General features: G+C 38.6%; 5 protein-coding genes across 7 annotated transcripts in view; 1 reads left to right on the plus strand and 4 right to left on the minus strand.

Annotated features, from left to right (window-relative positions):
* The window catches only part of frmpd2 (FERM and PDZ domain containing 2), a 12,255-nt gene extending 11,087 nt beyond the window's left edge, over positions 1-1,168 (minus strand). Inside the window, exons 1-4 of the mRNA XM_030775041.1 lie at positions 1,048-1,168; positions 539-702; positions 250-315; positions 1-69 (exon numbers count right to left, since the gene is read on the minus strand). The exon at positions 1-69 is cut by the window's left edge and continues 108 nt beyond it. Of these exons, the coding sequence (XP_030630901.1) occupies positions 1-69; positions 250-315; positions 539-702; positions 1,048-1,168 (420 nt within the window). The remainder of the gene's footprint in view (positions 70-249; positions 316-538; positions 703-1,047) is intronic.
* A 2,929-nt stretch (positions 1,169-4,097) lies between these two features.
* Positions 4,098-13,282, plus strand: mapk8b (mitogen-activated protein kinase 8b). 3 transcript variants are annotated; one of them, XM_030775899.1, is made up of 12 exons: positions 4,098-4,116; positions 6,333-6,511; positions 6,927-7,056; positions 7,265-7,323; positions 7,704-7,842; positions 8,124-8,289; positions 8,829-8,900; positions 10,544-10,726; positions 11,104-11,228; positions 12,093-12,156; positions 12,578-12,655; positions 13,132-13,282. In XM_030775899.1, the coding sequence occupies exons 2-12, from the start codon at positions 6,390-6,392 to the stop codon at positions 13,278-13,280; spliced, it is 1,287 nt and encodes a 428-aa protein (XP_030631759.1). In that variant the 5' UTR covers positions 4,098-4,116; positions 6,333-6,389; the 3' UTR covers positions 13,281-13,282. The 3 variants fall into 3 exon arrangements, with proteins under 3 accessions (XP_030631759.1, XP_030631758.1, XP_030631761.1); XM_030775898.1 differs by lacking the exon at positions 8,829-8,900 and adding an exon at positions 9,805-9,876; XM_030775901.1 differs by lacking the exon at positions 8,829-8,900 and adding an exon at positions 9,805-9,876 and having other exon boundaries at positions 13,127-13,205.
* Positions 13,283-18,401: 5,119 nt separating this feature from the next.
* arhgap22b (Rho GTPase activating protein 22b) lies at positions 18,402-34,133 on the minus strand. The gene is made up of 10 exons (XM_030775260.1): positions 34,091-34,133; positions 30,748-30,947; positions 29,379-29,466; positions 23,815-23,943; positions 21,967-22,174; positions 21,401-21,533; positions 20,677-20,750; positions 20,464-20,585; positions 18,933-19,857; positions 18,402-18,624 (listed from the first exon to the last, which is right to left on the minus strand). Exons 1-10 carry the CDS (start codon positions 34,131-34,133, stop codon positions 18,402-18,404), a joined length of 2,145 nt encoding a protein of 714 aa, XP_030631120.1.
* Positions 34,134-38,364: 4,231 nt separating this feature from the next.
* On the minus strand, positions 38,365-39,132 carry lrrc18b (leucine rich repeat containing 18b). Its single transcript, XM_030775923.1, has one exon. The coding sequence runs from the start codon at positions 39,130-39,132 to the stop codon at positions 38,365-38,367; it is 768 nt and encodes a 255-aa protein (XP_030631783.1).
* A 6,763-nt stretch (positions 39,133-45,895) lies between these two features.
* On the minus strand, positions 45,896-51,911 carry vstm4b (V-set and transmembrane domain containing 4b). The gene is made up of 8 exons (XM_030775817.1): positions 51,860-51,911; positions 50,560-50,958; positions 48,115-48,168; positions 47,721-47,828; positions 47,367-47,400; positions 47,136-47,257; positions 46,491-46,555; positions 45,896-46,021 (listed from the first exon to the last, which is right to left on the minus strand). The coding sequence occupies exons 1-8, from the start codon at positions 51,909-51,911 to the stop codon at positions 45,896-45,898; spliced, it is 960 nt and encodes a 319-aa protein (XP_030631677.1).
* Between the last annotated feature and the right edge of the window lie 19,859 nt (positions 51,912-71,770).

Raw genomic sequence — 71,770 nt, forward strand, 5'->3', positions numbered from 1 at the left:
TCGCCTATGTGCTACATCCTCGCACATGGTCAGTAAAAGGCTGTTTAGGTGATCACTGAGTTGGATGGGCTATGAAAGACAATGGAGGAACTATAGATAGCCATTTTCTTCTCTGTTTTCCACAGTATCACAAGAAAGTACAGGTGGACAACTGATTGCTGAGGTGAAAGCTATGGGAGTAACGGGCATTACACAGTTTGGAAAGAAGTCTTAAAATGTTTGAATTAATAATGGAATTGTTCTTGTCACCTGGTTTTGAGGGAGCTGATAATCAACAGACCAATACAGAGTCATTCCCAGAGAGTAAACAACCATCTAGAGATGCAGAACAAACAAAACGAAAAAGATGATGTCTATTACCTTTTCTGCACAACAATATCTACACAAATCAACAGGTGTCATGTGAACTGATACACGTGTTTTCTTTAAACCTTGAGAACTTTCAAATGTCCACACTGGCAACAACCCAGGTAAGTGTGCCTTTCCAACACTTTTCAAGGCAAAAGAACGTTATGCTATTTCGGCTAAACCAGCTTGCCTTCTCCATGGCCTGCCTGGTAGAAGGGGAACGACCCTGTGTCAGCTCAGGAGAAGAGAAAGAGCCCATATCCTCTGAACGACTGCAGGTTTTGAAGGCAACGGTGCCATTGGCAGACAGAAGCACTGAGTGGGGACTTATTACACTGCACATGTTACCAGGACCTGGAAAGACAAACATCCACAAGAAGTGGTTATCGCTGTAGTCCACAGTAATTTTCTAAGCATCAAAGTAATCCATTCTGATACAGCAAACAGACAGCATTTTCGACCAGCCTCTTTATAAATCATAGGTTAGGTTAAATTAATAGTCAAATATCCTATTCACATTTCAGTATCTACGTGGCTCAGACGTATGAAGCTGCTGAAGCTGCGAGGGATCTCTGTGAGTCTCTCAGAAATAACGCTGCTGGGTTAAGGATAACACTTATCTATTTATATACTTTATGTTCAAAATATAACAAAAAAAAAGGGGGGGGGGGGTGCTTCTGAACTAAAGGCTTCAAATACCTTTACTGAAGATTTCTATCAAGGCCTCTGTTGCACCCAAGAGAATTGACCAGACTTCCTGTTCCTCCAGAGGTGCTCCCCGCGACTCCAGCACCTCTGCCAGGGTCACAAACGTGCTCATTCTTCTATCCATGGGAGAAACACACAGACCGTTCACTGATGTGGATCTTTAGCACTCAAATCAAGAGCTCATTTTGAATGTACACATACAACTGTTCAAGTGAGCTGAAATGGATTGTATGCTAATAATAACAAGTTTAGCTACAACTTTAGTTCCCTTGAAAGAATGAAACTGATGTCTGTTGAAAATTTTGTCTCTCTCTTTTTTTAACAGGAATAATGAACTCTACTTCACAAATTTGTACTAAACACGTCCAACTGATCTGTTTAAATTTTGCTGTCATTTGGTGGTCACTCAGCATATGTGCACAGTGGACATCTGTCAAGCTGACTCCTATCTCTTCCGTGTCAGTCTACTAGGGTTCACACACTCGCATTAGGCTCTGTGTATTCTGCAATAATTGGCTTTGAGCGTGTCAGGTGGATTTCCGCTAATGTAGCACTGATTTGACTTTCATTTTTCTCCTCTAGTCCTGAAGGTGAGAATGGAAGAAGAGGGTAAATGATAAATAACTTGGACAATATTAGGAAGAAGGTAAATATATCAAGTATATTGCAAGAACACTATTAACCCCAATCAAAGAGAATACATCCATTTTGTCTTACAGCACGGCTACTTGTACACTCACCGAGCAGCATGAAATACATTTAGTGAACAAGTGGAGAAACTGTTGGAAAACACTGAACATTACTGGTAATACTGACCATATAATAACTGTTCTGATAATACAAATGTGGACAGGCCACTGTTATATTTGTTTTGTTCAGGGATGCACAACATATTTTAACACATTAAGCTGTAATATTTTGACACAACTCATTTAAATAGTACATATTTGTCTGGACACTGAAAACAGACAGTTTAATTTATTAGTATAGTTACCATGCACATTAAGTTAAGGCCACTAAAAATATTTTTTGCATCTCCGTAACATACAAATTCTAAGGGGATTGCTGTATCAGTAATAAAATAGTAAGAAGGTAAAAATGTTACAGTTTTTCAGCCATACAGTTTAATTCTGATTAGCTATCCACATATGCTTAGGCTTCAAAATATATTGAGATTAGAAGGTCTGTTTTTATTATTTTTTTCATGTATATTTTATCTTTCTGATGTGCCAAATGGTATCCATATCTACTTGCATGCAGTAATGTAGAAGCATGACATTCTTGTTCTGTATCTGGTCTTACCTCTCTGACCTTTCCTTTTAACAAATGGTATCACAGCTGCACTATTTCCACCTACAGCCATTGGCATCACTGGGATTTGTTGACTACAATGCTTTGCTCTTACGATCTGTATCTTAGTTTAAGGAGAATTTAATTTTGTCTGTCACGGTATATTTGGAAGTGCCTTTCAATTAATTTTGTAAGGGCCGGCATCCTGGATATTATACATGCAGAATATTTTCTTAAATCAAAATACATAGTTTATGTAGTGACTAGAGAAGAAAGATTGGGGAAAAGAAAAATGGGGGAATTCAGCCCATTCAAGATCCCTGTCTATTCAAACAAGAACAAAGTCACATTCCTGGTTTCTTTCTGATGGGATCAGACAGATGGATAAGGACGGAATTGCTTTACCAGATGACGTAAATTTAAAAGAAAAAAGTCACAACCATGCACAATTCTGCCATTAATAATACCATGTTAATGCACTGTGCGGTGTTACTCTCTTCAGTCTGGGACCTACAGAGCACTCAAACTAATCAGTGCCCCGGTAGGAGTACAGTAAATCTACTGCCGGGTTGTAGTACACGTTTACTTGCATGCTCGACTATTTAGAAGCGCAAGCACTGTCAATTCCAGAGCCACAAAATTCAGAAAACACAAGTGATTACCTTATTGCATTAGATATCTGAAGCGTTTTCTGCTTAAGTATCCTCCGGATGTCTGCAGCTCAAATGTAATCCGCTCAAGCATCGTACTTCGTCGGTCACGCTTACTTTTCTGTGAGCGCTTCAGCATGTAACTGTGGCTAACACATCCTGATCTTCTGAACTCACCACCTAGACTTTGTGCATTTTCTCAATTGCACGGTAGCTTGCCTACTGTGATTACAAGTTGTAACGAGTCGATACTGTATTTTTTTCTAAATTAGTCCTATTCTTGGGTCTCAGCTGTAAGAACTCAATTGGATTACTGGACCGCTTTGACAAGTCAGTGAGCAGCCAATCGGTGCGACAAGATCTCATCAGTATTTGACTAATCTGACCAAATGGAAGTTTAAAGTGTGACTTTATACTGTAGACAACCACAGTCTTTTCCCACTGTTATTCCCAAATTTGAATGTAATTGGATGGTCAGAGTACTAATACAGCGGACTTCCATAATGTTTGAAAATTCTGACTTAACTCTAAGATCACTGAGAGTTAATGAAACATATCAAAACATTATATGCAGTATTTATTTATTTGTTAATTTGTTTAGTTATTTATAGAGCCATGTGGGTCATTATAAATTGTTAATCTGACTGGTTGATATACTCAACATTTTTCAGAGTAATCAAAATATAAAGTGGAATACAAGAGTTGGCTAGTAGGCCTATTCATCAGCATTTTGAAACAAAATTATAGATAGATGGCTCATACTTTCTTTCAAAACAGAACGGCCTTTTTCTAAAATTTATAGCATTAAACAGAGAATTCGTCAGATCACATACATCCCTTAGCGCCAAAGTTCAGACATGCGACGTCATCACGGGACTTTGACGACAACAGGAAGATATCGCAGAAACTGCCGATGTCACTGAAACGCGAAGATTAAGTGACGTAGTACACAGGTATCTGCAGTTCCAGGCCTGCCAAGGGAAGGAACGTTGGAGGCACAGAGGTTGTGCCTGTAGACAGAAAAAAACCAATATATTTCAGTGGACAGTTGCGGTTTTTAATTGAGGGCATCTAACTTATTGTGTTTAAGGATATTTTATTTAGATCATTTTCGAAAAGGGTGAGTTGAAATTTACCATTTGATGTCTGTGTTTTTGTTGGTTGGATGGGGGAGGGTGTCAGCGATTTCTTCCAATATTGGAATAACGTTATATCTACCATAGAAAATACTGTTCCTTTAGTACTTCATTTGTTATGATGAACCAGCAAGTCACAAATAGTGACACTGGTGGTGTGCTTGCTTTGTTCTTGAACGTACATATGCACAGTGTTACATGGGATTCTACCCTTGTAACACCTTCAACGTTATGTCTTGTTGAAAACGTTTCAGTTAATATTATCAGTTACCTGTCTGAGCAGCTCTCATTTACCGTGTAATTCTGTAAACATGAATCTAATTTGTATGTTGCGAATTTGATAAAGATCGCTTTGTCATGACCACCACTGTATTTCATCGATCCAACGTAAACAAAATGTCACCAAACCTGTCATATTAGTTTTTTTGTGGACCAGAAATTTTGTCTCTCAGGTCAACGACGATTTTGACAATTAGTTGTTTTGGACCCCCTTCTGGAGATCATACATTTCTCAGCCTTTTCCGTCATTTTCTCTGAATGCGCCTTGTTTTAGGTTTTAGGAAGTTGTCCATTCATAATGGTTTAAGTACAGTCATTACTTCCCTTGTTTCCTTGAAATAACCTTATTTAGTGAAATAGCGATGTCGTACGTTACTTATTTGCTAGTTAGGTTACATATGATTTTTTTTTTTTCGTATTAAGCATATTCGGCACCTTTTGACCCAGGGCAGTGGTGCTGATTCATATTTGATGTGGATATTTCGAGTACTCTGCTTCGGTTGGAATCTTTGAGTAAAGTTTATTTTGGTACCGTAGTCCTGCTCTCCTCTATGCAGCACTCAGTGGTTAACTTGGTTTCCTTGCTTACTGGATGCAGAATGTTTTCTTAACCTACAATTTCTGTATAATTTCTGTGTAATTACAATTTTTGTGCCCATTGTATGTTATTTCAGAAAGGATGTATTGGCTTAAAAATACAGGTTATGTGCTCAAAGACAGACTTTGTGTTTCTGTGTCTTATCAGTGGACCCACTGAAATCTTCCTGTTGTCAGGAAGTCCCGACGTGTCTTGGAATTTTTTCAGTTGGTCTGTTAGACCATAAACCACATTGTAATTTTTAAGGAATCAAGCTCAGCCAAAAAAGCAAATAGACTGTCTTATTGCAGTGTTTTGTTGTCATCAGTACACAAAAACGAATTAAGCCTTACATATATGTGAAATTTATATTCAAGTTTATCAATTACTAGCTGTGATTTTACCTAGGAACAAATGTAGTGTTTCAGAGCAAAGGTGGTCACGTGCATGAAGCTGTCCATTTAACTGGTCTCTCTGCGTGTTACTTATCTTTTGCTTCAATGAAGAATGTTTCTGAAGGCTCTGAGCCTTTTTTAGGCTCTCCATCCCAGTGGTAGGGCTTCAGGCCACTGGCATGATTTTTATTGTTAGAGGAAAAAAAAAAAAAATCCTGTGAATATGTGTGCGTAGAGAGGAGGAAGGAGCTATTGCAGATGTATGGAGGTCAAGTCATGGACTGTCGACTGCACTGCCATCAGCACAGGCAAACATGTTCAGTGCAATGTTCTAAATTTGAATCATGATTTGTCTGCTGACTTCACATTGAATAAAAAGGTCCCCTTTTAGCTTTGGTCATTCTTTACAGTTGCCTGAGCAATGTGTCTTTTTAAAAATACATTTCTGCTGAGGCCTAGATAGGCACCTCAAGGGTTGTCTCTGTGAGGCGGCCATACAGTGTTTCCTCTGGCTATTTTTTTTCCCTCCCCTGTAGAGAATCAGATTAATGCATGTGTGGACTACTTTCAATGATAGAGTGTTTCTGTACTTATTTAAACATTATTCTGTTCGCGATGCTTTACTCTGCATTATTTTAGTCTCAGCATTTGTTACCTAGAGGATGTGGTATATTGTGGTTTTTAAATCCTCAGTCGGTCTGGAAGATGTAGGTGTGTGATTTTCCTGTCCTTTAGGATCAGCACTGTCATAATAACTTTTTGGTTGTGCAAAACTTACATAAAGGCCTATGGGTGCTGTTAAACTAAACTAGTGCTCAGGGTAAAAATATTTGTCGCGATGGTTTTCCAGAATAAATGTAAATTCTATATTATGTACATAATTTTAGCTTCATGATAAGAAAAGTTCTGCAGCCATTTGAGTTTGTTTTACTCTCTGACTTTGTTCCAGGTCCTGAGTCAAAAGTTCTATTTGGATGCCCAAGACATAATTATAACCAATTTCACCATGAATAGGAATAAGCGTGAAAAAGAGTATTATAGTATAGATGTCGGAGATTCAACATTCACAGTTTTGAAGCGTTATCAAAATTTGAGACCTATCGGCTCTGGAGCACAGGGGATTGTCTGGTAAGTAGGATATCTGCAAATCAAAATTTTGTCTTGGTGAAAAAATAACCTCTGCCTTTAGCTGAATACTGACATGACATAGCCTATTAAAATATATTACTGGATGTTTTGTTTTTTTTAAATGTAATATCCAGATTTTCTGTACCATTAGGAATACAGCCTGTATGGAAGTATTTCAAGGGATAGAACAAAAAAAACGAACAAACAACTATATATTGAAACTTTGAAAGGTTTCCTTTTCCTTTTAACACAGAGTAAATAAATATCTCTTAAACACAGCTGTCACATTATATGGTAAACAGTTAAGTAATGATTACAGGTGTTTTATGACGGTTATCTGAAATTCTCATTTTAAAGTATTTTTCATCTGATCTTGAGAATGTGCCGTAATAAGAATATTATTTTCGTTTGTCAGCTCTGCATATGACCACAACCTAGAACGGAATGTTGCGATTAAGAAGCTGAGCCGACCATTTCAGAACCAGACACATGCTAAGCGAGCCTACAGAGAACTGGTGCTTATGAAGTGTGTCAACCACAAAAATGTAAGCTGCTTCATATATGACATGTGCTGAACACAGTGAATATGCCTATCATATAATTAAGTTATTAGAAATAAAGGAAAATATATTGCATTTTATGTTCTGTTGCCTAAGTTTTAATTTACATATGAATTCCGTGGTAAATGTTTGTGTTTCAATTATCAGTGGCAGTGAGGAATTTATTGTTATTGTGCTGTATTTTATTTTTCAGATTATCGGTTTGTTAAATGTATTCACACCGCAGAAGACACTTGAAGAATTTCAGGATGTGTAAGTTATTTCTGTTGGTTTAAGGCAGAGATATGAAAGCTGATGGTGCAATTCTCAAATTTTATGGCTTTACGATCTTAATAACTACATATTTTGCCTTGATAAAGCTAAGTGTTCGTGTGATGTGACATCATTGCTGGGTTTATAATTTCTAGCCTTCGGGAGGAAATGTGATTTATTCTCATTATTTACAAGCTGTTAAATCTTTTCATCCAAAAAAAGAAAAATGAGCACAGCTATGATCTGGGCTGGAGGAGTGGAAGGAAAAAAAATGTACGATGTGTATGTTTCTGTTTGTGTCCCTAGTTTCTTTGTGTTTTCCTCTTGTGGGGGGGGCATATGTTTAGCTTTTTTTCTACTTTTCTACAATTTCTTTACAGTTATCTTGTGATGGAGTTGATGGATGCAAACCTGTGCCAGGTGATACAGATGGAGCTGGACCATGAAAGACTGTCCTATTTGCTGTATCAAATGCTTTGTGGGATTAAACACCTACATGCTGCTGGCATTATACACAGGGTATGTTCCTTATTTCATTCATCTATGCACATGCACGTTCAGTATTGCCACTAACATGTACCTCATTCAAGTGTAAACAGAGAAAATTTCCAAATACGAATTCATAAATATGGATTTTTTTCACTTCATGTAAGTTGGAAGATGGTGACTGGTTCCACTACATGCAGGCTTTCATTCCTACCTGACTGACTTCTGACATTATATTGATTTAACACTTTGGAGATCTCTGACTGTGATATTAGGTTAACTCCCTGCTAACTTCTAAACCCCATTCACCCAAGGATCTGAAGCCCAGCAACATTGTGGTAAAGTCGGATTGCACGCTGAAGATTCTGGACTTCGGCCTGGCGAGAACAGCTGCCACGGGTCTCCTGATGACCCCGTATGTGGTGACGCGTTACTACAGAGCTCCTGAGGTTATCCTAGGCATGGGTTACCAAGCCAATGGTAAGTGGCAACATATCCGCAGCGTCCTGCCTCAATGCTGCCTCGCTGCATGTGTGGAAGATGTCTATAAGCAGTTCACGTGCATGGGGTAGTGAGAGGAAAAAGGACACACGTGGCAATGCATTTTCAAATAGCTCATGAACTGTGAACACGACGGCACCGTTATTGTTTCTCTCCTTCTGGAGATACAGTGGTTCAGCTGGATTAAATGTCAGAATTGGTCCAGCCATTTTATGCATGCTTCAGCACACACATTCCAGCTGCCTGTAACACTTAAGCTTTCTTTCTAGAATGGCTCATATGAAGTTTGTCCCGATCATTGGGCTTTTTTTTTTCTCAGATACATCCGTTTGGTTCCGAGAGCTGTTTTGATTTGTTGAAATGTTCATCAGACTGACAGACAGCCCTCTGGATTCTCAAATTCGAGGCATAAAAACAGCTGAAAAAAATGAGCAGTGTTCCAGTCTTAATGAAAACACAACCTCCTATTGATTGCTTTGCTTATTTTCTCTTCTTCCTCCCATGCTTAACACATGTAGTGGATATATGGGCGGTGGGCTGCATTATGGCAGAAATGGTTCGTCACAAAATCCTTTTCCCAGGGAGGGATTGTATCCTTGTTTTGCCTCCAGCAGTTTCTGCATCTAAGACTTCAGCCTGTTATTTCTTTCAGTTTCAAGCAGTTTCTTTTTTCGTGTTGCGAAATGCAGAGATCGTGGCAGTAAGCGGCTTTCAATTCAAATCATTTCATCCAGTTAGACAGTTGAGGCTTTACTTTCTTTTGAAGTGACAGTGCTGGAAATACATCTTGAAATAGTAAACTCTTTCTAATTGTAATTTATTTCCATTCGTGCAAGAAATATTGCAGTAGTTACATTTCCATAAGTTGGGATAAGTGAATGATTGAGTACACAGTTATTTGACTCTTAAAATCTTTAATGGGTCTGTTCTGGCTATTTTCCAGCTCAGGTCTTTGAATAGCTTTCAACAAAAACATGTCAGTACTTCAAACAGTACTTCAAAGATTACGGTACCCAGCGTATTCAATACTCTGTATCTTATCTGTCCATCCATATGATCATTAATGCATATTTAATCAATAGGCCTCCATAGCCCACTTTTATGAGCACATAAATAGGAATTATCCATATTAATTATTGTACCATGGTTTCTTGAATTGGATTTCAGTGTCTCGCTACGCTTTGCCATACAGACACTCCAGTTCTAGGTCCAATTTAAGAATGCCCTTGTTCAGCAATGACTCTCCATATGTGCCTGCCAATGAATGGCACTTGAGAATGATTTTGTCCCACTCATTGTAGCAGGAAGTTGCACGCTCATTTTCCTGTGTTGCATCCACATCACCCTACATGCATCTTGTTTTTTTTTTTCACTCATCATTCTTTCTTCAGTTTTGCATGCAGTTATCTTTCTTTTTCTGGTGTACATTTGTTTTGATGTTTTGTTTCCTGATATACATTTGTTTTGTAATTTAGTTGTCATTTCATTTTTCAGTTGATGTCTGGTCTGTGGGGTGCATCATGGCAGAAATGGTCAGAGGTAGTGTGTTGTTTCCAGGCACAGACCGTATCCTTACATGGACTTCATCATTCTTCCATTTTGTGTTTTATGTATGTGTATTTGCGTATGTTTTTGTGTATGATAGTTTTTGAGTGTTTACCCCTTTCTGTTCCAACTAATTTCATGATCAGTAAGCTTATGTTTTAATTGGAATAAGCACGTTTACCATTTCAATTCATTTTGGAAAGCTGTGACCTCTCTTCCTCTGTAGGGAACTGAAATGATGTGTTAACATACTGTATTAATACTTTTGGATCTGGAACACTTTGAAATAGTTTTGATTTCCATAGCTGCTTTCATGTATGGTAGCTTTGATACCTATTTCTTATTACCAGTGGCTGTCTTTGCGAACATTTTGTTCAGGATAGCCTAATTATCTCTTCGTTTAATGTTAACTGTCAGACCATATTGTAATTTTTCTGAGAAGAGTCTCTTCCTGTCTACCTGTTCCAATATTTTGCTCATGATGGTTCACTCTTAATGACATCAGATAATATAACATAACCTCTCTACTGGTCTAGTTTAGCATAGGCAAGCTTTGTTATGTCTACCTTTGCACTAGTTAGTGGAGCGCTGTTAAAAAAATGCTTGACATGCTATTTTTTACACTTATTTTGTGTCCCGCTTTGTATGAAATTCTTAGCAGTGTTTTTCTTGAGTGTGTGAACTTAAGATATTGACCAGTGGAATAAAGTGATTGAGCAGCTGGGGACACCATCACAGGATTTCCTTATGAAGCTCAATCAGTCAGTGAGGACCTATGTGGAGAACAGACCTCGATATGCTGGCTATAGCTTTGAGAAACTCTTCCCAGATGTACTCTTCCCTGCTGACTCAGAACACAACAAACTAAAAGGTGAGGGAAGCTGTTTTCTCCCTTGTGATGCAGTTTCTTCAGTACAGGGATAATAGTGTATAGATATTCATATTTTGGTAATGAGCACTTTTAGACAATGGGCATATGTAGACATATTGGATGTTTGCTTTTGTGTTCCACGTACCATTGAAAAGCTGTGGTGTAGAATCATTATTGGTCATTTCCGTAATTATATAGAATGTGCTATTTACAGAGTGGTTTCAGTATAGAAATACTTTGTCCTATTTTCTGTTACATGCAGTCCGTGTTCATTCTGTCCTGTGCACAGTATGATTATCAGAATAATTGAACCAAGGGATAAAAAAAAAAAAAACACACTGCACACTCACTTCAGTTAAACTATAATTGCCTTGCAGCAAGCCAGGCCAGAGACCTGTTATCCAAAATGCTGGTAATAGATGCATCAAAACGCATTTCGGTGGATGAGGCTCTTCAGCACCCCTACATTAATGTGTGGTATGATCCAGCTGAAGTGGAGGCAGTAAGTAGTTACTTGTCATTCTAGTGTGGATATACGTGGATGGGGAAGCTGTATTAAGAGTGCAGGGTTTATTATCTGTGCTACATTGGTGGAGTGCTCATTGACTTGTAGAGGTCTGAGTGATTGTAAGCTTACTCAGCTATGCCTATTCGTGTGCTCCCTAGAGACAGGGACTGCTTGTGCACTCCCAGTTTCCTTTAATCAGTACAGAAGTGCTTAAGAAGACCACACAGCAGCTGAGGCCTGACTAGGCTCTCAGTAGGTGTGCTTACCAGCATGTCAAATTCTAATAACCAAATGTGTCTGAATAACATGGAAACAGGACATAGTCGAATGTTAACACTTGAGGAGAGTGCAGCTGTCTAGTCCGTAAAGACATGTGCTTTTAGTTTTGATCTAAAATGTCCTCAATTCTCTGTCACATCAGACAACACATGACACTGAATACTAAAAAGGACTTTGTACTTGCAATGTCATTTTAGGTTATGAAATATTAGTCTGAAATGTCATAAATGTTTTTTGTTTCTGTTTTTTTTAATTACTCTAACTGAGTGTTAATATTTGTATGACAAATTGATTGCTTATCTATAGCTCTTAGCACCTTTGTAATACATCACAGTAGTAAGTACACAGCACCACACTTGTTTAGGAAATGCATTTTTTTAATGTTTACTTTTAATTGTCTTAGTGCTGAGAAATGAGTCTATGACTATCTGTTGCACATGTTATATTTTTCCTTATTTCTTTTTGCCAGTATGATGATCCACTGTCATATTTTTGTTGATTCTTTGCTGGGTCATTGAGATCCTCTGTCTGTAACTATAGGAGAAAAAGACTGACATGTGCATGTCTGTCTGCTTTTAGCCACCACCGCTGATCACAGACAAACAGTTGGATGAGAGAGAACATACGGTGGAAGAATGGAAAGGTAGACAAGCTCGTTTATTTTTATAGTACACACAAACATGTTTTAAATACAAACCCTGTGGCACCTCAGGAGGTGTGGTTTTAATATACAGATATAAACACAAAGGACAGTTGTACGATGGAAGAACCAGATATTCATGTAGTTGGCACTTGTCAAAAAAGATTAGAAATCTTTCTTCAAAAAAAAAAGAAATAGACATACATCTACATTAGAGCACCTCAGGACCTGTTTTGTACAATTTAAGTTTGGGCCTGTTTTGTTTTTTTTTTTTGCCCTATTTGCTTCCCCCACTTGATCCAAGCTGAGACTCTGAGTGACTCATGATCTGTGGTTTTTGTTCACCCTGTGCGCTCAAGCGAGAAAGTGTTCCAGCATGTTCCTAAAACAGTCTTATTCTTTCACTTCCTCTGGTACCATTCAGAGCTGATATATAAGGAGGTGCTGGACTGGGAGGAGCGGACAAAAAACGGTGTGATTCGAGGACAGCCAGCCTCTCTAGGTTAGTTTAAAAAGTTTTCTCCTCCACGTGGGCTTTTAGCCAATCTGCACACAGTTGGGTGAGATTGAGAGAGAAGTTTATTAAACTTCGTGGATTATAATGCTGAATGATGCTGTCTTTGTTTTTGCGTTCAGAGAGTATGTTTTGATAAATTGCAAAGCTGCCTGTTGAGTACATTTCTGTTTAATAACGGACTTTGTCAGTTGAAAATATATCCTATTCTTTTCCTCATGCATAGGTGGTGTTTTAGTTTACATTAGTGTTATTGTAGTAGTAATAACTTCTAGTTAATTGTTGAAACAGAGAACATTTCCCTGTTCATTTTGCGCGATACGTAGAGCATGTTGTGAGAATGCATTTTATTCGTAAATAAACATGGTTAAGATTCGCTTAGACCATATGTTACTGTATGTCTCCACCATTACGCATTGAGCGCTGCTTATCTTATGTAATGCTGTCTGTTTCTCATAGCACAGGTGCAGCAGTGAATAGTGGCTCCCAACATCCCTCCACATCGTCATCATCTGTTAACGATGTGTCATCTATGTCCACTGAACCCACTCTGGCCTCTGACACAGACAGCAGTCTGGAGACCTCTGCTGGACCGCTGGGCTGCTGCAGATGACTATCACGTTGTCCCGCCCCTGCCACCACACGTCTTGTCAGGTATAGAGTTTAAAGTCCGTTTGGAAACATGTTCTCCTTTCTTTTCAGACTGAAAATTTCTTTTTGGTCAAAGGAGAAATCCAAACCCCACAAAACGAAACGTAAAGTAAGAGTTTTTAAGCACCTTAAAAGCTTTTACACCAAACAAGCTTTGCTTTGTCTGTGTTTTTTTCTTTCTTTCTTTCTTTCTTTCTTTTTTTTTTTTTTTTATTTTTTTTTTTTTCCTTGGTGGGGGGGCTGAAGCTGCTGTCATCTTGCCATATCATTGATGAATGGTTGAGGAAATTTGTAAAGATTTTAATGGTAAATATATTTTTGAAATGTTTTGTTTTTTGAGTTTGCGGTGGGCGGTGGTGATCACAATTTAGTGAAACATTGGTAAAGTCACACATTGTTTTAGTGTGCTTTGTGTTTTTCTCTCACTGTTGGAAGTTCTTCCTTACTGTTACTACTACATTGGAGTAGATATTGTATAAAATTCATTTGTTTGCTCAGTTTAAATTTGAGCTACACTCAGAGACAAAGATTTTTTTAACATGTTGCATTACTTCTTCCTTGTAAAATAACAAGTTATGAATCAACAATTATGTTTTTAATGCTTTCGTTGTCTTAATAAGATATCTCAGAATGCTTTTTCAGTTATGAAGCTACAGTTTTCCTTCCTTTGGTTAGATGAGTAGATATTTGAGATATTTGAAAGACTCTTCAAATGGTATGTCCTCATTGTCGAAAGTGAGTCAAGTTGTTTTTTTGTTTTTTTTTTGTAATGTCATGGATTCTGCTGTATATGACAAAACTGTAGAGTGAATCAAGTCCAGAGGAAAAAGTATGAGCTTTTCAGTCCTTGTTTGGAAAGGTTTTTTTCCTTCTCATGGTTTAAGGACTGACTACAGCACTTGATGTGTTTTTAGCATAATCATTCTCTTGCTATAGATGTTGATTGGACAGGCCGTTGTTGACCTGTTATTCGACAAACTGACCGTGTATAACAATAGATGTAATTATCGGGGTCATGAAACTTGTAAAGAGTGTGGTTATACAGGTGAACTATACAGGTAATATTCTAAGGCAGATTTCGAACAGGGATTTAAGTTAAACATAGAGACAGTGATTTTAGGTTCTGTGTGAATGGTGCAGTGGGTAGTTAGGCTTCTTTACTGCAGTCTGAAAGTTCCCAGTAAGGTGAGATAGTGTCACAGATAGGCGCACACACACTCAAACCAGTTTATTTCAGAGGTATGCTTAGTTTACATAGTAATATTTTCTAAATTTTATTCAATATCTTCTATAACCAGGAAATAATAACTCAGCTGAACAATTTAGGATTTGTCATGTCCAGTGGAAGGCTAATATGCATGTGAGCTCTGTAAGTCTTTATAATCTACCCTTGCTCAATGTATTAGATGCAGACCACCACAAAATCACACCACCAAAGTTAGAATCCTAAAACTGAAAAAAAACCCAGATGCAATAATAAAGGCCATGAAGAATTTTTTTTTTATTTTATATATATACATGTATATTGTTTATAAGAGGAAAAGTGCCTGCAGATAGTTAAGCATTCATTCCTGAATAACTAACGGCAGAGATGGAAATGTTTTAGGTATGTAGTTAAAAGTGAAAAAAAGTTTAGTCGTTTCCTAAAATGTCAGCCAGTTGAAGCGGTCTCTGTTATGTCTGGAGTGTCTATTTTTGTACTGGCATTGAAGGCTAAAGTTGAAAGGACATTGCAATATTATAAGACATATGGCTGCATTAATTTCAGTGCTACAGTTTTTTTTATTAAGGTCTTTCATCAAAGTAAATTTTTAATTGGAATTGATTGGCACATATGGTTTGCAGCTTTACATAAAGGAAATTCTGTTTAGTCAAAGAACAGTTTCCAGTTCTGCACCTCTACATACAACATTAGTTCATTAGATGGGCAGTCAGAGAATGTTTCCCAAAAAACAGTGTTTTAGAATGTAAATTGACATGTAATAGAGAATTTATGAAAGTGACCGAGAGGAAGGAAGTGAAAGCAAAATGATAGGTCAACAAATTATATTTATTTGCATACTAGGCCAGATTTATCAATTAGGTATATTATTCTGTTACCCTACAATACTGACTCTTCATTTTTTTTCTGTTCTAAGTGCTCTTAATTTTCACATCCCTGTATATGGGTGATGGGGCAGTTTGATTCTAAAAATGTTATTGCATTTGCTTCTCTACCAAGTCTCTCAGATCATGTAATAATTCTGTTTAAAGTAAACTTTGATGAACTACCTCACCCGAAATGTCTACCAGTTCTTGAATGCGTAGCTGCCCTCATGATAGCTATTGAAGACATGAAAATACAGGTTCCATTGTTTATTTATTTGAAAGTGTATTATTGTCAATATTAGAAAACATATAGTTTTGTATGTTATGTACACTTCACTGAGAAGTAAAGGAACTATTATTGTAAACTTTATCATTTGTTTAATTTTTTTTCTTTATTTTATTATTATTATTTTTTTTACAGTTTATGTGCAATACTGTTAGTGCTAGTCGTGATTGACAGATCTAGTCATGGTAGTTGAATGTTTCAGATGGTAGAAAACTGTTTGGTACTTCAATCCATTGTTCCCTTTTTTATGAATTAGGATGAAACTCTATGACTTGACCATAGTCATGTAATCAGTCTTACCAAAACTGACAGTCTATGGATTGACAACTGTTACAAATATATTGTGCATGGCTAATGGATTCTGGTAAGACCAAACTAGAAATCATTATAAAACATAATTGTGAATAATGCCTAAAACCTGTATACCTATGGTGCTGGTTTGTAATGTTTGCTAATAAATGCCAGCCATGCAAGCAGTTCTGAATTCCTGGCTCTGTGTGTGTCCCTCTGCAGGCAGATTCTGAGAGATGCACTACTAGAATAAATGCACTGGGACCCGATGATGCCAATGTTAAAACATGTACTGCAAATAAATAATTCAGTTTGAATCACACTCTGTTTGTCCTTTGTGGGTTTTTCCATTTCCTTTTTGCATTTCTGAAACACATAAGTTGTCCATTACTGTGTGCACAGTATTCATAAATGTATGTCTTTAAGTTTTCGTATTATATTTATTTAAAATTCCAATACTGCACACATGATGACAAAACGTGGAAAATCCCGAGGCTGTATCAAAAAACAGCCAAAATAAAAAAAAAAAAGACACATTTTCATTTTTAAAGTCACTATCATGTTTTTCTCTTGCACGCTTTGAGGGGCTTAATGCATATGCCATGTAGAATTAGGTGTGCATTTATTTAGTAAATCAATCATTCGTACACCTGATGTCTCAAAGCAAGCTCACACAACTTACTTTTTTTAAGCAGTGAATCATATGCAAACATTGGAACTAAAATTCTGAAGTGTAATGACTACAAGCTTCAGCGTCTCACCAAGTAAAACTGGACAGGATAAATGCACAAAAGCAAATAAATCACTATGGTGAAAGTTCTTCTCTTTTACAATTTGTTGTTTATTTAATTTATCTGTACAAAATAACATTGCACCACAGTGACTCATCAAGGAAACAATAGTACAACTTAAGTGGCAAAGCTTTAAAGGCAGATGACACCTTCATGTTCACGTAACAAGCATTCAGAAATGCTTAGGTCAGCACCTGTTAACAAGTGGATCACCCTGATTATACTGTGGGATGGTAATGCACACAACAGAGAAGTTCCCGGCATAAGTCCCAGCTGCTTACATAGGCATTATGTAAAGTGGTTCAGCACTGCTGCCGAGATTTATAGCTTTTGGATTTGTTGGAATCGTGCTGAAGGAGCAAAAATTCAATGAAATATTGTTCACTGAATTATGGGGTATCTTACCATAACAGTTTTCCATTTAATAAACATTCCAGGTATCCATATACATTTTATAAACTAGCATGGTATAAAATAAATATAAAATGAATTGAATAATACTGTTAAATGGACACGTTTTCAAAACACAAGTCTCTTTTGTAAATTTTTCATAAGTAAAATAACAAACATATTTTATCATTTAAACATACTTACTAGTCATCACTTTGTACAGATCTTTTCACTATGTTCCATGCATGTGACATTCATCGAATATTTTGAATAAGGTGGTACGAAATTCCATATCATGAGCAACTTGCCAAATATCATTAGTTTGATTTAAACCAGAGGTTTATTAAGTACTGGGTTCTGATTGGCCAAGATGGATTCCAACAGTGTTTATTATCTCAGTCAAAATTATGGTAAAACACAATAATTTACATCTCCGATTTAGTTCAAATAGATCATCAATAAAAGTGGCCATTCAAAGATCAGCATTCTAAAACAATGAGAAATTTCATGCTAATCTGACAGTCTAGAGATGGAAGCTCCGGCTGATGTTTAAACTACTGGTGGAGCTCAAAAGTGAAACAACAATCCTGTCATGAAGACTAAAAAAGGACTGCCTTAATAAAGTCATTGCTGGAGAGTTTCCAGAGGGGATTTGACAATGACAACTATGACCATACTTTTCAATGATATTAACTCTCATTGTCAGTAAATTCATCTATCTTCCTCAATGGCAAAACTGTAGACCTAGTCTATTTAAGCAAGCAACATGACATATCTACACAAATCTCTGCAAAGGCACTACAGTCCCCAATACAGTCCCTTCATATTCTCAGGCAGTGGGCAGCTTTAGGTGTAAAAACACCAGGGCCTCCTCAATGGTCCCCATAGGAAAATCAGACTTTGGTATGGTGTGGTCTTTGTAAAAGCAGTATGATGCATCTCCAATAAATGAACCACTCCTTAAAAGTTGTAGGGCCACTAGCAAACCTTTCAAAAGGATGCCTGAAATTCATTTAAAGTTCCATCAAAACAGTTACAACTATACCAAGCAAGTTTGCTCTTCTGTGAGCGTCCTGATAGATATAATCCCACAGTGAACCAAAGGACAAGGATATGTTCAACATTATTAATAGAGAAGCCTACGGAGGCAGAGGCATGACTATTCACAATCATCACATCCCCACAGATTGTTACCATGTTTTCTGGTGCTTCAGATGTACGCCTTTGATTTTTTTTTTCAAAGGTCACTAGTGCGGGCTCCAAGAGCAAGGTCCCCCAGAGTGGAGAAAAATTCCTCCATTTCCTTTTCGAGAAGCTGATTACGGGTCTCTGCGTCCTGACGTGCCCGCTCAGAGTTGCGCAGTTTGATCTCAAGCATTTCCTTTTTCTTTCTTTCCTGCTCCATCTCATGCTCAAGCCTCTTCATCTGTGCACAAAGTGCTGCGCTCGACTCCTCCAGCCTGAAGGGAGCATAAAAAAAAAAAAAAAAAAAAAATGCAGTAAATGAAATGACATAGCCAGCACCCGCTGTTTGGTATTCTGTATCAGCAAAACTTAACGAGCAATAATAAACAGCGCTAGCAAACTTTAGGGGCAATATTTAAGGGGCGCTAAACTTTAGGGCATTAGCGAATTTGATTGAGAAATTGTAAGAAGAAAACCTGATCCCAAATTATAGTGAAACATTTTTTGGTAACAAAAGTATGTTAAATTCAGTATTTTTAAAATCACTGCTCACAATTCTTTATTTCAATTACCGGACCCTTACTTTTTCATTCTGGATTCATAGGTCAATTTCTGCCTCCTCAGCTCATCTTTCAGCCCTGCCACCAAGCTGGCCAGAGACAAGGTGCTTTCATCTGCTTCATCAGCTGCAACTGCGACAGCAGTGGTCATATTAGTATTGTCACTGCAGTCTACACTGCTCACACATATCTCCATAACGATGCTACCCTCCTCTTGCTCTGAAGGTTTAACTGTGTCACCATCCTGTGATGTACCCTGGGGGAACTCCTTTGGCTCTGGCAAAGAACCTTCCTGACCGGTGTTTGTCCCCAAAGGGTCACTACTAGAGTCTGGAACAGAAATCTCACTAGATGAAGTGGACCACGGAGTGCTGGCCACACTGGGCACACTCCCAAGACTGGAGGATGACGTAACATTGTCATAGGTGGACAGTCTCTGTGATGACCCAGAATCCCTGACACGCTCTCCTGAGGAGGTGCGGCGATGTCCTCGCAATGAGGACAGTCCATTCATTAACCAGTTCCCACTCGAGGCACTTGACACATCTACTGTGGAGCCACCGATTTTAGTAGAGGGTGGTCGTGGCGAAGAACTCTTAAAGGAGTATTTCCAGGCAGGCAGAGTCTTAGATTGCTTGCTGGGGCTGATAGCTGTGCTCCCCTTTCCCTGAGTTGCTAACTTTGAGGAGGGACCAGCTGGTGAGCAAATATTGGCATCCAAGGAGGAAGCACTGGTGCTGGCAGGGTCATTGTTGGAATAAGAGCTCTTCCCTCCCGATGGGCAGCCCTGAAATTCCTCCTCTGAGATCAAGTCAACCAGGTTAGATTGCTGGTGCTGTTGGTCTTGAGAGCTCACCTGGACCAGAGGAACTTCTGAATTCTGCTCAGCATAAAGACGATGGTGTTCGCTGATGAGCACAGTCATGAGATGCTGAACAAGAGAGGTTCCTGTAAGAACAATTTGATAAATGTTGCATGCATATAAAATTAATATTGCACACAAGCTCACATCACTGATTTAGTACTGGTGTTATGTGTGTAATTGCTTGTGTGTTGCATGGCTATGTATGAATCTTTATTACTTAAACTAAAGCTATGACTGTTAAAATTAAGAGATCTATGGGAGATGCTGGAATGTCAGCACTAGTGGTTTCATAACAGAACTGTTGAGGGCTTTTAAGAACTTCTGGATGAATATTGGGCTTTCTAGAACATTCTTTAACTTTAATATGAGCATTTTGCCCCACAGAGCAGTAGTTTTCAGTGGATGCTGAGTGAAACTTGAATGAAGAATGGAATATTAAGTATTGTGGAACACTGAAGTACAAATATTGAAGAATACTGAATATTGAGGAACACTGATTAGACAGATATGTTTGGTTATTACAAACAGGCTATGATCCAGCAGCAGTTGAAAGAATATTTTTGTGTGTGGATCATCAATGATATTTAATAAAGATCTTGATCCAGAACTTCAGTGTGGATCATTCTTTGGCACTTCATCCACCAAATCTATAACGACCACGGTCAACACAATGATTTTGTGATTTTTACCTTCCATGATGGTAACTGGGTCTTCCATTTTAGGACGAAGGATATTTGGTCCAAACACTGTTGCCAGATTCTGCACACTCATTTTATTCTCATTTGAGTGTGACTGAACCTCATCAAGAAATCTACAAACAAAAATATTTAGTGATAGTTTCTGCGCTGTGTCAAGGAAAAAGGTCTTGTTTAATGCTATTCTTTGTCAAAAGTTTGACCTACTTGCATATATATTTCAAAAGATCGTAGTTGGCCTGGGGAAGTGTCTTCACTTGCCTTCCTAGTTCTTGTATTCCCTAGAGAAAACCAATCACATGCCCTATAAGTGTATTTTGTACATTATTATTGAGTTATTATATTAAAGTTCTTAAACTATGCTAAATGTTGTATATCTATCATGTAATACCTGTAAGAATCAATGGTTTTACTTTTGAGTACACCCATAAGGACATGAATTTTTATATGTCCTGAACATTTTTATTTTCAAGCTTGAAGTTGACATTTAATGTGGACAAGGGTTTTCCTACTGCATCTTTTTTAGATACTAGAATCAATATTGGGCAAAATCTGTAGTACTGACAAATATGTCTCTTAAATCTCCAGCGCAACATTCATCAGAGCAGATTCCAAACTCTGCACGAACAGCTGCATCCATATACATATGATTCCCATTATTCTTTGAGTAATTTTCCATCTCAAAGTAATTGAAGCTAGATGTTATTATCACAAAGAGAGAGATCAGTCAAAATTAGAATAGGCCTGCTCTCCGGCAAATGCACATCTCACGATATGTTTCTGGACTTGTTTCAGATGAGTAATGGTACTTTTTTTTATGTCAGTCAAAGAATACAGAATTACAAGGGAGATTCTACCAACACATGTGTGAGTATAAATTGGCAAACCATGGGAGCACACCGCAGGTTGTGTGTTGCACATGGTCTCATACCTCCTCAGCATCTTTGGAAAGAAGCTGTGCACAGGTGAGGAAGTCCTCATACTTGCTGAAAGGTATGACTGGCTCAGGTAGCTCTCTGAGGTACAACTTCAACAACGATGCCACGGTGTGAACATCAGTGTTACTACAAAAAGTAAAAAAAAAAAAAAAAAGGTCTCAAAAAGGTTGGATTAAAGTAAACTCAAATGAACCCTGTGTAAAACAGGCTTATTGTTATAACTCAGTGTGCTTAGTGTAACTTTACTTTTTATTATAGATCTTTACTTATTATTTAATTTCATCTTGAGCAGTCACATCTAATTGAATTTTGTTTCTGGTGATTCCAATTCAATTCGAACTCCACATCTTCAAGACTGGGGTCAGCTCCAACTCTGATTCAAATTCAAGGAGCTGAATTCAAATTAACCTTCAATTCTCAATTCAGTATTAACCCTGATCCTGTAGTTCTTTCCTCTGAATCTCTGGTCCATTTAACTGCCCAGAATCACCATTTAAAGAAGAACAGATTAATTTTGAATTAATGTGGCTTAATAGTTGAAATGACTGGTTGCCTGTACCTGTCAAACAGTGGTTTATCTCCACAGTCAAAAGCATCTTGGAGCTCTTTTACCAGGTTTGCCTGACCTGGCATCCTAAAAAGGCCTTCTTCATTCAGTCCCCGCTCCCTAATAAAATCCACACATTGCTCAACCAAGAGCGGAACAAGACGTGGGCCAAACTTCTTTTCATATTGGACAGTGTCCTCCAGACATTGTCCAAATATTCCTGTGGAAGAAAGAAAAAAGGCATATTTCAGTATAATGATCACGAATATTTTGCCGAATATGCAGACACACGCATTCAGTAGATAATGCCATGTTAAAAATAGACTTGTGGGCAGGACAATTCTCTCACACAAAAACAGCTTTATAATCACATCAGCATATCGACTTATGTGTATAGCCCCTTCCAACCCCATATCAAAGCCCTGAACATCCAACAGCAAATATTCGGCTGGTTTGTCCCGCCACTTAATATAGGTCGTCACACCTGAGAGTTGCTGAGTATTTTGAGCTCTGAAATAGTCACAACAACAGTGCCGTGTTTCACAAGCACAACCGTCGTGTAATGGCCAGTAGTCGTAGTACGCCAAAGAAGAACATGGATCACAAAGAAATAGCGGTCGCTTATCAGCCATACAATAAACGCCAAGATTTCGTTTTTGCCTATGATTTCTGCTCCACGGACAGTCTTCTGTTCCGGACATCCCGTTTGCCCCGTGCATTCTCCTCGAGAACAGGATTGGCGCGCAGACTGTCAACTGAGTCATGATTGTTGTTTGCAGCATTAGTAGAAGAAGGATGACTCACAATTAACCTGCTAACATGGTGTCGTCCACAAGCCAAATGGATGATTAGGAATCACGTTAGGATGTAGTCGTTGGCAACTCTCATTGGGTTGTGCCAGCAATATGCCGGTTATCAGATCATTCTGTTTCTAACTTGGCCTCAGTTCTATTCTTAACGGGGAGCTGGAGAACTCGGAGACATTCCTGTCGGTCTGGTAAACCCGAAACCATGGTAAGGGAATACCCTCCTGTGAAGCTTTAATTTTACATGCTATATTACAAGATTTCTTCCTGAGGCATGTAATTATATCAGATCAACTCACTCTTAAATAGTTGGTATAGTAGATATTTGTCAACTATGGCTGGGGCCATGTTTGGCTAAATAATAATTACTGTATATGAAACTACAGTAACAGTCATGTCTTTCTGAAATATATACAGATAAAAGTTCTGCTCGCACAATATATTTAGGCAAAGTATTTGCAGTCTTGTTGAGAAATACTGGGGCTTAGTAATGGCATGTGCCTCATGACTATCATAGTGCTAAGGACAGTGGTGCATTCCAGTGGAGGGTTCATCACTTGGATATAAAAAACATATCATTGATTAGGCTTAGGCCTTACTTTACATGATCTTGCTATAAATACCATGGCCCTTGTAACATAATGCCTGGTAGTCAGCCAGCCTGACACACTGATCAGTAAACTGGGTGATATTTTTGCATACACAGAGAACATACTAGTATTTGACATTTTAAAAGTATAATACATAAAAAGGATAGTGAATGCCTTATCTGCGTGACATACATTGTAGTACCTTAACCAGTGGCTTATTGGACTGACACATTTAGAATAAAAAGTATAAATAAATAAACATCTTACACTTTGGTCATTTCAACATAAGGTGGAAAAAGGAAAAAACAGCACAAAAGCAGCACTTGAATATAAGGAGGACAGCCTCTGTGTCGGTGTGTTGGAGGAATAGAGCAAGGGTATTGCACAATAGAATTCTGGGCGAGGAAGGGAGCTTTTGGGTTGAAATTGAGCTGAGTTTTCTGATATTTCCACTGTGCCATTACCTCCACCAAGTGGAGCCCATATGACTCGTCGAATGGCCTTGACCCAGTCATCCATTTCAGTCTGGGAATTGGCCATAAGAAGGAAGGGCTCATGGCTTATGGTAGCTCTGTCTTTCTCCACAGTACTTCCTGAGAAAGAAAGACAAACACACACACACACACACACACACACACACGAGAGTGAGAGAGAGAGATGAGGTCATTTATAAGTTCTGTGTCACCCCTGTAATTTCAGCTGTTGTCTATAAACATGCTGTAGACTAGAATTTCAAGCACTAGCATTATATGAATGTCAACTGACATGCAGTTTTCTTTTTTTATATTTAAATATTTATGTGCCTGTGATATTTTTTCTTTCAAATGTGGATCAGTTGATTAAGTCTGTACAGAAGGGAGGGTGTGTAAATAGAATCAGTGTTAAGAGGCATTGTACCATGTGCAAAGTTAGCCTTGCTCACTGAGCTTATAGACAAATACTTGAATAAGAGGTGTCCTGCTTACTGCAAGCGTTTATAGACAGCAAATTGCGTAGGAATGGCTGGCAATTATTATGTTCACAGTTTGTACTTCTTTTAGGATTGAAAAAGGACTGTGCATATTTAAATGTTTTAACCCTCAAGGTACGTTGGTGAGCAGTAGAGAGCCTACATGATATTGTGTTGCATTTGTCCATGAAAAAGGACCAACACAAACAATATCCCATAATGTCATTACTACAGTGTTAATTATTTTCTGAATTTGTTTTAAAGAATCACAACTTTATAAACTTTTGCAAGGTCAGGAAGGTTCTGTAAAATGGAATAAACAAAGCTGCCTTGGGTAGAGGAATTTACAGCTGAGAGTACACTTATTTGTCACTGGCTCCATCATCACTCTTGTGTGAAATGACTTGACATTTACTGACACTAGGGAGCTGCAAACACAATGAGCCAGATGAGTTTGAAAAGGAATGAATCTCTTATACTTTAGTGACATGTAATTTCCAAATAGAAAAATAGCTTGTGAGACATAGAATAGGTAGTTCATTGTGTTGATTTTGAATTGCTTCATTTTTATTGTAGCCTTATTGAAACAGGACTGTTTTGTGCTCTATTTCTTTAGGGCCTTTTCTAAGTTCAGGTCATTACCAATATAATATAGGCCATCAATCTTTATACACTAGCAGTACTGACATCAGTTTTAATGATATATATATATATATATATATATACTCGTATAAAACATTAGACATTATGCTGCAGCTTTCTTTAATGACACTAGATGGTACTGTTCTTTCAAAGTATCCATCTCAGAAATCGTGGTTATCTTACCTACTCTTCAAGGAAATCTACTACAACAAACACATATTGTTTTCTCAATAGAGAGATCAAACAAACATTAATCTTTAAATATTGTACTCGCCATTACCCATTAGTGGTCCACATGCATCTTCTCAGCATGCAGAGAATATTTCTGACTAATTAGTCATGATGATGTAATGTTCCCTTATTGATCTAGTCTTGCTTTGTTGTTGTCTATGAACATTTCAGGGATGCATCATTATTAAACGCCTTAATTCCAAGTACAGCTGTCTCTTTTTAGTCTCCCAAACAGAAAATTGAGAGCAAGTTATGGCTTCAAAATCATTAAATGAAGTAATATCCAAACATGACTTTGAAAATGATTTGTGTTTATCATTTGGTTATCTGAGAAAAGTAATTGAAAATAATACAAAGTAAAGATAAACCACTGCTTAAACCATAAATAACATCTTAAACAACATTCAGATCAAGTATTTAGTGGCAGGCACATAGAACAGGATTGTTCAAGAAGTCAACAATGAAACCACAAACATTTTAAAAGAACCAATCCGGTGGAGTTTATTGGTTTAGTTAAGCTAAATAATGAATAAGACCACTATCCACAGTAAGACATTAGCCTTCCCACAGTGCAGATGAAGAGGCTGGTACTTAAAGGGGGACATTTAATTTCTCACTGTGGTGAGACATTCTAATTACCACCATCACTTCCCAGCAAGTGTCTCAGGCTCAGAAAGTGAATGAAGAATTATAGGAGTAAAAGAATGAATGGAATGAAAACATATTGCTGCTCTCTGATATATTATGTGGTCATCTGGCCATAAATGTATAAAAGGCACATACACCTGCAGTTTGTCCCCAGAGACATGTTACCAGACACACACAGGAGCAAAATGTATATAATTGTGCATGCGTGTGAATTCAAACGTGTGTACACAGAATCAGTGTGGTAAGCACTGATAATATGCCGTGTAATTATGCTAAGGATTGGAGCAGATTAACTCCAACTGACCTTTGGAGACATATCATGCGTGACAATGCTTATGTTCCTAAATGACCACGACTCACTAATTCTACACGGCACCAATCACTAAACAAACAGTGCTTTGAGACTGACTATAAAGAGAGGAAACCAAGTAAGAAAAGACAGAACTTTAATGTCTATACTCAGAAATAGCGTGAAAAGAGAAGATTATGTTCCATGTATTTACGTTAAGGTCTGGAGCAGATTAACTCCAGATGACCCCTGAAGACGTCGCAGGAACACTAATGTTCCTATATAAATCTCAACCAACAAATTCTGGAGAGTCAGCCGTAGTTAAAAATAAATATGGCTTTACAAGGGCAAATCAAATAGTTCAGTCAATTTACCGTCTTTACATACTGAGAAATAAGGTATGTTTTCATTCAGATCCTCTCTATAAGTTGCTGAAAATTAGACACTAACAGACAATAAAAGAAAACTTTGCATTTTCCTCGTATTTGACAAGTAATTGATTTATTAAACCTGCAAATAGTTTCTGTTTCCTTTTCTTAGTATGAATGGGGATATTACCTTGCAGATGCTGTGGTTTGCGTTTCCTCAGTTGGGCACAGCCCTGCCCCATGTTGTTCCCCAGGGGTGAGCTGGCACAGTGCTACAGCTGGGCCATATTACTCATGTCCACAATGCTACTATGATGCCAAATGCAATGCAGGTACAAGTCATGCAAGCCAGTGAACTAAGTGACAGGATAGTGAGTGCATGGCACCATCTCTGCCAAAAACCCACAAAAGCAAGTCTTCCAGGCTTTCATTTAGAATGCCATTCATCAATGGAAAAGAAGGGGCAGTCACTCCAATCTCCATGCAAATGAATGCGATACCAAATGGCTGCTCCTCATTAGAACTTCTTTTTGCCCCTGTCTTTTTCTCTTTTTCATTCACTTCATTCACTTCCTTCTGTAGACTGTCTAGTGGAGACAAACTACTCTGTCAACTTTGTCTGACAACCCCGCCTTTTGCTTGAAGAAACAAACAATCACACAGAACAGACCAATCAATTTGAGAGCCACTGATGAGACTTTAGGTCTCATTCGCTCTCTTTCCAACCTGCAAAGTCTGTCTCCTTGACTGACATCTCAGCATGCCACTGGAACTCTCTTGTTCTGCATCCCCCTCACTGATGAAGCACTTCCTTTCCTTTTAAGTAACCAAACGGATCCTGTACTTTAAGTCCCTCTTCTGAAGACCAGACAAATACAGATACATGAACATCGTCCAGAGTACTGGCTGCCAGAAGGCTGTTCTGTTTGTCCTTCTGAAGACCTCACCACCCTCATTCTTCTTAGAGTACTTGTCACTTAAACCTCAATTATGAACAGGGCCATTGTTAGAATATCTGATTTTACTATGGATATCAAATAAGCAGACCTGGCAAACTGATGCACTGACAAAATGGAAATTGCTCAGCTATGTCTAGTGCTTCACAAAGCACAAAACAACATATTGTGTTTCCTGAGATATACTGTAAAATCCACAACTGTCCCTGTGTCTGGTTCACAGCTGTCTTGAAAATGAGACTGTTTGATAAAATGGAATATGGCAGCCAAACAAAGATTGTGGTTGATAACCACAGGAGAAGGAGAGGAGAGGGCGCGGTCTCAAGCATGATGTCAATCTTGCATCGGTGCCTGGACACAGTTATGCTGTGTGCATGAGTCAGAATCTGTGCGATCAGGGACATGCATGAATATAAGCTATTAAGAAAACAAAACTAAAAGTATGAAGAAAAGAAAAAAAAAGGTGAAACAAGTTAGTTGTTGTGATCCACAAGGGATATAGGATTTACAAAGCCTTCTCTGACATTTGCTTCCCTTTGTGGATTTGCAGCATATGGGGAAAAAAGAATCCCAAAGTAGGCTTTTGTAACACATCTGGCCTCTAAGCTGGCCCAGTTCACTCTTGTGAACATTAGCACTTAGGCTAATTGATTTTCAGGGGCTGACATGCCTGACTCATTGAATGCAGTTTACAAAGCCTCTGCAAGTTTAAAATTTAAGAGTCAGAATTTAAACAGAAAAGGTGTGCCTAGTTCCTTGAGCATTATTCATGATCCTGGCCAAGGCAAGCATTGTTTGTAATATTTGGTTTTGATTGTTCTGTGTAATATTCCATGAAATCTTGCTGATCTACACCGCAGTGATTCAGAGCATGCTGGATCAGGTATATCAGTAGACTACTTCTCAATCCTAGATTACAAAATATATTCTTACTGATGTACTGAGATCACTGCCCAGTCTTTCTGGTAAATATAGTTGTCTATCTTTGCCCAAATATCCTTTGTCAAGCATCAAACTGCAATTGTAGTGAATGGAAAAAAGAAAGGGAAATATGAAGCCTTTCTGTGAGGATTAAGAGAGAATCTGATATCTTGTAAACTTCGACTTGGAGTGGTGCCTGAAGGTTGGGTCAGGTTAGCCGAGTACAAGGTATGTAGCGTAGTATGCACAATTGTAATTTCATCCTCTGCCCTGCTTGTGGTGTGCTGGCATAAATCCCTCTTTCACAGTGAGGACGTCATCTGTGAGTTTCCAAGTCCACATTCGGCTAGTTGAGGGCTGAATGGTGTTACACTACCATGCCATATTTACTCACCATAAATTAAACACACACTGACACACACAAAAGTCAAGCACAGTAAAGAGAGACAAGGAAGAGGTCAACAAGCGGCCTTGTGATACCATACCGAAATAGCGATTACTTAATACCTGGTTAGATATTTTTTTATCATTACCCTATTATACACCATACATTTCTTATCATCAGCAAAATTAACATAGTAGATTATTAGTGGACTTTATCAAAATTGATATTCATGTGTTTTTCTTTATTTTCTTTAACAAGTTTGCCTGGAAGAAATAAACCAACTGTATTTTCTTGAGTCACTCATTTCAGTAGAGGCTGCAATGAGTCAGTCAAGACTATCAGATGATAGTAGAACCCCTTTAGCTGGAAACTCATCCTGAGTGCAAGATATATTTCAGTTTAAACTTACAGGGCTGATTTGACAAACTGTGGATAGTTCTGTCTCTAACTGCTTGCAACTTGCAAGTGGTGTTACCAAGGTTATCTGTGGTTGAAGGAAGTACTGTTACTTCCCTGAAAAGTCCATAGATTACAATATAAAAGAATCACTTATAATCATAATAATCAGTGAGTCCCATTATTTTGCAGTAGGGCACATTCTTTTAGTTTTGAGGAGGGTCATAATCATACTCCACTCACCTGGGACAATCTCAAACAGGTGTCGGCCAGGTTCCTCCGGATTCACCGTCAGTTCGTTCACCTGAGTGCCCCTGAGAGGGATACAACCCTGGAGCAGAGAGATTGAGTTGTAAAATACAGCAATAAAAGTCACAAATAAATCTTACTTTCTATCAATTCATGTTTTTCTCTGTCTATGATACCAGCGTTTCTGTAGAGTTCTTGAAGAAGCAGACACACTGGTTAGTTTTTCTTCAAAAAATTAAAAACAGCTTCCTCGCATTGGAATTAGACTAAACCTCATTATTTTTTGAAGTGATCAGGTGCTGTTGGTCATGGTAATTTCCAATCTATCCTCAGTCTTTCATCTAATGAGCTGAATACAAAACCGCCAAATAAATGGAATGCCAGACGTATCGCCATGACAACAAATTAGTCGACGGTTTGGTCAGGTCAAGGGTTTAGCCAAGCAGTTCAGGAGTTCAGAGACCCACCTGCTTCATCACTCTATTATATGTTGTATATTAACACTGCACAAATTAGTGATGTTACAGCTGAATTTAATGATGCTAAGACGAACTTTTGTTGAAGAATCTGATCTCATTATTTTAAGCCATAGCTAAATTAGATGTTATTATTTCTCTTAAATTCTATGATTTGATATCACATGTTTAAACTCATCTTTTTGTTGCCTTTGCTGTTCATCTCTAATTATTCAAAATGTCTGAGGAGCTCCCCTATTCAGAATGGGTTCACTGTCTCCTTTCATCTCAGTGTGTGCTTTGCTATGTGATGTGCCTACACAGGCCTCTACTTTGAAATGAATTGATTAAAGGCAGGAAAAGCTGGCAGGACTGACATTTTCACACACATCCTGCCTAGCGCTGTGAGGGGGAAGATCAATGAAAGCTGCATATGTATTGACAGGGTTGGGTGAAAAGAGCTGTCTGTCACTCACTTCAGTTTTAGTATAAGGGCTTACTCTAGCTGAAAAGCATTGATTGGCAGCATGGGAGGGTCAACGGTCACTCTTGTAGGTTTGACAAAATCAATATATGTATTTGGATTCTGCCTGAGATGTGAAACGATTAGCCAGAAATCATGTGAGATCTCACACTTACAGCCTGTTTGCAGTTTCATGTCAAAAGCACAGTATGTCTTACTCAGCCAGAGCTACTTTCCAGTCTTAAAGTGTCTTTTTTGCACCACAAAGAAGCTAGATGCTGTAGATGAACCCCTGTCTGCGTTGTGGCTTGTTATATTGTTTCCATTAGGAGTTGTCAGCTGGATTTTTCTCGTTATTATCACGTTTCCTGTAGTAGTGGCAACTAAATAAGGCTAAACTGCTCCTCAGTGCAGTCAGAAGTTCTTGGGTTCAGTGTAGGCCTACCTGTGGTTTGGTTTCCTCCTCATCCTTGTAGAAGTATAGGTAGTCAGCACGTAGCACAAACCAGCGCAGCTGCCAATTCTTCATAATGCTCCTCTGTTTCTTCAGCCAGCCAGCTTTCAGCGCCCCCTCCTGGAGGCCCGGGGAGGTGGGCCGACATGTCCCTTGGGACACCTCACCCATCACCATACTCTTTGACCTGGCTGAAGACCAAACAGAGAAGTCTGAGTGAACATCAGTGACTTGTGTCTATGGTAAAAGCTCCTTAGGACATCCATTCCTTGATGTTCAGGAACTGCAAAATACAGAGTATCAGTACACATTACAACAAGTCTGCTAGCCACTGTTCTTGCTGTGCTGAAGGCGAGTGCACCTTACAAGCCTTGTCAGTATTTTGTAGGTTGGCTTAATGGCATCTCTTCTCTGTATGGCTTTACCAGGGGAAATGTGTTGTATTGCTGCTGTCTTTGCTGTCCTTGAGCCAAAGGTGTTTTTTTTTCTCCAAGGCGCTGAACACGTTGTGATACAAGATAAAGGCCCTCATGTGTTCAGTGCCACCACCCTACAGCCCCTGTATCAGTCTTATGTTTGTTCTGTCATGCCCAGAAAAAGGAGAGGCCCTTAAACTCTGATAACAAGATCTCTTGGGGGGGGGGGGGTGGTCTCGCTGAGGTACCAGTGCAGGTATAATGGGACTACTGTATGTTTATTCTGCTTGCATTTTTAGCGGATGAATGTACCCTTTCATCCACACAGAGAAGTATAATAAGATCCTTTACATCTCATTGAGGATTTGTCGTATTTCATAGCACAAATGAACTATGTTAAAAAAATAAAAATAAATAAATAAACAGTCACACATGCCTTGTAATCTTCCGTATTCTCAATAAACAAGACCATAAAGACATAATCAAATAAACAAGATGCTGTAGTGCTGTCATAGTGGTCCAATGAGTAGAAGAAACTGCAGCTTGGACACACAGGGCAAAGCTATCCTGGACAAAGCTATCTTATCATGTATAATTTATAGAAATCAATGCTGCACACACAGCTGCCTTGTGCCTCTGGGCTGCAGACACACAATCAATGTATGTATGGTTTTCAGAGAGTGGGGAAAAAATCAATCCCTTCCCCTTTATCCTTATTTTTCCTCATTTATGAACCCCTGTGGATGGTAGTGTTTGCCAGGACTCTGACGCTGTAATGACCAGAGGCACTTTTATTTATTTATTTTTTTTTGGAAAATCTGCCTGAGTAGGCGTAAAACATGTCTGTAACTACAGAAATGGAAGCCAGTGCTAGCCATGTTGATGTCAGGGGTTCAAAAAAATCTCACGTCTTTGATTATCTACACAAACTGAATTCAGTTTGCCAGTGTCCTCTACGAGACATGATGGCAGCCTGTACTGTGTCCCTCCCTGTGTCTCTGCAGTAATCACTCTCTTTCTCTCTCTTTCTCTCTCTCTCTCTCTCTCTCTCCCTCTCTCTCTCTCTCTCTCTCTCTCTCTCTCCCTCTCTCTCTTTCTCTCTCTCTCTCTCTCTCTCATTAGATTGCTTGTTGATCACATTAACCAGTGCTCTGTGTACACCAAAGCCCAGTGTCATTCTATGCTCTGACTCAAAGCCAAGACAAGGAGTGGTACATCCTGTCGATGAAACTGTTGATATTGATCAGATACCCTCCAGTTTTTATTGGTCTACACAATATGTGATTTGAAGTTTTCAAACTGAAAGTCACTGATGACTGCTTCATAATTTTTAAATCAATCTCTGCTGACAGCATTTTTTTTTTTTTATCTATACAAGTTTGGAGAAATGTATCGTGCCATACTTGTGTTTTCCTCACAGTCAGATCAGATGTAGATTCATGTTTTTTTTTTTTTTTTGTACACTCTGGATTTGAAGCTCAATGAGTGATTGTCTCTGTGTGTGCTGGCTAAATGGAGCATAGCACATTTACCCCAGTTTACCACTGTTACTATGTGATGATTCATACCTTCCCACTTTGTCATGGGCGTTGCTAGCATGTGGTCAGAAAAAAAAAATCCCTGTTTTAGGATAGAGCAGAGCAACTTTCCTCTTCTTTTATAGAAAATTATTCTACAGTGCAAATACTAAGACAATGCATTCATTACATATGGTACATGATGTGCTGTATGATCCAGTTGCAGAACATTTCATCTTGTCTATCTTGAGGTCTGTCATGTGTGTTTCACACCAGGAAAACAATTATGAAGAAACAATTGTTATGAAGCATTGTGGAGCTTACTGTAGCAGCATGATTTAGCAATGGTCACAGCTACATGCGTAGTAATAAAGAACATCCTAAATGTGCTTGGCTCCATGCACTGCATGTAAATGATGTCTAATTCAAATGCATGAAGAGAAACAGAGGTTTTAGATAACTTTCAGTAGGATAAATAATCTCAGCATTTTTACTAGGTGGTGCTTCAGTTATGGAATTACATTGCATCGATCATGTTGATTTATGATATATAAAACAATGAAGCGTGAAAGGGCTAGTGTACCAGTCCGACTGTAGTAATACAATCCTACGTTCTGATAGGCTCATCTGAGTGTCTGCTGATGCATGTTGATGAATGAACCGTAGCTCACTGTGGACATGTGTAGTAAAGCGGGCCTTGCCTTTAGATGATGGAGGAATCCCTTGAGAGCGGGAGGAATGTTTCTTAGCGCTCAGCTGTCGTGAGGTGTAACATGCAGGGCTGTATGTGCATGCTTGCTCGCGCGGTTAGCCATTGTACAATGGGAATGAGGCAGTGTAGACGTAAAAGTGGGAGTTATTTAAGACTGTGGTGATTTCAGTAGAACGGTGGAGTATAATTACAGTTAACGTTGTGTTCTAAAACAAGAGATAAATTACAGTATTGCCAGCTCAGAGAACAGAGTATATAACAGTGTACAACTGTAATGGTGTACGGTGTGCAACAGAAAAATACACTAATTTCATATTATCATGATTCTGTATTATACTAGAGTATAGATCTATGATATAATCTATGTCTTTTGGTCATTTGCTATGTTAATCATCACTTGGGATTACACCTAATCCTCACATTTTAGAACAATTTCTGTTTTTTTTTTTTTTGTTTTTTTTTTTGCCTCCAGTTAACTCAATTTATTTTAATTAATTGGTCACTTTTTTCTGACGCTGTGACTAAACCAACACACATCACGTTCTATAGAATACATTCAGCGTCTGCTCAGCACATCTGCATATTCCCTCAGTATGAATGTAGTGTGAGCGAGGATGATGATAGATGAGAAGACAGGTTCTGTGTGCTCAAGTGAATGGATAGGAGAAGATAAACAAACTGTACTGTACCTCTTCTGGTCTGTCTGATCTTTGGACTCAGCATGGCTGTCATCGCTTGGCTACGCTTTCTCTGCTCAGCATATTTTTCCTTTACTCCACCTGTCTCAGTCCATTCTATCTCTTCCTCTTCTCCTCCGTGGCTCCCTCTTCTTCTCCTGTTCTCTCTCTCTCTCTCTCTCTCTCCCTCTCTCTCTCTCTCTCCCCGGCTCCTCTCTCCCTCTGCTATTGCACTGACCTCATGTAGCAGGCACCGGCTTGTTGGGGGCTGGGGGAGGGATCCCTCATATTCATTTACACACACGCGCGCACACACACACACACACACACACACACACACACCCTAACACACACGCGCACTCACGCTCCTTCAGCCTCTCGAAGACTTACACACACACACTCGCTGGTCCACACCCACCCTTCTTGCATTATTCATGCTGCCTCTCTCTACGTTGACCAGTCAATGTCTGTATGATTGCACATGCTGCCGCTCAGCAAGCCTGAAACACAGGACCAGAGTCGCTCACCTCTTAATTCGTCAGAGGCATTTGTTCTAGTGTTCCCCTGCTTCCCTTGCTCCATCTCTCTCTCAATTTCCCTATTTTTCACCCCTCATCTGTCTTTTACCCTGTCTCTCTCTCTCTCTCTCTCTCTCTCTCTCACTCACTCACATGTACAAGGACACAAGCACCCATACACATACACACACACACACACACACACCATATTTGTTTATCATCCCCTCTCCTCTCTCTTCTCTTCTCCTCTTTCAAAACACCACCCCCAGTAAGGCAGATAATAGCTGCAGCTCCACCAGTACAATTGAATCAGCTCAGCCCTGTAGACCACAGCTGGTCCTCCTACAGGCAGAGTGGGAGAGGGAGGGGCACAGCACCCAGCTGAAGCCAAAATAAGACAGCAGTAAAAACCTCATTCATTCATCGCCTACACCGCAACAAGGGCTGGGTGCTGCTTGTTTAGCCTGAGAATAACCCCTACTGATGAGTCCAGTTTAAAAACATAACCTCAGACTAACAGTTCTGCTTCTTGAGAGATTTCCTGATAAGAAAAAGGTTTAATTAAATTGTATACTCTGTTGTGATATTTACAATAGTGCACAACAAGTGATGGAGCTGGGGCATTCACTGCACATAATTGTTTTAGAATGGCAGCAATTTGAAAGATGGCACTGCCATGTTAGTTCCTGGATGCATCTCTACAAATATGTTTTAATTTGAACATTTCACTTGTCAGGACACACACTTTTTCTCTATTTTAGGAGTGTGTAGTCAGACATGTGTTGATGCATTAGCCGTAATCAAGCTTAAGCCTTAGTCAGGCTTAAATCTGAGATCTATCTTTGGCCATACATTTACCAACCCACACCAAGCATCAATTTTTTGTCAATGAACTGTTTTATGTCTCCAAGTGCTGTTGACAGTTTTAAAAGTTGTCAGATCATGTTTATTAATTTATTTTACCAACCACAAAATATTATGCATCACACATTACTCAGATGTCTCATCCAGCATTCATTTTAAGGGAACAACTAAGCTATAGAGATTTCTGTACATTTTGTCTGTGTGCTGTGTGTGTGTGTGTGTGTGTTTGTTCGTTTGTTTGGGTGTGTGTGCTTTTCAGTATGTTTACTTTTAGTAGCTTCTCTAAACAGCAAAGCTGGGATAATTCCGGTTTAAACAGCCATGTCCTAAGGACGTCCTTTCTGTTCTGAGTGTCTGTTAAACTACTGAAAGGTCTTTACGGTTCCTCAGCTATCGTATATTACCTTTTTTGATAGGTAGACAAATACATTTGAGGCCAACCGTGCAATTAACCTTCAATAATTAATACAAGAAAACTTGATTTTAAAAACCCTGATTTGTGCCTTTGTAGGGAGACTGACACGCCTGGTCGATCGAGGCCTAATGCTGGTAACAGCATTATTTATTGATTTGGCACTTGGTTTAAAGTCAGCAGTGTAGCGCTCACAGGGGTGCTGACATTTGGCTTTAAAAATCTGCATAACAAATTCAAAACAAATGTGTATCATGTGGTGAAACATTCACATTATGATGATGATGATTATTGCTATTATTATTACTGTCATCATCATATCATCATCATTATTATCATCATTGTTATTGCTGTTGTTATTGTTATCATCATCATTATTATCATTATTGTTATTGCTGTTTTAACAAATGAATGTTGACTGCAGGCTTGAAGATGAAAAATCTCAGAATTAGGCAGAACAATACCTTTTTTTTTTTTTTTAATAAACAAGATGTTCCTTGTTTGTTGCTTTAATTATTGCTTTATCGTGGAATTTTTAAATTTAACATCACAGGTGGAATACAGTAGGTGATACTAAAAATAGTTATGTGTAGGCATTTCACTGAATCACATCCGTACTACAGCAGAAATGACTGAATAACTTTTTTCTAATTTTTGAGTTTCATGGTCCAAGCTCAGTACATGGGCCCTCATAAAACATGTATGTCCCAGTGTGTATTGCCAAAAAACAAAAAACAACAACAACAAAAAAACCCTTGTTGTGTTACATGTTATTTCCTTACACACAATTAGCTTTCAGTTTGATTTAATTTGCTAATGGACAGCGACAGACTCAGAGTGCATTGAGAGCACATTTTGCGAATGTACTTGACTAATCAAGCTGCATTGCAAAAATATACGTTTTATTTTGTTCAAGGGTTTTTAGCTCATCGACTTACCAGTAACACAAGAAAGCCTGTGGAGGTGAATAAATAAATGCTCTGATTATTTCATTATTTAACATTTTGAGTGTATCTTTTACCTTTTAGCTCTTTTGCACAATATGCACTGATTAATCTATACAGCTTTCTAGACGTGTTCAGTGGGACAGGGGTTTCTCTGTGTAGAGCTTGTGGACTATTACTGCTCTGTCATCACCATAATTATGACCGGTATGTAGAATGAGTAAGACAGTTCACCTGTCATCATAGTGACAAAGCTGCTCACATTTACTGCGAATGTGGGGAGATCAATAACTCAGTCAGTCAGACTTTAATTAGGGACTACTACTCAAGAAAATTGGTTCAGAAATCAATATTTTCTCTTGATGTCTTAATTGTGGTCACTTTAGCAGTTTTCTTGATAGCATAATGGAAAAGTGGTGATGGAAATTTGTGGTTTATTGATATACCTGTTTTACTGTTTTTTCATAAAGGCCACACAGGATTTGCAAATGTGAGCAGACGTTGTAGGTGATTGGACATGTTTTGTCTAGAGGCCTTGGTTGTGGTGATTATTGAAAATTTCTTCTCATATTTAGTTACTGTGCGTGTGTATGTGTGTGTGTGTGTGCTTTTGTGTGCATGCACATGTGCACGTGTGTGTGTGTGTGTGTGTGTGTGTGCGTGTGTGTACGTGCTTTCACATGAATTTTCTTGATGACCTACAGGAGCGTGTGCAGTTTCCATTAATAAAGTCAAGACCTGTTAGGTGTTTGCTGCTCTCTGCTGGTAGATAAACACATAGCACTTAAAACTGGACTGCACAATGTTCTGACTGCTATCATACTTCCTAAGCATGTTACTTTTCCTGTGGTCAGACCCAGTAGGCTTCTACCTCCCAACTGTTAATGTTCAAAAAAGCTCCAAAATGAAGTGGGTTTAACACCACATCAGAAGACACTGAGAAGATTGAACTGAATTGGTTTGGAAAGCACAGTCTTCAGTGGCCCAGCTGGACAAATGCTTATTTGCAGTTTGCTTGTTTAAGACACAATAATCTTCTAGACATAGCAGCATATCACCAGTTTTAAGTAATATACAATCTTTTATATATCCCATCAAGGAACAGTTGAGATGAGCACCCAGCAGTGTTGAAATCGATCTCTTTCCCATCCTTTCTGTCCATCTTAGTATGTGATACAATTGTAGCTTTATATCCTGCAATATACTGCACTCCGCATCTAGATCTGCATCTACTCCTTACTTCAGCCCACTTGAGCGTAATATATTTTGTAATATGAGATGTGTGAGAGAGTGCGAGATTTTCTCACGTACCGTTAAATATTAATGACACACTAATGATGTCTGACCATTGATTAGATAATTCTTTATCAATAAATCTTTTCACAGAATTCAGTTAAGATGACACATCAGTTTTCAGAATCATAGTATTTTTGAACCACTCTCCTCAAAATGATTTTCTTTCTCTACATTTCTTTAAAGCCTTTGGAGCCTCTTGGTCATTTTGGGGTCACTATGTCCTACTGATCTGGTTAAAAATCTGTATGACTTTCATCTCCACACAGCCTCATCCTCTTGTGCCACTGAGTTTGGTGTCATCAATCCAGCAAACATGGACCTTTTATGAACTGGGCTTCCGCTCGTCTTGCTATCCAACCTCTCTCTCTTTGCTTTGCACCTCTGGAGGCAGTCATCACACAGGCAACTCTCTCTCACCAGGTACAGGCACTCAACCCGCTTGATGGGGTCCAGCTCAGGAGGATTATCTGGAGGGATGGGGTTACAATTGATGTTGAGCTTGTCTAAGTTGGGAAGGTTTTTGAGACAGCCAGGCACAGATGTGAGAAGGTTGTTGAAGAGGCCCAGCTCCCGCAGTTGCTTGAGAGCAGAAACCGAGGCTGGCAGGCTCTCGATGCTGTTCATGCCCAGGTTGAGACTTCGCAGGTTCTTCAGAAGCCCCAGCTCATGTGGAAGGCTATGTGTGTTCAAACGATTATTGCAAAGATTAAGACTGTAAAGATTTTGCAGGCGACCGATGGCCTGTGGTATCTGTTCCAGCTGGTTGCTGTGCAGGTCTAACCATCTCAGGTTAACAAACTTGTCAATGCTCTCCGGAATCTTCTTCAACAGGTTGCGACTCAGGTCCAGCTCATCCACATCACAAAGCTTTAGAATACACTTGGGGAAGGTAGCGATCTCCATGTTACTGAGGTCCAGGCGACGTTTCCCATCCGTTGTTGGCTTCAGAGCATTCTTGGCCATCTTTAGGGTGATTTTTCTACCCTTTGCCTCTTTGGATCGCTTTTTCCCCTTTGCCATTGTGCCTACAGAAGAAAGAGGGCATTGGGTTAATTAGGTGCTGGATAATGTTATCTCTTATGATCTCATCGGAGCACTTGAACACCTTTCTGTGAAATCTATGAGTAATTTATAAGAGTAGCAGTGTCCATTCTTAAATGTTTATCACGGTACAGACAACAATATAAACAGTGATGTATTCTCATATATTTTTTTAAAAATTTACTGAAGTGATCTACTGAGACAAGTTAGAATACTGGTGGGTTACCCCTGCAACACTATTGCAGAACACGAGGCATTTTGGATTTGGCTTTGCACCCTTGTTTCTTCGTATTTTCTACTTTACCATCAAAGCCATTGCTATTGTCTTGATGATATATACATATAAAAATGAAACTGGTTTGTTCATTGAAATTACTCATGTCTCAGAATAGTGCTGTGAATACCATAAAGACTGCTACTTATATTACTACTTGTGCAGTTGGCTGCGTTTGTAGGTATTGACAGCAATGCACCAGTGGGACATTGCAAATTGCAGTCACTCATTAAATATAGCAGTGATGCCCATCCTCCCGTCCCCTCAGAGCTGTTCAGATCTAAAAGCTTAAATTAGTATTCTGCACTGCCTGGCTTGAATCTTTGGCCCGTGATAGCGCAAACGTGATTAAAATTAAGAAAGAAAAGTAATTATCTTCGACAGCTCGGGAATACGTTTGTGTCTCTCTACTTTGAAACTAAATTTGATACAACTGCAGTGCTTTGTTAGATGTCAAGCCTACAACTTCAAGTTGAAACACACCTCACCACATACCAGTAAACCTTTCGAAGACATAAAAGAAAAAAAAATTGACAGAGAGCAGTCACAATGTGTTTTCTTACCTGTTGTGACTTCGAATCTTTTTTTCCCCCAAACTGTTTGAGAGCCAGTGAGGGTCAGTTCTCTGGAGCAGTGAGTTCACTGCTCTTAAGGTGTGCTCTTCTATGTGCTCTTAAGGTTCAGCAGTCTTTGTTAAGGATCCCTCCACGTGAATTATATATAAGGTCCTCTCCTAACCCTGTAAATAAAAACCAGGAGTGTTAAGAGATTACCTACGTAATTTCCTCAGTCTGCTGCCTGCAATTTCCTTAGTGCATTTTGCTGAAAATGTTAAAACAAACCACAAGTAGTATGGACCAGGCTTTGTATTGTTTTTCTCAGTTACCAAGCAACAGTAATCTGTTCTCTGTGTAATTTCAGTGTCTTGTCTTAGGTCTTTTCATGGCTAAGAATGGTGCAAAATAATTAGTTAGCTCTTGCTGTGTAGTAAATACATTGAAATAGGACAGCTAGATAGAGTAACTAGTGTATTATTTTTTACAGTAGGGGTTTTCAACCTTTTTCAACATGCCCCCCCCCTCCCCCATCTATGTCTGAACTTGCACCCCCTCCCCCTTTTCATTGCCCTTGCTTGTTTGCGCCTAGAAATCTCCTAATCTTGCGCTCCTCTTGACATGTGCTCGTGCCCCTTGGGGGGAGGGGGGGGGGGGGGGCGAGGGGGAGGGGCACAGGTTGAAAATCCCTGTTTTAGAGATGCATGAAACTGACAAGTTTTCTTTGAATCTGTCAAACAATGATTTGTTCAGATCACTGTGCTGAGAAATCAGTATGACTGTCCAAGCCCTAGTACTATAAAAAGTATGTCTGCTCAGGACATTTTTGGTTATATTTTTACACATTTGCATTACATTATATGTGTTAGATCTTTGCCGGAGAAAAAACATGCACTCTTAAAAACTAAAATGCTCTCTCTCTGATAATGTACAGATGTCATGTTATTGTTGTATCATCAAACAAAGTTTAATCATTTTATTACATGCAAGTGAGTCTACAGTTTGTAATATTATAATGGTATAACAGGTCTACATTTTAAAGTTAGCAGGGTCTGCATCTTCTAAACATCCTAACTGAAAATACTGGTCAGTAGTTACATGTATGTGAGATATATTTCCCCTGTCATAACTGGATATCTTCAAGATTTTTTAAAACCGGCCATGAACAGAATACTGTTGGTGCATGTTACCACCAGTAGATGGCACTATTCTGAAGCAATGTTTGAGATTAAGCAATAATTGTACTTACTTTGGTTGAGTCATGTGATGGGCTCATTGCACTGCAGATCTCAGAGCTGTGCTCTGTAATATTTAATGTTCTGGAATGTACACATCCTATTCTTATGGTTGCTGTGCAACTTGTGATGTCATGAGGTGTTGCCTGAAAGATTCTGTGCTTGTGCCCAGAGGGAAAGGGCTCTAGTCTCAGTCTGTAATGCAGTTGTGTAATAACTTTCATTTTTTTAGTCGCTTGCCTTTAGGTCAGTGATCTGTCCACAGGGGTCTTTGTTTACACAAGAGGTTTCTATATTTTTGACATGTCTCTTTTTGACAGTTATATATGCATATGTGTGTGTGTGTGTATATATATATATATATATATATATATATATATATAAACAAAGGTTGGTTAGATTACAAGATGTCAGATAATTTATATTACATTTTAAAGATCATAATTTATTGAAATATAACAAATTCCTGTTTAGCAAAGCTGAGCTGAAATCTTTTCGAATTGCCACAGTAATGAGCTCATCCAAGAACAAAAACTGGAGCACTATTAGTATTCATCCAGAAATTATGGCAGTTATTTACAGATTAAATATCAATTTACAGTACAGTTCAGTCTGACTAAAATGACAGAGCAAACTTTCTAAAGCAGCTCTCCTGTAAATCAGACCATATGCAGGTCAACCAGAGGATTGCTGTCCTGACCCAGTTCTCAGAATGAAAGCTTACCACACCCCTATTAAAAAGAGAAAGGTTAAATTACATGATATACAGTGTCAGTCTAGTAGACGTGGGGTTGGGAATGGTAACCCTCTTACTTGGGTATGTGTGTCATTAGATCAGGATAAAAGTCAAGAATGCATTTTAATGATACTCACACACACACGTACACACACAAACACGCATGCGCACGCGAGCGTACACACACACACACACACACACACACACACACACAGTAACTGTACACACACAGCACTCATGGGGTTCCATCTAAAACATTTATTTCAACAGCTACAATTCAGCAAATGTAGGATAACTGTCAAAACTTCCGCCCCCTATGAATAAAGGTAAATAAAAACAAATCTTTAGTAGGATCATAATTTTTTAATTCTATCTCCATTTTAAGGAGATTTGTTGTGGTCTTTAATGGTTTCCTATTTCACTAGGGTTCAAATATGAGATAATATCCATGTAAACCTCATTGAAAGGCAATGAACTCACAAAAGGAGAATGACTAGTGGTTGCTGACCTTTTTGAATCAGGCAGGGTACCAAAATCAAAGCAGATATACCACTTATCACTAATTACAACAGCTTTTAAGAACCGTTGGAACACACGGTTTACTCGCCTGGTAGAGGAATCGTTTGTACCTTCTGCCAATACGCGGTTACAAAAAAAATCCAGAAAGCGAAGAAAATAGTTGGAGAATTTCAAAACTTGGTTTCATCTAGGGCTAACCAAGTTTAGAAATCTACAATTACCAACCTCCATACCAGCTAGACTATGTGAAAGGGTACAGAACTCTTCTGCCATGCACACCAGCAATGGGTTTGGTGTCAAAAGCAAGATGCATGTGTAGAAATGAGCCCATAACAGAATATGTTCGTGGACCATTTATGTTAAGTCTTTTTTTTTAGCGTCCATTGATCCAATGGCCTTCATTAATAGCATTATTTACTTTCAGGCACTTCTAAATCTAAGTGCCAGAAAGTGGTCCCATCTGTTAGGCAACTGAAAGTTGGCATCAAATGGATCTTAGTTATTTTGTTCCACATCAAAGTCCGTAAATGAAAAATCAACATTTTGCAATGGTTATTTCAGACCTCAGATTTGAATGTTTTGAACATCTGGGTGTAAAGTGAAGAGAGAAGCCAATAAACCCTTGATCAAAGATTATCAATCATCTAAAAAGGATTCTGTAAGGAGGAATCATCTGGGGCCCATCCCAACTGGATGTGTTACCTCATAAAAAATTCAGTACCATTAACTGGGACGGCTGAATTGAATCGTCTGTGAAGTAAAATACATTCCATTGGTTGAACTACTATACGCTGTAGTTCAGTACTTGTTTTATTTATATTATAGAGTAGTTTGTGCATCATGGTTGTCAATAATTCTGGACTTGACTGTACCTTACACCTCTCACTTTAAAGTTTTCTTCTGCGTTTTTTTTTTGCTAAAATTCACGATGAGTTAAAAGCTCTGGTCTGTGCTGGAAAATTGGCAAGAGGATGTAAAGGAGCGTCACGTTGCTATTTAAGTCGTAGAAGGATGTGGTTTCACTCAGTTTTGTCTCTACACCACCATGTCATACAGTGGGCTTTTTGCACGAGCCATGCAAGCCTCAAATGACCGATTTCATAAATATTTACACTGAAGTTATTTCAAACCTTTTGACTGAAAGTTCTCTGATGGATTCTCAGAGAAAGGTCTGCTTTGTGAACTCATCACTTGAAATTTTAGACAGTGTTTATGCAGCACTAGTAATGCTGATCGATCCTTTCTCAGCGTCCTTTCACTTCAACTCTAAGTCCGTATAGTTACTGAACAGCGACTTTTGTGCTACCTGGTTTTCACATAGGTATTAAGAGGACAGCCAATAGCTATCATTCTCAGACTGTGAAATCATCAGCTTGGACACATAGAAGTCTGTGACAGTAATTATGACTTTATGGCTGAACAGAGCTTATAGTTTAAATATGTTTAAAAGACAACAGGGGACTAATGAATTTCCCTCGTCGCCGTATTGTTCAGGACAAATTTTGACAGTGAGTAACGATCACAACATTTTTTCAAAAATAAACAGTGGTTCGTAAATATCTGTAAGAGAGAGGCTTTCTGTGAAACATAACCACATCTGAATGTGATTGCCATGTGTTTGATGATAGACATCTAAGGCTGTTATTGAGTCCTGTTCATACCCTTATTTAGCAACACCAGATGTCTACACTGACTTTTTTGGTTTAGTTTTGTTTTGTTTTGTTTTGCACTGCAATTTCAAGTGTTCTAATGCTGGCCCCCAACTCTATGGCATGCAGCAGTAATTTATTGTTAGAGCACAGATGTTTTGCTTTTTTTTTTCTTCACTTAAAGAACAAAAAAAAACAAAACAAAAAAACAACAAAAAAAACCTGTGAAGTTTGTTTCAGGCTATGACATTTTCACATGGAATTACCATGTGAATCTAGACTGGTGGTACAAAGTCTCTCATTTTCATTTTAGTTGCATTTCAAAGCCACTAAACAACAACAACTGTCAGCATCACGTGTCACAAAACACTCCCCAGTCCTTCATACAAAAACTATATTATCTTCCTTGAGTAACTATCACATGAAGGTGGATCCTTTCTGCTTACTCTGCTTACTCTTATTTCACCTACTTTTTTAATGTTTAAAATACACGGGCATGCTAGTATTTTTCAGTTAGAGAAACTCAGAAACTAACAAACAAACAAAATGCAAAGAATAAACCATTTTGCATAACATTCACAATATGACTGTGTTTATATAAATATAAATTGCACAAATACATGGTCATACGCTGTACACATACACAAGTTTATGATGTAAATTCATATAAAAACGAGACTGAGCGAAATCTCAGAAGTAGATAATGGTGGTATGTGTGTTAAGGATAGGCTCTTTGTGGTAAACAGTTCACAGATGGTTCTTGTTAGTGGTGCATGCAGTGGCCTCCCATTAAGTTCAGTGTGGTTTGGAGGAGCCTTTTATTTTCACAGTTAGAGACATTTCTTACACTCTGAACGTTCTTAATTATGTATATTAGTGCTGCTCTCTCTGTATGATAGGGGTTGATCATTTTCTATGAGGTGATCTAAATCTTTATCCCTTGAAATATCGGTATCCGTGGAGTTTAACGTTGTGTTATAAAGGGCGAAACGTGCGGTGCCTGCATGTCTGGAATGTGTGGCCTTTCCGAGAGGAGGAAAAATCCTTGGTGCTTTGCTTAGCTTTTCCATGGTTAAATCCAATGGGTCATTAAACTCTCAAAAACTGCACTAACCCTTTTTACACACATTTAGAACTAAGGAAAATCAAACGTATCTTTCTTTACTCAGCAGTCAGTCAAGATCTGATATACAAGTCATTTAAGTGTTCCATAGAGATTTAACTCAGTGTAATTAAAAGGTTGGACGTAATTTTAAACCGACAACACACAAGATGTTCAGTGTTTGGCATTCTTGCCATTCTTGATCTTTGGAGCAGATATGATAGTTAAATCACAGAAAATTACCAACTTGAACAAATTTGGAAAAGGGAGTTGATCTTGGCACACAGATGAAAGAGCTGGTATGATAACAGGGACAAGTTTCCTGGGAGTGGATGGTTAATCATAAGGTTTACCCAGCTCCTCAAGAGACAGTTTGCTCTTGTGAAACATACCAGACCCAGTGTCACAGGACAAAACCAGGCATGCATCTCAGTCAGCCTAGTCAGCCCAGTCAATGCTTATATCTACAAAATCAATAGGTTTGGCTCTTACAAGGGCTCAAAAAGGGTTTATAGTCTGTTATAAACTTGAACTGAATATTTAGTCCAACATAAAGTGTCTATCAGTAAACAAATAAGATTTCAGTGATTAGAAACAAACATAATGTAAAGCATAACTTATTCTTTTTAAAATAGAAAAAGTTTTTTTTTCTTCTTTTTTTCTTCTTTTTTTACTACAATGGTTTGTCCTCAAAGACTATCTGAGCGTAGACTGTTCCTTTGTTTGTGGTTTTGGCGTCAGGCAGTGGCTTAACCAGCTCGAGCTCAGCATATGTTAGACTCTCCTCTGCGATCTTCGGCTGTAAGGTTAGGAGGGCAGAGGTGGGGAGAGGAATTAGTGCAGAGGTCAGCATAGGTGACTATGAACAAATCTTTCATAAGTACAACATATGGCTAGTCAAATCTTTCGCTTTTTAAAACGACTACTTAGTGCAGGTTCCTGCAGCCGCAGTTTTTTCAGAGTGAAAAGATTGCAAGACAATACTGCCAGATATGTTAAGTTTCATTGCATGGTACCAAGCTACAGAAGGAAACATTACAGTCCCATAGAGCAAAGATTACGCAGTCCTGTATTAGATAAGTAGTAAATATCATAAAGAAAACAATAAAGCTAAATGCACTGCAGTATAGAAAATACAGTAGCACAGACAAAGCAATGCAATGAGTGCTCAATAATAAGTGAAATAAATAATATGAATTATTCTAGGCAAGGTAGAATGTTCCATGAATACGCTATAAACATAGAACAAATGACTCCAGGATACTTACCAAGAGCACTTTTCTAGGCTGGGCTTTTAAAAGTTTTGGCTTTCGCAGTTTGTCTGCAATTGGGGCTAGAAGAGAATACGTCAGTCTGGAGAATTACAACAAACTCTGAAATGGCAAATCTGTCGCCCTAGCTTATATAGTGAGTCCTTTGTAAAGCACTAAACATGTCATGCTTGGAACTACTAATTTTGTAGATGCTGCCTTTACTTTGAGACTGGTAAGCTACTCTCAGTACAGTCAGAAATCATGATTAATTTGTAGTGTGAATAAAATAACAGCCTTATCATACATGACCTTAGAATTGACTGATTATTACCGAAGTGACTTTTGAGTGTCACGGTGCCAAATGATGGAATTCATCACAATTCATGCTGCGATTGTTAAATGTTCAAACTCTTGCAGGATTGTGCAGAGCCAGGCAAGATTTCTTTGACTCTGTTTGCTGCTAATACCTCAGTTGTTCTAGGATAAAAACACTGTGTGCTCATTTTTTCTGTTTTGGTGGATTATCCTCAGATTCTTCAAAAGTGTGGTGTCAGTCTGAGAATTGCCTGTCGTATAAATGTGAGCTTTTTTGTTTATCTACTCAGCCTAATTGTTATGTGTGTTGTGAATTTCACTAAGTTTGTTTGGGAGCTGCTATACCTTTAGCTGGGATCTCTGGTGGTTGCTCCTTCTCCTCTGCTGTCTTTTGTCTTTTATACCTCTTCTGTTTTTTAGGGAGAGCGGGAGACAGGCTAACCACACTTGTAACTGTCTCCCCCGAACTTGCCACAGACAGATTAAGAACAACTTTGAATTAGTGAGGACAGCTTCAATCCCTTTAATTTCCAGATTAATTCCAGGTATTTTTTTTTTTTTTTTGAGAAAGCTTACCTGTTCTGTGTGCTTTTCACCAGATGATAGTTTTCTGAAAGGAGAAGGGACATTAAGGTCTCATAATGTGCAACCAAATCCTCATGACATGCTTGTGATTTGAGCTGATTGAGCAGTTCATAGTGCTGTTAGTGAAAAGATGAGCATATGGCCTGGGGTAAGGCCTTGTTACTTTCAGCAAGACACTTTTGCTCTGAAGTTGTTTCCATGTCATGTACTATGTCTCCAAATCCAGTTATGTATGTTTTGATGGGCATTTATACAATGAATAGGTATTCATTGTGGGGTTTAGAAATCAGTTTTGTATGTCTCTGGAATGAGTGTAGAGAGTGAGTAAGTGATGCAGGCTGATACCTTTTAATCTGCTTTTCCTCTGAAAATACTGGCAGGTCACAGCCACAGTGAAAATACACATACACAACAGTCCAACACAGCAAATCAGCACTGCACACAGGTAGACATCTAAAATACACACACGTACGAACATCAACACACTCACCATAATCAGCTTCACTACAGAGACAAGCATGAACACCTCAAAAACTCTCCAAAAAAGAGAGAAAAAACAATACATAAATATCACAGTCCTCTAAACATGGGTGTTCACCATTGCTGCTTAAATGGAGTCATTCAATGGTGTCTTTCTGTGTCAGGAAAAAATGGGAAAGATTTTTGGCTGGGTTGCATTTGTTTGTATTACTACTTTAGCTTAGTTGTCCATATGGGTGAACAGAGCTGTGTGGTTTACCTTCAAACAGACTCCAGAGTCCCTCCTTGGCTCTGTTGACTGGAAGGACATGTACTGTATATGAAAAGACAGAAATGCCCAGTCATCACTGTGGTTCCCTCGACTGCATAATTACACAGCGCAGGCAGTTAAATAAAGCTAATTGTAGGTGGGTTGTTTGTGGGATGACAACATAAGGCTATCCCTTTCTCTGGATGCTCCCCTTCAGGCTGTGGGTTACAGTGGCTGACACTCACCATGATGCCCTGAAATACCCATAACCACTAACATCCACTGACAACCTGGTGGCAAGGTAGTCATTCTATCCAAACTTAGCAAGCAGGCCTTTGTAGAGACGGTGGCCTCCCGGATGTCCAACAACAATAACGTAAAATCGGGCTTAGTGGTGAACAATTAAAGATTGGTTCCATTCAAATCGGATCAGTGCATCTTTGATTGTAAGTACGGATTGAGTAGAGTTAAGATAAAGCACAATGAGGACATTCTAAGACTCAGCTACAAGAGACAGAGCTTTGGAATTATTCATATTAAATCATGTGAACGCCCTCAAATTTGTGTCAAATGAATGAAAAACGCTTCAAATAAGGTGGAATGAAGAATTTTGGATGAACCCCCATCCCCACCTAAACCTTGCCCAAAACCATGACATTTCATACACCTTTGCTTGTAGTATTTGGTATAAATGGTACATCCGGTTTTTTTTTATTGGCTATAAGCACAGAGCAAAGAGTGTACATTTTGTCTACCTTTTGACTGAGTCACAATGTTTAAGCTGCTGAGAACTGCCGAGAACATTTTCTAAAAACGACTCATTAGTTGTATTCAGAGGACCTATGATCACTACTTGCTTTGTATGGTTTACTTAATAATCTACTATCTGTTATCCACATTCTTGGATAGCACAAATGGAAATAACACACAAAGATTCTTCTATTTAGTGATACAAATGATGCTTGGACAGACAAAGCAAAATATGAACACTCTAGTCTTTACCAGACCATTGAAAAGTCTTGATAAACTGATGGCACTGTTGAAAGTAAAAGGAGACTAGTCATTTTTTGGGCTGCTAACCAAAATTCTTTGACAGTGGCATCAATAGATGAATTTGCCTTTCAAAAGACCAGCTGCACTGGCTGAAAGACATCTGTATGCAGATTTGATCCGATCTGAATGTAGTTAAGAAACAAAGCCAAATAATTGAATGATCGAACAAACAACAAAACGATTCATGATTGTATTTGAAAAGTGACAAATTCTGGACATGTTTGTCTATAGTTAAGTGTATTATGGTCCTAGGCTAACGCATGCAAATTCTCTTGAAGGAAATATACTTGTTTTTTTTTGTTTTTTTGTTTTTTCTTTTCAAGTGGAGACAATTCCATATTTTACATGTATGTATCAGCAGTTTCTGATTAAAGTTATGTGAGTACACTATCCTTGAAAATGGTTTGCTACCCACAAATGGGGGCACGGTTCCCTCCATTGATGGTGCAACTATATACTTAAACCCAGACCACATCCTCTCTACTATGGTGAAATATCTTTCAAAAAATCACAACAGTTTTCTGCATGCTCGAGGGTATTTGTTTATGTATGAAAATGTAGACAGAGTGTTCTTTCCATGTCTCTCAGAAACCCCTGCTTCATTGTCCAAAGGCCTCAGTGGCTTCAGAGGCAAGGAATGCCCTTCCGATTTGCAAGGAAGATCATAAAATGTTTCCCAGATGATTACTGGGTGGTTAATTGTTGACTGAGAAATTTTAACTGTCTCTGCCTAAGTAAGCACAAAATGCTTCTATGTAATAATAATTACAAAGTAACTGTGATATATAATAACAGAAGGACTGAACCACTCTATAAGTTTTCTATTTAAACAGGACTTTTGTGATGTGACCTCTGTAACCACTTGATGTATACGACAGTCTGTGACATTAAAGTTATAGGAATGTCATACCTTGGATAGCAGTGGTCCAGGGGACAATCTGTTTGCCAGATGTATATAGAACTGTAATGCCACTGTCTCCTTAGTCCCTGTAAACCTATATGTCTGTTTGGTTTTGAGGTTTAGAAACAGTGTGCGGCCCGCATCAGAATGGTTAGACTGTAACTCTGCCAGTTTTCCCTCTGTTGTACCCCCTTTACACAGCCAAGCTCAAACGAGACTACCAAAAGGCTGTATTTTGTATAATTTCCGCGTACAGTTGACCAATGGAAAATGATCCATACAAGTTGTGAAAATGTCTGTGTGGAAAAACAGCAAATTCAGCATATTCCATCTTATTGAAAGCATTTTCTGGGGAACAAATTATTAACTGAAGCCGAATGCTACTTTTGCTGCAGGAAATCTCTCTAAGGTGAAAAATTATGAAATTATTATTATTATTATTACTATTATTGTTGTTGTTATTGTTGTTGTTGTTGATGATGATGATGATGATGCCTCACCTTTCAGCTCTGTAGCTGCTGTGCTGTTAGTTGATGCTTTCCACCGGTCTTTATGCTTCTTAAACTCCTGTACCTTGCATGTATAAATTCCCCTGTCCTGGCTGCTGACATTCATGATTAGTAAATTGTAGATCTTCCCATGCTTCACCACAGTCAGCTTGATCTTGGGTTTTGGGAAACTCTTGGTATAGTTCCCATAGAACTTTGCCCTCCTCATGTTCACCTTAGCGACAAGTTGCTCATCACTTCCGTGTCCTGACTGGAACATCCAGCGCACCACGGGCAGACTGGTCGACCGCCGATGCTCACTCACCAGGCAGGACAGGGTGACATTCTCCCCCTCTGCTGCAATAGTGAATGGAGATGGGGTGACTGTGACATTGAGGGCCTTGGAGACACCTGAAAGTGAAAAGTAGAATATGTTTATGTACTATTATATCAGTTAATTTTTCTTTGTTAATTTTAAGTGCAACTTGTTAGGTTTCTGAATTCAATGAAAAATGAACAGAGTGCAGTAATTAAGAATTAAAATTTAAGTTGGCAGTCATATCTTTGGTTGTTTCATCATCCATCATTACGTATTATACTGATGAATCTTGAGGCTACTCTGATACTCTAAGTGTTCATCCTACTCATTGTTTACTAGCATAAGCAAAGTGAAAAGAGATTCAACAACAAACGTTGTGTCCTAGTTTCTAATATTTGTATGTCTCCCATAACATCTGGTTTTCATACTACAAAACCTCTCACATTCAAAATTTTCCACAAGCGGCAGGGACATTTCTGAAGAAGAAATAAACAGACGTTACACATGTCTGGAGAACTCTTTAACACTGGATGAGGATGCTACACTCTTCATATTATCAGACATTTATGGCAGTATGCCTATAAACACACACGGTTACCGCCTCATTTAATTTAGAATTTTTTCCTCCATGCATGTGACGGGGACTTTGTGTTAAAGTTATTATTTTCTGTTTTCAGTCTGCTTGAAATAAGGGACATTTTTGTCATTTTGATACCTTTATCATCAGACATATGGAAGCTGTTGTGTGATGTCCCAGTATATCCTTATTCAAAAATGCAACTTATACTGCACTCTGGCTTCCGTTATTTTCTTTAGTTTGAGAGCTATAAAACATCCATTCACTCAATTATTATTTCTGTTAATGTTTTTTTCTTACATATCCTTCTTTATCGGTCACATCCTACAGGTAGTTACTGACATGTCAGTTAACTGAAATCAAGCATAATATGATCTATCTATTTCACAATTTTTGAATAAACACACATGGCTTACCTCCAAACAGAATGCTAGTCATGAAAACTATGACTACTCCAGAGATCTTCATTCTGTAGTCGGATGGGCTCCATAAAAACCCAGTTGAAAGTCTTGACGGAGAGGAGCCTTAGGATTCTCGTTTATTTTTCCCCGTCTGCTGTGAAACCTGACACAGGGCATGCTAAGTTTCTGCTCTAGCTAATACCCGTGCCCTGTCTCTGTAGTCCCAGTCAGTAGCCTTGCCCCTCCTCTTGCTCCCACATTCACCACAATACATTAAATGGGAGAGATATCATATCTTATTCAAGTATAGGTTAGCCACAAGCATTTAACTGCTCCAGCTGAATTGTACCTGGAAAAATTCTTTGTGCCTTCTTTCATTCTAATCCAAAGTAGGGAGGAGACAGAGGCCATTGATGGCAGCTCTTTTTTTTGCAAAGACCAACAGTGCCTCTCTCTGTACTCTTGTGTGCATTGTCCTTAATGTTTTTTGGTGGGGGCAGTGCAATACTTGGAATGCTTCTGTGGATTTTTTCATCGACATTTAGAAGGTTTGGTGATTTTCAGAACACCTCTCTAAAATTTTCAGTGTCAAAAGAAAGACAAACCTTGTGACAATGTGGTAGAAGTCCTTATCTGTTGAACATTATAGCAGCCCTTACCTGTTGAACATATGGTTGATGATTTTATGGTCAAGCGTATTAACCTATGATTGCAACACTCTTCAAACCTAGTCAATATAATAATCTCAAAACAAAACAATGTCTGAATGATGCAAGACTTGTGTTTGCAATAGATAGTTAATGAGAGAATAAGTATTATTACCACTTATACAAAATTCAGGGTGAAACGATCTTCACCAAGGTTTTCAGTAAGAAGTAAATAGATTTGCTTAGAAGTTTACTTCTGTAGGAGAGTTTTGCTGTTTCAGCTAAAATTACAGACCTAAATGCAAGTGATCCACTCCCCCTTGTGGAGAAAATGTGATGCCTTTGGCAACTCTAGCCATGAGTGGCCTTTTAATTTCTAAGCAGTTTGTCTAGTCACTGTTGACTGTGTGTGCCTTCACACAGACTTCCCAGTGAAGCTAAAATTCTTCTTAAATGTTTTAAACAAAGATTTTCTTATGATTATATCTAAGATGTTATTGAATCTGTTGAATTATGTTGTTAGAAAAATGTAATATTGAGCAGCTTGAAAGTCATGTACATGGGCATGTGAGGACACATGCAAAACAACACTATTGCTCCTTGAACATGACACTACCATTTTGAGTTTCCGACCTTTAACCCCTGGTCCCCAAGTCATCCCAGGCCAGTTCCAAATGTGGTGCACAGAAATTATGAGTGTTCACATGAGTATGTAAGTGAAAAAAGAGAGAGGCTGTGCGTGCATGTGTGCGTGTGTTTGTGTATGTGTGTGCGTGGATACGTGTATGCATGCGTGCATGCGTGTGTGTGTGTGTGTGTGTGTGTGAGAGAGAGAGAGAGAGAGAGAGAGAGATTTTGTGAGTGTTATTTGGAATGGAAACTCAATACTTTTTTCCATTTTGAACTGTTCTTTATTGGCTCAGTAACTGCACAAACAGTAAAGTTTAATTTTGATCTGAGAATCAAAACTCACTTTGAGGTTCAACATTCAATAAAAAATGAACACATGCAAAAACAACAACAGAAACAACAGAATCTGAGAACATGTACATACAAAATTCGAATCTGTAAACTCTTTTCTGCACCATCCATTATGTGTGATTTTTCACATCACTTCAGAGGTATGAGAAACTGTTACCAGTGTGAAGCGTCAAAAGAGAAATGCATTTTTACCTATTTATGATGTCATGTAGGCCATTATGAAGTTTTTATTTTAGGGTGAAATAATATCCTGTTTGAATGGTCCTTGTTCACTTGAGTATGTACAGCAAGATAATACAGATGAAACACTTAAAAGATATTTTTGACATAAACATTTTTGAAAATAACTCTCTTGTTGCTTTTTGGTAGAATCCATTGTTACTGCTCTCCTGATTAAAGGGCTTTGATTGTACCTTACCGGTTACTCTAATTTGGCAAAGAAAGGAGTAGGAAGAAATCTGAGATCTGTCTGCTGATTTGACAGTTTCTTTTGAACAGTTTAAACTCTGCTCATTTCTTCACGGGTGTATTTAATTCTGCTGTGGACTTCTTAACCCTCTTGCCATTTCCACATCAATGGTTCTGTACAGAGCAAACAGGTTAGGCTCACTCTGTAGTAGCTGCATTTAACTGAAAAGACTAACAGTAATTGTCAAGTAGTGAATGGCTATTTCTCTTACCTTATTGATGGTCTTCTTGAATCCTCTGAAAGATAAGATAATTGACAATACAGATAAGAAATTAATAATGCAGTATCCTTGGTGATATTTTTATCACATATTGAAGATGAAAGCACAATTAATCCTGTAGATGTTCCAGGGCATATATATTTTAGGTTGGATTTATTTAACTTGAATTTGAACTGAAATTAAACTGTCACAACTTTAGCAGTTAGACATTTTGAGGAGACATCAACTTAAAATACAGACAGAATCTACAAAGCAAACCTCACCCTGAGAATGACACAAATGCTAACTATCAATCACAAACTACTATTGATGTTCAGGTCATTATGACCTGTGTTTTCTTTTCTCCGACAGTAGGGAGAGGTGGTGTTTAATGGTCAAGATAAACAACATGTTATTTCTAGACAATTGATGAAAGGTTGAATGTAATAGCTTTTTGTTTTTAGATATCAAGGGTTTGTCACAATACATCTGCAACCTTAACAGGAACCAAACCCACCAATTCATGAAAGGGCCTTACTATTCTCAGTAATGCGTACTGTTTGACAAATTGGTGCTATACTTGCCTGAAACTTCATTGTCAAGCATGTGTTTTTTGATCATGCAAATCTTTATTGCAAGGAAACACACTGCAAAAAATGTGCCAATCCCAACTCCTATGACTGCATATTTCACTTCTGAGGCTCAGGAACAGACAGAATGGAATTGGTTAGAGAATGAAGCTTGAACAAAAAACCTCTATTGCACATTTGGTATCCCACCTACTCTACTGAAATAGAATACTGCTTTACACAGTTTTCTGATGAAGTTGTGTGCACTCCATCAGATAATCCTCATTTTTATAGTTACTTTAAGGAACTTGTATAACTCTTATTTATATGTATATTAAGGATTTAAGAGGACCACAGGCTAGGAAAATGCCATACAAACTAATATAGTGTATGTTAAATCATTTCTTTCTTTTTTTAGTTAATGTCTTACCAGGTTCATCCTTGGAAGAAAGTTCATTCCCTGTCACACTTGTAAACAGAAATTCTGTAAAATATTTAAGTACTTCTCAGATTGTAGAAAAACAAATATTACATAAACAAAATTGTCTTACAAATTCCTGGTATGTACAAAGCCCCTCAGTAGAATGCTTCAATACCTCAGCACCGCTTGTGGGCTTGTGAAAATCTCTATTTTTTCCTGTGTCTAACCAAAGCGAATCTAAAAGATGTTTTTTTGTCATATTTTCCCCTCAAAGTAAAACTAACCTAGCTAAAACAGGAAGTGACCTTAAAATTAAACTGTGCATACAGGAAAGAAGATTAGGTCACTGATAAGTGGAAGACTATAGAGATATTGTCACAGAGCACATATGTATTAAAATACATGATATCATCCTTTATAACCACTCAGAAATATTCATAGTTACATACTTATAGCATTACAATATAGTTGTGTAAGCCCTCTTGGCGCTAACAGTAAGTATGACAATAAGTATTTATTAGAACACAGTGAACCCAAGATAATAATGCACTGGTAAGTCAGGTGCTGCAAAGCACTATAGGATCATAAGTATCGCATCATGCTTTTCATTGTCTGTAAAACTGAAGAATTTGGAATCTCTTGTATTGCAGTCACTCATTCATTATAAAACTTGCATCTTAACTTTCATCTGGAGATAGACTACAATACAATAATGATTAATTTCTCTGATGGCTGATGCTTCAGACAGGAAGCAATCTGGATCTGCTTCGTACACTGACTGATGATAATTGACATTTGATGATGATGGACTGAATATCACGGCCACTGTCTTGTGCCACCTGTAGGCCACCTTGGAAAGAATGCCAAGTCTTATGTACCTGTCACTGCATTATCCAGCAATTTATTACATTGTGCAGTTTGGTTATGTTGTAAGAGAAAAGTGTCAGTTCATAACATCTCTGACTGTGAATACATTATCGGATGCTACAATACATTAAAATAAACTTGCAAAAGATGCACCAGACTGCATTTGTCAACTACTTACAGAGAATTGCTTACGTTAGAGCTGTCATAGTGCTTTGTGACATCTTCATACTAACATTTTATGTTTCTTGTTCATTTCATGTCTCAAACCATGTATGAAGAAACTTACAACCATACAGTCAAGGCCTTATATTAGTGTGGAGCAGTAGAACTGTGAGTGGATCTAGCATCACAATGTTAGACTGAGCTAAACTGAAATATGACAAACAAGGTGATATTTTACAGTCCTACCACAAAAGCTTACTTTGCTACAGATACCTGTAAATATTAATGACCAGTCAAAGAAGGATAATAACATAAAATATTTCACGATAGGATATCAGAATGCATTACAGCAATTCTAACATATAGTATAATAATCTATAGCCTGTTTTGACATGTGGAGACCGTTGTGCATTAATAAATTTGTTTCAGTGCACTAAAAAATAGCAGATAGTGCATAATGTGGGTTCTGTTTTATTGTCTTGCATAAAGAGTCATGACAAACCATGGCTACTTATAAATTCCCATAATGTTCTAATACATTATGTGAGTATTAAGAGTGCTTCATAAAATCGTATGAATGCATTGGACATGTGTTGTTAATGGAAGTGGACTCTCTTCTCTTGCAAGAAAATGAGAAGTGGTTAGTAGTCCACTGTGACTATTTTTGTTTGTTTGTCTGGTTTTTTTTTTTTTTTTTTTTCCTCAGATAAAACCTTTTACATTGAAAATGTTGACACTGAGTGTTAATGTGTTACATAGCATGGTGTAAGAACATTTGGGTCACACTTTGCTCTAATACATAATCTGACATCTCTAATTAGCTACATATCTCACTGCTTTGACCCATGACAGGGCTCACAGAGGCATTAACCATGCCAAAACCCCACATCATTAGATTCACTTTCATCATTTACCTACTCCAGGTTTTCAAATACATCATACATTTGAATTTGTCTAATGGTCATCTACGCATGCTTCATCACATTTATTATTACGCACTCTGGAGAGATGAAATTAGCGTTATACATTTATATGTCAGCCATAGGTTATACAGACATATAACCAGACATATAATAACCTAGATAGGTCTTATGAGGATGACAGTCACTTGAGAATAAAAATTAGTCATCATTTTTTTGTTGTTGTTTTCAAGTTGGAGTTTAATGTATGTTCATTAGGGCTCATAGATCAATCTCATAGATGTAAAGCAGAACAAAGTATAGCCCTGTACAGTGAGGATGCAAATATTTTAAAGTACTGAAAGCTTTTATGAATAAGCAGGCAACTAGAAAAAAATGTAATGATCACTCACCTATGGTGAAAAGAAAGCAGATGACCAAATAATATCCAACATTTTTAAACATTTTTCTGTTGTTTCGTGTGGGAGTCTACCATTGTTTCTTTTTCGCGTGTACTGAGAGAGAGAGTAAAAATGTGCTGCCTCCTAAAATGGAACCATTTCCTGTGCATGCACTGTAATGGTTTCTAGATAAGATGAAGTGATACCAGCATGTCTGCAGCTGTGCTCATTTAATGCAATCAATACTATTAGCTGCCTTATCCTTGTGTGAACTTACTGTAGTGGAAAATTTGTTGCATTTTTGAAGATCTTTTCATGCTGTGGACCTGTCCTTCATTCAAGAAACAACAACAACAACAACAACAACAGCGAAAGATTCTGTGTCTTCCCCGTAACCTTTAGAGGAACCGTTAGAATCTTTTAGTTTTGTAATGAATGTTTGCTCTGAGAAATTTAGATATAGACTTCATTCCCAGAAAACATTTCTTATCATTTATTGCATGATCATTGCATGTTCAGCCTCATCACATGCTTCCATGTGATTTCTCTTGGAAGTTTGTTTTGAAATGTAATGCTGCTCATATGGGATCCGTAATTTGAGGATGCTTTTTTTCCACTGCTTAGCCAACCATATCAATGTGGTCATTACAGATTCTTGCACAACACAGCTGTTCAAGAAGGGTCTTGAATATTCTCTCTAACAGTCATGTCATAAAACCCTCTTGTTTATCACTAACTCTTTTTTATCCTCACAGCCATTCTAAAAGTACCACCAAAAACATGAGTTATTAGATCATAAACAGGACGGCACATCCGTTCTTTGAATTATGCAGGACCACAATGTATGTCTAAATACCCAGACAAATGCTATTAATAAGTCCTTGCAGTTGAATCGTAAATACAAACATCTGACTGTTTGGTTGGAAAGAATTTGGCCTGTACCAGCAAGGTGCCTGACAGAGTGATATGCATGTCATGTTAGTTAAAGACAAGCCCTAACAGGTTGGCATAGCCAACATGGCAGCTTAATGGGACATTTATTAAATGGTGAAGCATGGCACTATGCCTATGTGCTAATAGTTTCTTTGTATGTTATTTTTACATGTTTACTTTTGTAAACACCAAACAGACGTTGACCTTTACCGAAGTATCCAATGCCCCAACATGGCAAATGCCTTTCCCTGCGCCTAGTTAATGGTGATTTAAAACAGAATTAGAAGAACTGTTTTTCAAGCTCTTGTGTGATCCTCCTGAAAGCTTTTCTCAGCTCATGAGATTATGCCTTTTAAATTGTTCAGATCTCCAAGGATTCTACTTATACAAAGTGTTACTTTGTGCCTTCTGAGTTAGACTGAACTCATTTTAAATGACTTTATTTACTCGTCATATTATTTTGTGTTAGTCTTTGCTCATTTTTGTTCCAGTCAATACCATGCAGACCTTCTCTAGAATGTCTAACACACCAGCATGACAAAGGACTCTCACTGCACCTACCTATTGGTTATTTTATGCCTTCTGAGCTAAACTCGGCTCATTTGTGATTTATTTCGCTGTTGATATGTCCAAACCACAGCCAGTATGAGGAGCCACGGCACTCACGGTGGGTCAGCAACATTAAGCCTGTGGCATAACTTGGCACTGCCACGAATTCCCAACCTCAGTCATGCACTGGCTTCATCCTAATGTACTAGGCCTAAAATAGAGTGCTCTCTGCAAAAGTAGTTGGGTGATAAAGAGTAGATGAGTGTTCTTAGCAAGCTTTTCACAAACACAATTTTATTTATCATGTTTTATTAATATACAGTTGTGGCACCACATTTAGGGAATGGCAGCTTTTAAGGTTGGAGAGAGCCAAAACGATTATTTTTGCTTGTGAGGTATAGGTCATCTCATGGAGACATTGTATGTGGAATTAATGTACCACCATCAGTATTGTTACATTTTCCAATGTATCTGATGGTTCTGCATTGCCACATATCAGTCAGTACTCCAAGCATCAAACTTCCACAATTCAACTGTGCAACATGTTGTCATGCAGTCGTGGATTTCCTGGAAATGTTATGATTTATTGTTGATCCATAAGCTTGTCACAGCGTGATTTAGCTATCACCTTAACGTTTGATTCACAAGAGAGACCAACTATCTCAGTAATCATCACACACAAATGTAAGCTAATCACTAAACTCATTTGGCAGTATCGATGTTATCTGATGCAAATGTGTGTGTAGATGTGTGTGTGAGTGTATGTGTGTGAGAGAAGGAGCGAGAGAGAGAGAGAGAGAGAGAGAGAGAGAGAGAGAGAGAGAGAGAGAGAGAGAGAGAGCGAGAGAGAGAGAGCAAGGGAGAGAGAGAGAGAGAGAGAGAGAGAGAGAGAGTAGTAGACAGATTTTGTGAGTGTCATTTGGAATGGAAATCACAAGATGTTTTGATTTACTTGTCTAGACTACTGACCTGAACGTGTTACATAAGTAGATGTCTGTACAAATATCTAAGGAGTTATAAAAAACAAGAAAACTGAAAAAAAACAAAACAAAACATTTGTGTATTTTATGTTGCATAGTGTACCCATTAAGCCATATCAGATCATGCCATTAGTGAGAAGTGGCTTCTTATCATTTGTCTGATCAGACGCAAGGGCTGTCATCACTGCGTCCTTAGCTCACCTCAAACCTGGATTAGTGAACTGGTGCTGTGTCATGACTGTTTTCCTCTGCAATGAGGGAGTAACATGAACTGATACATTGCTAGTTGTACTACTACCATCAGTAGGGAGGCTATTCTGTGGGTACCAAGTTCATGCCTGATCCAGTAGAGCAGAAATGCCAGTTTTTACAGGATCGCTCTGACAGTTTTGCTATACCCTGCTCCCAAGTGGGCGTGAATCAGGGCCAGCCCACAGTTCTCCACTGTCTGCACATGTGTGGATGTCCATCATCTCAAATAGGCTGTGCTCTGCTCTTGTACCACCCTGAGCTCCTGAGGGAAAAAAGCCCTGTGCTCCAATTCTCCTATTATAGCCTTGCTGGCTTGGTTGGAATAAGCCGGCAGGAGAACTTGACATAAGAGCCTTTTGGGGGCGATGAGCCTGAGTTGCTATGGGCAGAGATCTGTCTGCCTTCTCAGTGACCTTCCTCTCTGCGAGGTCAGCGCTACCAGATAGTAAAATGGAAACCAACTCCAATTCCATACAATGTTCTCACCAGCGTGAGATACTGGGAGTGAGAGTTTTGCATTGCAGAAATTAAGAGGGGGACTTTCCCCAGATGTACACATATTTCTGGAAACGAACATGACTCATTACTGATATTGAGAGCCAGCATTTTCCCGATAAACAAAATCCAAGCATTTCTTTTGTTCATTTTTGATTTTTTTTTTTTACTGTGCTTAAAAACAGTTTCATTTATTAATGTAAATTTATTTGAAAGCAAAACGTAGTACATTCTTTTGAACCACAGCAAGTCACAGACTGACATTGAATTTTTTTTTTTTTTTTTTTTAATGGAGTTTATTTGTAATATTTTTATTGATTATGTTATCACCTTATGTAAGGTACTTTTGTCATTATGTATTTGCCAGATCAGCAAAGACCCTGCAGCAACCTTTCTCACCTCCTGTTTAGTGTCTGCGTTGGAATCACGTCGTACTTTGTAGAAACAGGTGTTGCTTTGACGTGTGACAGATTAGCTGAGATATGGAAGGTGTGACAGAAAGAGAGGCAAGCTGTTACTGTATGAAATACAGGGCGCTTGAAATAGAGCCACATAAATAACGCCACGTGGTACAGTAGGAAGGTAGTGAAGGCATAGTTGATTAAAGTTAGCTCATGAAACATATGCCATAGGACAACGCATAGGAAGAAACAATCCTGAATTCAGATATTATAAAAGAGAAGTTAAATAATGTTCAAAATATATTCTACTTACAGTTGAAATAAAAACTACGATATCTGATTATACAAGAATTGCCTTCTAAAAAAGTAGGATCGTCCAGCAGAGCAACTGACTATGGTCCAACACAGGGAGTGTGCAACTGAGATATGCCAATATGAACAATAACCAGACCAAGCCTCTTTCAGTAATCAGATTCCATATGCCTTTCATTCTGCTCTTAAAAATGCGTGACACTCATGTGGGTGATGCAAGAGGCTATAATTGACTGCTGTATTTGTAAGTGACAAATGAGTCACAAACTCAAACTTAGGCGAGACATCGACACTGCAACACTCTGTCTGTCCAGCGGATAAAGGCTACTTGCTCCAGTGTAGAGTAAATAGCTTTTGTGGACTGAGGAGACTGATAGGCAATGTGTGGACAGTAGTGGAGCTGGTGCTCCTTATACAAAAATAGCAGATGGCCATTTCCATTTCATGTCTGCCACTCGACACCAAGTGGTTGCTTCAGTATGTGGATTCGCTAGCTCCTTCCTGTGTTACAACGCTGTTTGGCCTCGCCAGCTCCAACATCTATTTCAGTGGTCTGTGTTTTGGCCCCTCTCTTTGACTCCCTTTCCCTCCTCATTTGCACATGGACCTCTACCCTTCACTTCAGACTTTTTTGTGCTGTACCAAGTGGGGAGAGTCTTCTCACTATTAGTCAGTGAAAACAGATAGTGGTTCTGGTAAAAGATTTTGTAATACTTCTCAGGATCATGTCTTTCTTTGAAGCCTAATAGATGGATTCATCTCAGGATGGAACGCACAAACCAAATTAAAAGGTAAGGGCTTATTTACATAGAAGTCATTGGTGTGAAGTATGAAGTCTACGTAATCCCTAAATGTTGCTCACTAATCTAAGCTGACTTTGTTATTTACAGGTTGTTTGTAAAGCTATACTCATAATGTTATTCTGAATATTCATAGATTACCCCATATAATAACCGGAGATGCTTGTACGTATTAGTGAAGCATCTCCCATTTTTAGTTTGGTTAACTGAACCAGTCAGCTGAGAAGTTACTCTGGTATGTTTACATTTGTGGTGTTTGTTTCTTGAGATACTTCAGTGCACATTAGCTAGCATTTGATTTTTAAAAAGAATTCATTGAGTTCACTGAGGGCCCTTGTCTTGCTGGGTATAAATAAACTATCAGATGTGAGGAAATATGCAAGACTGCAAGCTGATGTGAAAATATTACTGCTATAAAAAAGCTTGTGCCACCCAAATACTCCAGTATATAACTGTAAACTCTTGTATATTTCTTTGAGATACGTCTTCTGACAGTATTAAAGTATTAAATTGTAATTTTTTTTGCATGGAATCTTCCTTGACAGTTTTCAGGGAATCACACCCCTTATTGTCTCTGTTTTCATCCCAGTGAATTTCTTGGACTGTGACATGGCACTATCCAATCTGTGTATTGGCTTAACATTTAGGGGGTATTACCCTCTTTGTGAACAGTTATGTGGTGTATTATGGCCTAGTTTATGATCCCAGGTCAGATGATAAATTTAGGTTAATGAGCCATTCCAAAATATACATCAGCTCAAATTCACTTAGGACAAGCCAGCCTGACATTCTTTTCATTACTAATAAACTGAGTGTTCCCTCAAAACTTTTTTTAGGCTTTTTTGTGCTCTTTCCCAGAAAAGCAATCAGTCTGATTCTCCATGTCTGAATTACATGCAGTGTACATGATTTTGGTGGATGTGTATGCAGTTGTAAACAACAGGCCTATGATGACAATAGCACAGATCACTGGACCATTTTCTGTAACCCTGTAACTTCAGTGGTATTTGTTTAGCCATGGGGTTAAAAATGCTTATGTTCATGCCTTTACTCACAAGGTCTGTGCAGATGACTTGTGTGTAGGGCAGGGCAGATATGTATCTGCCTTCTAAGAATAGCTCATGTTTGGCAGTGGAGTACTTGTATCTAGTGTGCATAACCACAGGACAGTTCAGTAAATCTCAAAGGGCAAAACAGTGTATATTGTGAGCAAAACCATCAGAAAGAAAACACTTAGGAAAAGCAATTGGAAAAACTTAGAAAAGATGATCTATGAAAAATCTTTTTTTAAAAAAATATTTTTTAACTAACTTCCGTTCTTTGATTATGTTATGTTGCTGTATATTTTTCAGGAAGGTCAAGAGGAAATCAAGGCTTCTTTATGAAGACTATCTCATGAAGTCACTGCAGACTAGATAAATCAAGAACTGACTGAATCACCGGGAATAACCACTCACCATGAGCTGCCTGGAGAAGCGTCACATTAGCCACAGAAATAACATGCAACACCACCGCAATCTGAATGGCTCAAGTGAGAGTTTCATGGATGAAACAGACCGGGAGGTCATGAGCTTGACTGACCGGGCTTTCCGGAGCCTGTGCATTGGCGACGAAGCTGTCTACAATGACTCCGAATTTTCACCTTCCCCGGTCAGCTGCCACAAGCCGCTGGCTGAGGAAATCCCTAAAAGAGCTCTGGAGAACTCCTCTTCTGTTGTTAGGAAGCATAGTTCTCACCTCTCTAACAATACATCATTGAACCAGTATAAAAGTTCAAAAGTGTCATCACTCTTTGCTGCTTTCAGTACAGCTGCTGAGAAGAATGGTAATGGCATTAAGATGACAAATGGTGAAACTGGTCATAGTGACTCCTGGGACAAATCTGCATTGCTCAGCATCCAACGGGAGCTCTCAGAATTCTCCACTGACTATCATAATAACCTCAGAGACAGACATTCTTCCCACATCAAGAACCATCAGAAACCCACAAGCAAAGAGACAGCCAAAAAATCCAGCACAGATGTAACCAGTTCTGAAGGGAAATCTTCAAAAAATAAGCACGGCAAATCAAGCAAATTGAGGAAATTGAATTCCAGGAACTTTTTCCTTCATAGTGAATTCAGCCCATTCCAGTCCTGGAAGGATTTCAACAGATTCCCTTTTGGACAGGAGAGTATTTCGGACCTTTTGCCGGCAGATGGCCTTCCTAATTGGTATGATTCCTCTCTTTACAAAAAGCTTTCTGCTGCACATAGAAACAATAATCCACAGGCAAAAGAAACCGAACTGTACGAAAAAGAAACCAAAGCCCCTCCACCCGAAAATAAGCCTGTAATGTCACAGTCCAGCAAACAAGTTGTATCTCCAAGTGCTGAGAGACAAACTCAAGTGAATAAGCCAGAAATACAGATTGAGGAATTACATACCAAGGTTGTTCAGTCACCTTCTGCCTCTGAACAAAGATGTTCATCAGAAAAGGGGGATCCTTGCGCCCCCTGGAGGAAAAACAGAAGCAGGGAAAAAAGTGCCATACCTGTGGATCAGCCATGCGCAACTTCATCCCCCAGTGGAAAGTCAAAAGGTGGAGAGCAGAATGTACACGTTAATAAAAAGGAAGTCAAGACAATGGAGGATGCGGCTTCCAAAAGTTCAACCCCGTTTAGTATTTCACAGCTGCTGACTCCAGTGATACCATCTAGGCAGGGGACAGAGACCTCTGAGATACTTCAGACAGTGCTCTCACCCACAGTTCTTGATCTCCTTCCTCTCCCTGAAACAGAAATTAGGCCGTCGCCCGAGATAAAGCGTGACAACTATAAAGCAATGGCTTCCAGCTTGCTGTTCAATCTCAAAGACAATAGGAAACGAGTGAAAACAATGTATAGCCCACCAAAATTTAAAGGTGTGGACGCTATGGATCAAAAGAAAAAGTCTCCTATGACTGAATCACCTCTTTCTAAAAATGCACTGGAGGTTCCAGAAACCACAAATGATAAACTCAGCTCACCTGTTCATCAAAAAATCAGAGATTTCACCCCTTCAATGAGTGTAATCCCAGAGGTCGTAGACAATAATACAATGACTCCAAAATCAAACGTAGATGTCAGTGTGCTAGATGACTACTTGGCATTAAATCTTCTACAAACAGGAAATCACTTAATTGTCCCTGAAAACTGTAGATATGGTGGATCCCAAAATGCATCTCTTAAATCAAACAAGAGCCCTGTACTTAACAAAGTAACCTACCCCTCTTTAAATCTGTACCACAAAGCTAGTCCTGTTACAGGTGTTGATAAAAATATTCCACCAGTGATTCACCCCAGTTGTCAGGCAATTATCAATAAGAGCAGTAGCTTGGGACAAACTGACAACAATATGAAAGCAGAGGAAAGTACTAGTAAATTAGTTAAAGGCATAGTTAAGGAGTTGCAAGGCTCCATTACTGAGCCAGTGCTGAATACGAATAAAACAGGGGGCAAAATCAGCATAGAAAAAATACCTGTTAATAAACCTGAAACTTTAAGAACAGGAGAAACATCTGTAGTAAAACAATGTGATTCAAGTGAATTAAAAGAAAAATATTCACTTGCAGTGCAAGGAAAAGAGGATGTTAGACCAGAAACAGATACAAGTGACAAAAATCAGATGAAAGACAAAGGAGGGCTACAGTGTAGTGAGCAGTTGTCATTCAAGGACAAAGAGGATCATATCAAGGACTTGCGGGCTAAACATGTATTTTCAGCAAGACAAAACAGCTACATTAAGAGTCAACGATATGCAAGTGCTGATGGTGATGAGTATGTCAAAGGGTACAAAGATGTTTCCTTAGATAGAGAGGTAGCAGATGCTTATGATGACACTGGAGAAAGGCTGAAATTGTCTGAATATGTAAAAAACAATGAAGTGAGGCATAGTAAAGAAAAGACAAAGAATGTGTATCGATCTGAAGAAATGAATGAGCAGCCTATGAAGGAGAGTGCTCAGAATCAGAACAGGTCTGATGTTAACAAAGACCTGGAAGCTCATATCAAAAGTGACTTTACCCCTCCCAAAGAACATGCAGCAATGAAAAGCATTCTTTCCATGAAAGGAAACACACTTGCTAAAAAAGCCCTCTTTGCAAAAAAGGAGCATGAGCATAGTAAATCGAGCTCAGTCTTGAGGAAAGAGAATAAAACTTTAGATAAATATGACCTGGCTAAAGCTGCACTGGAGGAAGTAATAGCTGAGAGAGAACTAAGAGGTAAAAAAGGTAAATCTTTACCAAAGGAGGACCATATACAAGATGATGCCAGTAATGTTTTAGAATATGAGAAGCAGAAAGTTACACAAGATGTACAATATGTTAAAGCACAGGACAAACAGAGAAGAATGTCTCTAGTAAATGAGAAGCCATCAGCAAATGCGCAAGGAGAGAGGAGAATCAATCAGAAGAGTACTTCTGCTTTTAAAAGCAGTGACCAGACGGTTCAAACTATATTGGAGGCGGAAACCAAACATGCTGAGAGTCGTGTAAATGAAATAAAATTAGCTGGGCTTAAGCAGGGAACTGTCACTGAGCATTGCCAACATGCATCAAGGCAGACACAAAATACCGAGGGAGACAAAAATGGCTACAGTGAGCTAAAAATTGACTCTGAAGTAGTCAGTAATGCAGATAAGGGACGTAAACCACAAGATGAGGAAGACAACACTAAGAATGTATATCTCTTTAAAAATAGTAAAGGAAGTGATGAAAGTGAACTGAGTGATGTAAAACAAGTGGAAAATTATGCAGAGATAATGAGAAAGAGCAGTTACAAGCCTGAGGTACCTCCAAGAAGGGGGAGATTAAATCCAGAAGGAGAGGATAGAATATTGGATGAAAATAAGAGAGTACATAATGATATGGGAAAGGTTGATAAATCAACTGAAAATAAAGAGCTTGCAAGAAAAGAAGCAAATAGAACCAAAGATAAAGTCCCTGGAAGAGGTAACGTGTCTGTACTGAAACATAAATATGATAAAGAACAGAGTATTTTAGGTGTACAAAGAAAAGATGATGTGAAGGATAACTTATATAATGGAGAGGGCCCTAAGGACCACACTGCTAAGGAGAAAATGAAGCCACAAGTGGTTGTATCCAGATTAACAGAGAAGGCCTTAGAACTTGAAGATAGCACAACCAATGATAATTACAATGAAGTGGAAGTTCATGTGGGCCACTCAGACTATCATTTAAAACACTCCAAGCAAAATGAAGAAATTTCTGGTTGCCTGAAAGACTGTTCCACCAACAAAAGCCCCCAACCACCTGAGTGTGAGATCTTGTCCTGCACTGTGGACAAACATGCTGATGGATTTAAGGACCTGAAGGAAGTTCAGGGCAAAAGTCAAAGTAAAAGCTTTGTGAGGGATTTTTTGAGCCTTCTGGGAGTCTCTAGCTCAGAAAAGGCAAACACTGCAGATGAGTCTGTTCAGGAGAGAGATATTGCCAAAGTGACTACCACATCCTCTAAGACTTTCAAAACTGACAGAATGATGGATGACAGTATTACTGTTCATGACATTCTTAGACAACCAGAAACTTCACCACCACTGCTTTGCAATTATTTGGACCCATGTGTACAATCCAACTTACCAAAGGAACTCACTTTTCCTGCTGATACAAAGCACAAGTCAAGTTCATTTCCTGAGACAGGATTATTACGTGAAGTGGAGACTAGCAATGTGACTGGGAAAGAGAAGGATGATATGGAAAAAACAAAGATGGATCAGTGCTGTCTCAGTAACAAAGGAAGTGAAACAGACAATTTAGATGGGGTAGCATCTCCAAGTGAGCAGGAGAAGGGAGGATGGGTGCGTAGCTTGATGGAGTTTGCTAATGAGCTAACACCAAAATCACAATCTAATACCTCTTCTCCTGCCTTTGGTAAACCAGTTTTATTCAAAGTGAAAGACAACACCTTCCGTGAGTCACCTATCACTAAGACAGTGAGACCTATTCTACACAAGTCTATTCATGATACAGCCAATTTACTGTCACCTAGAGAGAGCTTGAGTGGGTCTGAAAGGGGTGAAGTGGATCTAGACCCCCTGAAAGAGTGTCCAGAAATATCTTCTGAACATGCGTCCTCACCAGTCAAAAGTCCACAGACAAGTGAGTCATCAATGCATCACATTGCCCAATCCCCCTCTCAGCTCGTCACTGCAAAGGATAGGAAGGGCCAGCAGGGTAGGCTAACAGTTCCTGAGGAAGAAGAGAGAAGTTCAATTGTGAGCACAATGTCAGAGGGGATGGACAACAGTGAGACACATTCAGGAGATCCTGTTGACGAAATAGCCTCTAATGCTGCACCTACTGAGGATTCTGAGATCTCCAAGGTATCCAGTGAGAGATCTGAATCAGCTTGCAGTGCAGCTGAAAACCATTCTCAAGGCAAGCCACCCGCTGTCCCTCCAAAAACAGAAAAAGCCCTGCGTCGTGCTATGAAACTAACCACTAGAAGAATTCAGAAAGCAGAGGCTAAGAGTAAAAATGAGCGCAAAGGTCGAAGTGCTGAGAAAGGTTCCAGTCACAAAACAGAGAGGAGGCATCACAGTTGTGAAAAATCATTTACAGATGAAACAAGACACAAGGTGCATAGCCGTGACAGAGCTAGTAATACCAAGAGTGACCGGAGGAATGAAACTAATGAACATCACTTAAGTGAAAAAGTGGAGCCCAAGGTTCAAAGAAGGAGTGAGAACCTTAAAAGTACTCGTGCTGATAAAGTTATCCATAACAATGACAAACATGTCAGTCAAAAACATATCCATAAAAATGTTGATGAAAGACAACGCAGTGGTGCGGAACAGGTAGCTGATAACTTAGAGCCCAAGGCACATACTGAAAACAGATATGTCAGAAGCCTGAGTGATCGACAGAGTCGTAGCAGTGAAAAATATGTACCTGACAAGCTGGAACGCAGGACTCACAGTTTGGACAGATTTGTAATTTACAAACGTGAATCTCAAAACAGTGAGCAAAATGTGACAGATTTCGATGTGGAGTTCTCACCACCTGTTCCACATCACCCCACTTCTAAAGCATTACCAATGAGACAGAATAGCACTGAATGCAGCTATGCTCCCACAGCAACCAACATTGTGGCACAATCCTTCCCAATGACTCAGAGAAAGGTTCTCCAGGACCCTGATTCTGGGCATTACTTTGTGGTGGATATGCCAGTACAAGTCAAGACTAAAACTTTCTTTGATCCAGAGACAGGGAGTTATGTCCAACTGCCAGTCCAGTCTGCAGAGGTAGGTGTACCTCAGGCACAATCTGTGGAGGTAGTGAATGCACCACCATTTGTTCTCTACCATGGATTTGTTCCAGTGCCTCTTTCATCATTGGTAGCACAGAAATCAGCCACCAAGCCTGGGGAGTCTATGGTCTCCCCTCAGGACTTTAGTGAAAGTGAACATATTGACTCCCAGATAGTAGATGATGCATTTAGTAAACAACAAAGGGAAGAGTACCACTACACTGAGCTTGAGCAGGATCATACTTCAGCAGAGGAATTAGATAGTAGGCCTATGAGATAAAAAAAAAAAAAATTGAAGAAATGGACATTGCAGTGAGTGTATCTACATTCAGGGATAATTTTTTTGTTTGGTATTGTTTTTAGAAGTTTTATTTGATAAGATTACGTACTCTTGCTATGTGGCAGTACTTTTTATATACTGATTACGTATATATATATTTTTTGGTTCATGCATATAGACAGAAGCTCTGTGATAGTGGATCTTTCACTGTTTGAAAAGTAAGACCCATTTTAAAATTCTGTTCTATGTGAGGCATTGTTTGTTTTGTAATACATAATTTCAAGTCTGTAAGTTTGTTTTGCACAGATTACTTAGTTTTGCTATCACAGACATTGTTTGGACAAGAATCAGTAAAAAATTGTTACTTTGGTTATTTTGATGCATATTGCATTTAAGTACATTGTAGATCAATATACAGACACGAATGTGTGTGTATTTGCAACCATTTAAGAAGAGCATTGTATTATGAAATTTATACTATGCTTAAAACACGCTTAAAGAAAAGTGATTTACAATTTTGAAAAAGTTTGTTGCTGAATGAATAAGGAATCAGATTGGGGCTGTGATTTATTTGCCTCATATGTAAGCCATTCCAATAAAAATATCTTTAAGATGATCATGGCTTGGATTTTTACTTTTTTTTTTTTTTTTGGTAATATGACAGCGACAAACATTAGGGGAGACCAGGAATGATTGTGTCAATTGCTTGTTCTAATGTATTTGTTTCCTCCAATTAGAAGCAACCCGGACTTACATGACCATCCGATTGCTTAATCTAGTCATAAGCTTGCCACACAAGCTTGGACATCTTTTTAAAAATGTATTGATTTCACTGACATTTTTCAAGCAGAAAGAATTTTGACTCAAGAATTTTAACTAAATTTGATTATTTGTGATGCGTGCTGTAATCTCCAGAGATTACAGATATTATTTAAAATCTTATTGAGTGCTGATGTTATAGTATTAAAACACTACGTGAAACTATGAATCAGTTTCACTTGGCTGGGAAAGGGTAATTTAATTCTTGAGACAAATAGTCAATGCATCATTTGTTATTTTTCTGATAATGTTACATTTTTATATTGTTCACTTAACAAAATATTTTCATACAAACCATTGGCAATTTATTTGATTCAATGCTTACCCAAAGTCATCTAATAATTTATTTGTTTCAAAGGCTCAAAAAAATATTTTTTTGCAGTCACATTTTAATGGCAACCACAACTTCCTGCTACCATGTCATCATACTGCTTAAGAACAACATTTTCTTCGTCATCAAAATACAAGAGACTAAGAGGGTGAAGAAGGTCTGGTACACAGCAAGGTGCCCCCACCTCACTGGACAATTTAAGTGTGTTTACAATGGATTGCACAGTCGCGTGATTGGTGGCCCTTAGACTTTCGGCAAGTGGAAACGGGCAGGAACCCTTGCAACTGTACGCGTTAAAACCCCTAGGAGATATTATCCACCCGGACCATCCAATCTTTTTGAAATCGACATACATGGACGTTCTTTGACAAGTTGCTGATTGGACATTGTCAAACAAGGATATACGCGGACTCCTGCGTTTCCGTCTTGATCTTTGAAACGGAGTCATCGGGACGTTTTGTCCTAAAACATTGAGAAAATGGAATGCTGGACTTAAAACAATGTCATTAAGGGCAGAATAAATCATTTCCTCTTTGCATATTCAATTTCGCTTGTCAGTAACCTGCTACCCAGATTAGCCTACTGTCATCCATACCGTTTTCCCTAATAACCACGCTGTCTAACAAATTGGGCTAATCTCACAGGGCTACACAACATGCTGTTTACAGATTCTGAGAATTGCCTGAAAGACAATTTCACATTTCAACTTCAAATAACTGAATAACAGTGCATTGTGCACAGTACAGAAAACCTTGCCTTTCAGTTACTTTGACAAATATGAGTGTGCCATTTTGAGGGTTATTACAGACCAAAATGCCAACATTTTCACCTTTATCGAATGGGGGTTTTATGTCTGAGTTTTTTCCGTCG

The sequence above is a fragment of the Chanos chanos genome, chromosome 5 (assembly GCF_902362185.1).
Source record: "Chanos chanos chromosome 5, fChaCha1.1, whole genome shotgun sequence".
NCBI lineage: Eukaryota > Metazoa > Chordata > Actinopteri > Gonorynchiformes > Chanidae > Chanos > Chanos chanos.

Bases quoted from the DNA above. Each gene is read 5' to 3' on its own strand.
- vstm4b (XM_030775817.1), bottom strand. From the start codon at position 51,911: ATGAAGATCTCTGGAGTAGTCATAGTTTTCATGACTAGCATTCTGTTT. The intron at 50,959-51,859 runs GTAAGCCATGTG...TTTCACTTTCAG, and splicing joins GACTAGCATTCTGTTTGGAG to GTGTCTCCAAGGCCCTCAAT. The intron at 47,401-47,720 runs GTATCAGCCTGC...TTCTCCTTTCAG, and splicing joins GAGGAAAAGCAGATTAAAAG to AAAACTATCATCTGGTGAAA.
- lrrc18b (XM_030775923.1), bottom strand. From the start codon at position 39,132: ATGGCAAAGGGGAAAAAGCGATCCAAAGAGGCAAAGGGTAGAAAAATC.
- mapk8b (XM_030775899.1), top strand. From the start codon at position 6,390: ATGAATAGGAATAAGCGTGAAAAAGAGTATTATAGTATAGATGTCGGA. The intron at 8,901-10,543 runs GTATCCTTGTTT...TGTGAACTTAAG, and splicing joins CCTTTTCCCAGGGAGGGATT to ATATTGACCAGTGGAATAAA. The intron at 11,229-12,092 runs GTAAGTAGTTAC...GTCTGCTTTTAG, and splicing joins ATCCAGCTGAAGTGGAGGCA to CCACCACCGCTGATCACAGA.
- arhgap22b (XM_030775260.1), bottom strand. From the start codon at position 34,133: ATGACAGCCATGCTGAGTCCAAAGATCAGACAGACCAGAAGAG. The intron at 30,948-34,090 runs GTACAGTACAGT...TTTGGTCTTCAG, and splicing joins GATCAGACAGACCAGAAGAG to CCAGGTCAAAGAGTATGGTG. The intron at 19,858-20,463 runs GTAAAAATCACA...TTGTTCTTACAG, and splicing joins CCCAGTTACCATCATGGAAG to GAACCTCTCTTGTTCAGCAT.